This window comes from Stegostoma tigrinum, chromosome 6 (genome assembly GCF_030684315.1).
Source record: "Stegostoma tigrinum isolate sSteTig4 chromosome 6, sSteTig4.hap1, whole genome shotgun sequence".
Classification (NCBI taxonomy): Eukaryota; Metazoa; Chordata; class Chondrichthyes; order Orectolobiformes; family Stegostomatidae; genus Stegostoma; species Stegostoma tigrinum.
The window spans coordinates 100,568,201-100,640,289 of NC_081359.1; the positions used below are offsets into that span (position 1 = coordinate 100,568,201).

The 72,089-nt window shown below is 42.2% G+C and overlaps 1 protein-coding gene across 4 annotated transcripts; it reads right to left on the reverse strand.

Annotated features, from left to right (window-relative positions):
- Positions 1–18,211: 18,211 nt before the first annotated feature.
- p2ry8 (P2Y receptor family member 8) lies at positions 18,212–51,433 on the reverse strand. 4 transcript variants are annotated; one of them, XM_048532951.2, is made up of 3 exons: positions 51,334–51,433; positions 25,937–26,155; positions 18,212–22,122 (listed from the first exon to the last, which is right to left on the reverse strand). In XM_048532951.2, exon 3 carries the CDS (start codon positions 22,059–22,061, stop codon positions 21,009–21,011), a length of 1,053 nt encoding a protein of 350 aa, XP_048388908.1. In that variant the 5' UTR covers positions 22,062–22,122; positions 25,937–26,155; positions 51,334–51,433; the 3' UTR covers positions 18,212–21,008. The 4 variants fall into 4 exon arrangements, with proteins under 4 accessions (XP_048388908.1, XP_048388910.1, XP_048388909.1 ...); XM_048532953.2 differs by having other exon boundaries at positions 51,338–51,382; XM_048532952.2 differs by lacking the exon at positions 51,334–51,433 and adding an exon at positions 48,790–48,904.
- Positions 51,434–72,089: the final 20,656 nt, after the last annotated feature.

Consider the following 72,089-nt stretch of genomic DNA (forward strand, 5'->3'; position numbering starts at 1 on the left):
GGAGATACTGTCGCCAAGATGTGATCCTCCAAAGTTGGTCAGATTTTCAAAGTTCAAAACCAGGACACATTGAAAAGTCTTGGAAAGGTGGGATTCCAAAATGATTGACATATTGAGTTTTGCATGGGAAGAGTTTAGAGAGAGGGATGTCATGGGATGACATCTGTTACAAAACATCGATTCAGACTTGGCACCACTAAGTCTCAGCAAGGCTGTGACTGCAAGCCACGATTTCACTTGCATTTCTGCTTCATTTTCTGAAAAGAATGACTGAGTGAAGGTTTCATTTGCCATGAGAAGGAGTAGATAAGATCTTCCTGAGGTTCTGACCAATATTAATCTACTGACAAATGTCACAAAAACAGGCACCATTATTTTGTCTGCCATACGTGTTGAAACATCCCAGTAATAGCTGATGATCAGGAGGTGAAAAGAAGAGTGGAATCAGATGTTACTTATATTCAGTAGGGAAATTGGATTGATAAGTCTCAGATCTTGATGGACTTCGTGCTAGGGCCTTAGAAATAGTGGCTGATGCAGTAGCAAGTGCTTTGTATTAATTTTAAATAACTGCTGTGACCTCAATCTTAAATATCTACCAGATCAATGGCTTGATCATCCCTCTGTATCACAATTAATCTCCCAGGCTATAGCAACCCCTGTTGGAGATGATCAATCAAATTAGAAGTCAACATGAGAAGGCATTTTAACATCACAGAAGGATTTGAATTGCTTCAATAAACACTCGCCTCACTCAAGATGCTGAATTAATTTGAGTACAGAGAAGAAACAGGACCTTGTGGCAGTGCCATATTCAGTGCTGTAACAGTAATTACCCCGTCGGATGAGGTAAAAGTGAAGGTAAAGTGTAACCAGGCCATCAGGCTGGTCTCTCATTAGAAAGAGATGACTGATGGTCACCATAGAGTTTGAGAAGGAGTCATATTAATGGTAATCTCAGCTGGTGCAGGAATTGAACCTATACTGTTGGCATTATTCTGCATTGCAAACTAGCCATCCAGCCAACTGAGCTAACCATATGAAGGAAGAAAAAATGGGGCTTGCAGGGAAAAATATGGTGCTATTCTTGGGCGATGTTAATTTACATAAAAGTTGGACAAATCAGATTGGTAAAAGTAGTCTGGAAGATGAGTTCATGGAGTATTTCTGAGATGGTTCTTTAGATCAGCATGTTCTAGAGCCAAGTGATGAATAGACCACAGTATATCTAATAATGCGCAACCAGTTACAAACATTATAGTAAAGACAATCCCACCAAAAACCATATCACTGCAACAACTCACCAAGGCTCCTTCAACAACATCTTCCATATATGTGATCTCCATGACCTTGACGGACAAGAGCAGCAGATATATATGGGAACACCACCGCCTGCAGGTTCCCCTCCAAGCTACTCACCATCCTGACTTGGAAATACATCAGCGTTCCATCGATGTTGCTGGGTCAAATTCCTAGAATTTCTTCCTTATCATCACTGTGGGGATATGAACGCCACACAGACTGCTGTGGTTCAAGAAGACACCTCAACTCTACCTTTTGAAAGCCAATTAGGGATGGATAATAAATGCTGGTCGAGCAGATAATTCTCTTATCCAGCGAATGAATAAGAAATAGAAGCCATGATTGGATTTCACATTGAATTTGAGAGAAAAATGCACCTAGGAATAGTGCCATTTTATCTTCAACAAGCATAGCTGTGAGGGTATGAAGGCAAGGGAAGCAAGGATAAAATGGAATAGGAATTTATTGCCATGTGTACTTTTACATGAAAAATACAGTGAAAAGTTTTTTATAAGTTTAACAAGGAAAAGAAAAGATAAAGGGCTAAAGAAAAAGGAAGTCAAAAAGAGAAAATCAAAGAAAGCTGATGGTTTCAGAGATAGTAGGAACTGCAGATGCTGGTGAATCTGAGATAACAAGGTGTAGAGCTGGATGAAGGGTTTAAGCCTAAAACATCGGCCTTCCTGCTCCTCTGATGCTGCTTGGCCTGCTGTGTTCATTCAGCTCGACACCTTGTTATCTCAGAAAGCTGACTGCATTTGTTGAGACCGAGGCTCGGCCCATTTACAGTGTCACCATCTTGGGAAAAAAAGGAAAGTAGCGTTGAGTCCACAAGCAGACCATCCAAGCCCTAAATGACTGCACAGTACAGCACAGTAGCTCAGTGGTTAGCAATGCTGCCTCACAGCACTAAGGATCCAGGTTTGATTCCAGACTTTGGTGACTGTCTATGTGGAAAGAAGAACAAAGAAAATTACAGCACAGGAACAGTCCCTTCCGCTCTCCAAACCTGCACTGACATGCTGCCTGTTACAACTAAAACCCCCTACCGTTCCGGGGACCGTATCCCTCTATACCCTCCTATTCATGTATTTGTCAAGACGACCTTTAAAATTCACTATAGAATCTGCTTCTACAACCTCACCTGGCAGCGAGCTCCAGGTACCCACCACCCTCTGTGTAAAAACATGCCTTGTACATCACCTTTAAACCTTGCCCCTTTCACCTCAAACTTATGGCCCCTGGTAACTGACTAGTACCTGAAACAAAGCTTCTGTCCGCCCAAACTGAACATGCCCGTCATAATCTTGTAGTCCTCTACAAGGTCGCCCTTCAACCGCCGCCATTCCAGTGAGAACAAACCAAGTTTCTCCAACCTCTCCTCATAGCTAGTGAGATCTATACCAGGCAACATGCTGGTAAATCTTTTCTGTACCCTCTCCAAAGCCACCACATCCTTCAGATCATGTGGCAACCAAAACTGAACACAATATTCCAAATGCGGCCTAACTAAGGTTCTATAAAGCTGCAACTTTACCGACCAATTTTAAACTCAATGCCATGGCCCATGAAGACAAGCATGTCATATGCCTTGTTGATGACCTTCTCTACCTGCTTTGCCACTTTCAGTGACCTGTGTACCTGTACACCCAGATCCCTCTGCCTATCAGTACTTAGGACTCTGCCATTTACTGTATATCTTCCATTTGGATTAGACCTTCCAAAATGCATCACCTCACATTTTTCTAAATTAATCTTCCATCAGCTACTTCTCTGACCAAGTCACCAACTGATCTATATCCTGCTATATCCTTTGACAGTCCTCATCGCTATCTGTAATTCCACCAACTTTTGTGTCAGTCGCAGACTTACCAATTAGACTAGTTACATTTTCCTCCAAATCATTTATATGTTTTGCAAATAGCAAAGGTCCCAAAACTGATCCCTGAGGAACACCACTACTCATAGCCCTCCATTCAGAAACACACCCTTCCACTGCTACCTGCCATCTTCTATGACCGAGCCAGTTTTTTTATCCACCTTGTAAGCTCACCTCTGACCCCATGCAACTTTACCTTCTGTATCAGCCTGCCATGAGGCCCTTGTCAAAGACCTTACTGAAGCCCATGTAGACGATATCCACTGTCGTACCCTCATCGTTCATCACTTCCTCAAAAGACTCAGTCAAATTAGTGAGACACAACCTCCTCTTCACAAAACCATGTTCCCTCTCCCTAATACGCCCAGTTCTTTCCAAGTGGGAGTAAATTCTGTCTCAAAGAATCCTCTCCAATAATTTCCCTACCACTGATGTAAGGCTCACTGACCTGTAATAAACTGGATTATCCCTGCCACCCTCCTTAAACAAAGGAACAACATTGGCTATTCTCCTATCCTCTGCGACCTCCTCTGTAACCAGGCAGGATACAAAGGTTTCCCTCAAGACACCAGCAATTTCCTCCCTTGCCTCTCTCAGTATTCTGGGATATATCCCATTGGGCCTGGGGACTTGTCTACTTTAATTTTTTCAAGACCCCCAATACCTCCTCCCTTTACATCTCAACATGACTCAAACTGCCTACACACCCTTCCCCAGACTCATCTTCCACAAAGTCCTTCTCTATGGTGAATGCTGACACAATGTACTCATTTAACATTACACCCATTTCCCCTGGCTCCACATATATGTTCCCGTCCCAGTCCTTGAATGGGCCAACCCTGCCCCTGGCTACCCTATTGTTCTTCATATATGTATAAAAAGCCTTGGCATTTTCCCTGATTCTGTTGGCCAAATACTTTTCATTGCTTCTTTTAGCCCTCCTGACTCCTTGCTTACATTTCTTTCAATTTTTCTTATATTCCACCCTTTCTTCGTATGTTCCCAGCCTCCCAGCCTTGACAAAATATTTCTTTTCCTTGTTGACAAAGCTCACAATATCTCTCATTATCCAAGGTTCTTGAAACTTGCCATACTTATCCTTAATCCTTATAGGAATGTGCTGGTCCTGAGTTCTTATCAACTTACCAGATTTGACTTGCCCTCAAACACCTGCCTCCAATCAACACTCTTCAGTTCCTGCCTTATATTGTTGTAATTAGCCTTCCCCCAGGTTAACTCCTTTACCTGACAACTACACCTATCTTTATCCATCAGTACCTTAAAACTTACTGAATTGTGATCACTGTTTCCAAGCTGCTCCCCTACTTAGACGTCAACCACCTGGCTAAGCTCATTCTCTAATATTTGGTCCTGTATTGTCCTTTTCCTAGTTGGACTAGTTACATACTGTTTCAAGAAGCTCTCCAGGATGCTCCTTAGAAATTCTGCCCCATCCATGCCCCAAAGACCAAGTGAGTCCGAGTCAATATAAGGGAAGTTAAAGTCACCCACGACAACAACTCTGTTACTTTTACATCTTGCCAAAATCTGCCTATATATCTGTTCTTCTATCTCCTGCTGGCTGTTGTGAGGCCGAGAGTAAACCCCAAACATTGTCATTACCCCCTTCCTGTTCCTTAGCTGTACCCATACTGCTTCGCTGTATGAGCCATTCGAGGTGTCCTCCCGCAGTACAATTGTGATATTCTCCATAACAAGTAGTGAAATTCCCCCACCCATTTTACATCCCCCTCTATCCCATCTGAACCATCTGTATCCTGGAATGTTAAGCTGCCGATCCTGTCCCTCCGTTCACAAGTCTCTGTAATAGTAACAACATCATAGTCCCAAGTACTAATCCAAGTTCTAAGTTCATCTGCCCTAGCTGTTACACTTCTCGCATTGAAACATATACACTCAGCCCACCAGACCCACTTTGATCAGCAACCACACCCTACCTCTTCTCCCCCTGAGTCTTCCTGGCCCCATTCTCTCGTTCCCTTTCCATCCATTCACCTTGCTTTGGTTTCTATCCTGCTGCCAACCTATTTTAAACCCTCCCGAGTGACACTAGCAAACCTCCCAGACAAAATATTTGTGCCCCTCCAGTTTAAATGCAACCCATCCTTCTCGTACTGGTCCCACATTCCCTGGAAGAGATTCCAATGGTCCAGATATCTGAAACCTACCCTCCTACACCATCTAAGTGTGGAGCTGAATGAACACAGCAAGCCAAGCAGCATCTTAGGAGTACAAAAGCTGACATTTCAGGCCTAGACCCTTTTGATGAAGGGACTAGGCCCAAAACATCAGCTTTTATGCTCCTAAGATGCTGCTTGGCCTGCTGTGTTCATCCAGCTCCACACTTTGTTATCTCGGATTCTCCAGCATCTGCAGTTCCCATTATCTCTCTCTTCCTACACCATCTGTTTAGCTACATGTTGAGCTGTACTATCCTCCTATTTCTAGCCTCACTGGCATGTGGCATAGGGAGTAACCCCGAGATTACAACCTTGGAGGTCCTGCTCTTTAACTTTCTACTTAACTCCCTGAAATGTTGCTGCAGGACCTCGTCACTGATCCTACCTATGTCATTAGTACCAATATGTACCACACCCTCTGGCTGTTCACCCTTTCCCTTCAAAATGCTTTCTGCCTGTTCAGAGACATCCTGGCCTCTGGCACCAGGGAGGCAACATACCATCCTGGAGTCTCTTTTACGTCCACAGCAGCGCCTATCTGTACCCGAACTATAGAGTCCCCTATAACAACTTGTCTAGTGCTCTTTGTCCTTCTCTTCTTTGGTACAGAGCCTGGGTTGGTGCCATAAGTCTGGCTGCTGCTGCTGTTATCCCCTGATAGGTCATTCCCTCCCTGACAGTATCCAAAACAGTATACATTTTGGAAAGGGGGACAACCACAGGGAATTCCTGCACAGGCTGACTGCCTCTTCTAGTGGTCACCCATCCATCTGACAGAGTTTGCATGTTCTCCCTGTGTTCTGTGTGGGTTTACACCAGGTAGTCTAGTTTTCTCTCATGGTCTGAAAATGTGCAGGTGTGGTGGGTTGGCAGTACTAAATTGTCCAGGGATGTGCAGGTTAAATTGGCTAGCCATGGCAAATGCGATGTTACAGAGATACAGTTGGCGCAGACTGGGTGGGCCAAATAGCCTCTTGCCACACTGTAGGGATTCTAAGAATCCGAATGAATGGTGGAGAAGCGTTGAGAGACAGATTGACTAGTAATGCTCCTAATTCTATATATATATTTGTATGTATCCATGTTCAAATATCCCAATTATCACCAGGGAACTGGGAAATTAGGTTGAGTGTTAAGACAGTAGAAATGCAACGGCAAACTTTGGAAGAGATATTTCATAATACTGAGCAAAGATACTTTCCGGTGAGAAAGCGAGACCTTAGGGAAAGATGAATAACCTGTGACTAACCAAGGAGTTTAAAGTTGGTAACAATTTGAAAGTAAAGGCATACAATACCATAAATATGAAAGACTAGTTTGAATGCAGTGAATATCTGGAATTAAAAATATAATGATTCATTGCTGATTGTTGGAAAAACCCATCTGGTTCATTAATGTCCTTTAGGGAAGGAAACTGCCATCCTTAACTCGTCTGGTCTACACGTGGCTCCAGACCCACAGCAATGTGGTTGACTCTTAACTGCCTTCTGGACAATTAGGGATGGGTAATAAATGCTTTTTAGCCAGTGACACCCTCATCCCATGAATGAGTATAAACAAATGCACACAGACTCACAAAGAGAGGTTATACATCTATCTTAAAAGGAAAAGAGTCATTCAAGTATATAAAAACTGAAAAAAAATTGTGGATGCTGTAAATCAGGAACAAAAACAAAGTTACTGGAAAAGCTCAGCAGGTCTGGCCGCATCTGTGAAGTCAAAAACAGAGTTAACGTTCCGAACGTTCTTCCAAACTGGCTTCAGTCTGTGCACTCAGATCTAACCCTAACTTTGTCATCAAGCCTGCTGATAAGGGTGTTGCTGTTGTAGTCTGGGTACTGACATCTACCTTGCAGAAGCTGAGCGCCAACTCTCAGGTACCTCCTCCGACCTTCCCCTGGACCATGGCCCCACCATGACACATCAGCCCATTGTATCTACTACGGAAACTGATCTCATTTCATCTAGTGATGTCCCCCCTCTCTGCTTCCAGCCCCACACAGCTCACTACTACCTCCTTGCAAAGATCCACAAACAGGACTGTGCGGGCAGACCCAGTGTTTCAACCTGCTCCTGCCCCACAGAGCTCATCTCTTCCTACTTTGACTCAGTCTTCTCTCTCCTGTTCCAACCCCTGTCCACATACATCCATGATTCCTCTGACACCTTACACCCATTTCAAAACTTCCAATTTGCTGGTTCCAGCCACCTCCTCTTTACTATGGATGTGCAATCCCATTACATGCCCATTCCCCACCAGGAGGGTTTTAGGGATCTCTGATTCTTCCTGGAGCAAAGACCTGAACCATCTCCACCCATCACCGCCCTCCTCTGCTGGGCCAAGCTCTTCCTCCCCCTCAACAACCTCTCTTTTAAATCCTCTCATTTTCTTCAGGTAGGAGGGGTAAGCATGGGCCCTAGTTACGCCTGTCTCTTCAAAGGATATGTGGAGCATTCCTTGTTCCAGTCCTATTCAGGCTCCCACCCACAACTCTTTCTCTGATTCATCAATGGTATCATCAGTGCTGCTTCCCTCTCTTACCTGAATTTGGAAAATTTCATCAATTTCTCCTTCAATTTCCACCCTGCCCTCAGTTTCGGTCGGTCTCTGTCTTCTCCCTTCCCTTCCTTGACATATCTGTTTCCATTTCTGGGTCTAAAGTGGCCTCTAATATCTGCTCCAAACCCACTGAATCCCACAGCTACATGGACTATACATTCCCACACCCTGCTTCCTGTAGAGACTCCATCCCATTCTCTCAATTCATCCGTCGTATATGTTCAGATGAGGCCAATTTCGACAACGGAGCCTCTAAAATGTCCACCTTCTTCCTCAGCTGAGGATTTCCCAGCTCTGTTGTCGATAGGTGCACGACCAGGTCAGACACATCTCCTTCCACCCTCACCCCTTCTCTTCCCTCTCGCAACAGCGACAGGGTTCCCCTCGTCCTTATCTACCATCCCACCAGCATCCACATCCAGAAGATCATCAGACGCCATTCCGCCACCGCCAGCGAGATGCCACCATCAGAGACATATCCTCCTCCCCTGCCTTGTCCATCTTCCGCAGGGACCGTTCTCTCCGGGACACCCTGGTCCACACTTCCTTCACTCCCAACAGCTTCCAACATCCCTATGGCACCTTATTCCATAACTGGCAAAGGTGCAACACCTGTGCATTTAACTCCCCCCTCCCCAGTATCCAAGGCCCCAAACATACCTTCCAGGTGAAGCAACACTTCACCTGCACTTTCCAGAATCTAGTCTACTGCATTCTCTGCTCACAATGTGGTCTCCTCTACATTGGGGAAACGAAACGTAGACTGGGTGACCACTTTGCAGAACATCTATGTTCTGCTCACCAAAAAGGCCCTGAACTACCCATTGCTCCCTGACCAACATCGCTGTCTCTGGCTCGCTGCAGTGTTCCAGTGAAGCTCAGTGCAAGCTGCAAAAACATCTCATTTTCTGCTTGGGGACCCTACGGCCCTCCGGACTCAACATCAAGTTCAATAATTTTAGGGACTAATTTCTCCCATGTTCCAGCCCCCCACCTACACACCAGACCTTGTTACCACGTAGCCTGAAATTACACACTACCTATCATTCATCACTAACAGTCCCCATTAGCAACTATTCACTGTCATTATCAACTCTTTAAAAAAATTAAGAACTGTGGATGCTGTAAATCAGGAACAAAAACAGAAGTTGCTGGAAAAGCTCAGCAGGTCTGGCAGTGTCTGTGAAAGAGAAAACAGAGTTAATGTTTCGAGTCCGGTGACCCTATTCCCCAGTTCTAAGGAGGGATTATATTTAAAAGAATGGATAAAGGATTGTTTAGCGAACAAGAACGGGAAAGTAAGCATAAATTAGCCAATTTCAGCTGGTGAGTTTCAATCAGTGCAGTGCTATAGCTACCAGGACTGGGACCTCAACTAAGTACAATCTAGATAAGAAGCAAAAAAACTGCAGATGCTGGAATCCAGGTAGACAAATGGGAGCAAAAACAAAGTTGCTGGAAAAGCTCAGCAGGTCTGGCAGCATCTGTGGAGGAGAAAACAGAGTTAATGTTTTGAGTTTGGTGACCCTTCCTCAGAACCTTTCCTCCAGATGTTGCCTGGCTGCTGCGCTATTCCAGCCTCCTGCTTTTCTACCTATGTACAATTTATATTTGTAACTTGGATGATGGAGCTGAATGCAGGTTTTCTATATTTGCTGGTGGTACTGTTATGACAGGGAAATAAACAACTGAACCAAATCTGCCTTTCTACCTCTACATTCACAATATAGTAAAAGTAAGCCCTTCAAAGACCCTCAAAATTGACTCCAATGGTTCATAACCAGACTTTGAATATCCAAACTTAATGAATAATTCCAATTGAATGATCCCTTCCAGACACCAGTTTGTATCTTAACAAATTATTTAGCAATTTATTAAGAATACAATAACATTAGCAGTGTAAAATTAAACAACGAAGCAGCCTAATTGTTTCTGTCAGTTTTCTTTTCTCTTCTTTACTCATTGACACTTTTTTTCTTTTCCTTTGTTTTAAGGTCCATTCACAAGATAGACAGACAGACATACACATTTAAGAGATAAGTAAAAGAAAATAATAAAATTGATCAGATTACTTCAGTGGGTTTCATGATGTGATGTTTCTCAGGCAGAGATATCTATTTATTCGCCAATTTTCTGAAAATGTTGATAAGGGTCACCTTTGATATTCACTCTAATAAAGCCAGTAATATTTATAGCATTGTGTTCTATTTCTTGTGCTTCCAAGAGCTGGGAGGTGAGGCAGGGAGCTTTCAAAGCTTCATGTTGTAGCATCAATAGCTAGATTTTTTCATTCTCTGTCCAAAACCAAATCCAAATTCTGACCACTCCCTGACAAACTGATCATCTCCTCCGCAACATCTCAGCTGCTTGGCATAAAGCCTTTTTCAGGCTGGCTGGAACCAATTTTCAGCTACTGACCTTGTTAATAGCCAACTCTGCCAACTGTTTGAGCATAATGCTGTTCCCCAGTGATGAAGGTCCACAGAACCTTTTGATCAAGAACTAGCCTGCAATTAACTTTCAGGCTGGGTCTCATGAGTAAACAAAATATTATTTGGTCTGTTTCCCTTTCCACACAAACTGTCACCCAGAGTCCCAGCTTAGCTCAAGTCCTTAGTTCACAGCTTCAAACCAAAAGTTATGAAATTTGTAGATGGCATGGTTTCTCAGTGGTCATCACTGCAGCCTCTCAGCACCAGGGACCTCCTGGGTTTGATTCTAGCCTCGGGAGACTGTCTGTGTGGAGTTTGCACATTCTCCCTGTGTCTGTGTGGGTTTCCACTGTATGCTCTTGTTTTCTCCCATGGTCCATGGATTTATAGGCAGGTGGATTGGCCATTCTAAATTACCCATAGTGTTCAGAGATGTGTAGGTTAGATACGTTAGCCATGGCAAAATGCAGGGTCGTGGGGTTAGGGTAAGGGATTGGTCTGGGTGGGGGTGCTCTTCAGAGGGTCAGTGTGGGCCAGTTGGGTCGAATGGTCTGCTTCCACACTGTAGGTATTCTATGGATCCAAAAGGGAAATAATGAAAAAAAACAGAAAGGGTTAAAACAACACAAATATAGACTGGAAAGTAAATTGTGTGCAGAATATAAGGAAGCTGTAAAGATATTATAAATAGATTAAGTGAGTGATCAAAAATTTGGTAGGTGGAGTTTAATGTGAGAAAATGTGAGCTTCTCCATTTTGGGGGGAAGAATTAAAAAGCTGCATATTATTTTAGTAGAGAGATTGAAGGCAATCTGAAGTACAGAGGGATCCCTACATCTTGATGTGTGAATAACAAAAAAAGCTAGTATGCGGCTTCAGCAATCAATTAGGAAGGCAAAGGGAATATTGTCTTTTATTGCAAGGGAATAGGATATAGAAGTTTATGAATTTAGAAAGTATAGGAATTTTTGCTGCAGCTATACAGGGCATTGGTGAGAATGCATCAAGGGTGCTGTGTACAGTTTTGGTCTCCTTAATTAAGAAAGGACATAATTACATTTGACACAGCCCAGACGAGGTTTACGATGGACAGGATTTTGTTATAAGGAAATGTTGAACATGTTCCTGTATCCATTGGATGTTAAAAGAATGAGAGGTGACCTTATTGAAACATATAAGATCCTGTAGGGACCAGATGGGGTGGATGCTGAAAAAATATTTCCCCTTGTGGGAAAGAATGAAGTAGGACCACTGAGGAGAAATGAATCTGCAGACTCTCTTCCAAAAAGAGAAGGGTCATTCAATATTTTTGAGGCAAAGGTAGATAGATTGGTAATTATCGAGGGGGCCAAAGGGTACAAGGAGTTGGCAGGAAAGTGGTGTTAGACCACAAGGCCATAAGACACAGGAGCAGAAATTAGGCCATTCAATCATGGCTGTAAGTTCCTCAACCCCGTTCTCCTGCTATAAGACCATAAGAAGGCCACAAACTGATCAAATATGATTTTAGTTAATGGTTGATCAGGCTCAAGGGGGCAGAATGGCCTATTTGTGTTATCATCACAGAATCTGTTCTATCTTCGAAACCCTACAGTATGGAAGCAGGCCATTCCACCCATTGAGTCCACACTGATCATCTGAACAACACCCCTCATAGACCAACCTCCTTACTCGACCCCTGTAACTTTGAATTTCCCATGGCTATTTCATCTCGCCTGCACATCTCTGGAGATTCTGAGCAATTTAGCCCGTATACTGTCGATTATATGTTCATATGTATATATGTTTTTAACATCTGACTTGCTGTCTTGGTTTCAGCATCCAAGTGGACAATCTTTAAATTACAAAACTACAATCTGGGAACAAAAATAACTTGTTTTTATTACTTTCCAATCTCTTAAGCACTGTTTTGTCTGTAGGTTGAAATCCTCCTTTTTTTTACAGTGTTTTCTTGTAACTGACACGTGGGTGTTTATGACCACTTCTTGCCAGACAAATAATAGAGAAGTGAACTCAAGAACTCGTGTTGACTTGTGATAGTTCTGTCATCTCAGGGGCTGCAGGTTCTGTTTTCAAGCCCCTGCAGAGAACAACACACGCAAGAATAAAGATTAATGTATTTGCATTGAATGTGCACTGCATGTTCAGAAGTGGCTTCTTTTGGATGAAATTTCACTTAAAGTCAAACCCTTATACGCAGACCTCAATGATTCCATTGCATTATGTAAAAAGTAAGGTGGGGGTGGGGTGGGGACGAATATTGTCTTTTGAGCAACATCACAAAGACAGATTTATCAGTCATTATTCCACACTGTCTCTTTGACCTACCTCTGGCAGATTCTTGCAAGTTGTGGTTCTCGAAATAACACCAATGATTGCATTTTTAAAACTATGTATCTGGCTGCAAAGCTCACTGTAATGAGCTCATGAAAGGTGTAGCATTAGGTCTTCTTGATGAAGAGTCTGATACCAACAGAAATCTCAAATCGCGTCACAAGAGGCAGGAAATGCGGCAGATTTGAGGAAATATAAGAATAAAACACAAATATAATCATATTGCATTGGGACAGATAGTAGATTTGAAACCACTTCCATGTGCCAACAACAAAATTGCTGAAGTCGGAGTTCTTAGGAAGCATGGGTAGCTTTCTTTTAATCCATTCATGGGACATGGCATCACTGGCTAGGTCAGCATCTATCAGCCATTCTTAGCTCCCTTGAGAAGGTGGTGATGAGCCACCTTCATGAACCTCTGCAGTCCATTCAGAGTAGGTGCACTCACAATGTCGTTAGTGAGGGGATTCCAGGATTTTGACCCGGTGACACTGAAAGCATGGTGCTAAATGCTCAGTGGATAGCACTGCTGCCTCATAGCGACAGAGACCCAGGTTCAATTCCACCCTTGGGTGACTTTCTGTGTGGAGTTTGCACATTCTCCCCGTGTCTGCATGGGTTTCCTCCGGGTGCTCTGGTTTCCCTCCACAGCCCAAAGATGTGCAGGCTGGGTGGATTGGCCATGTTAAGTTGCCCCTAGTGGTCAGGGATGTGTAGATTAGGAGGGTTATAGGGAGATGGGTTTGGGTGGGATGCTCTGAGTGTGGACTTGTTGGGCCATAGGGCCCGTTTCCACACTGTGGGGATTCTATGCTTCTATGATTCTATACTTCCAAGCCAGGATGTTGAATGCCTTAGAGGGGAAGTTGCGGATAGTGGTGTTCCCAAGTGTCTGCTGTATTTGGCCTTTGAGGTGGAAGTTGCCGTGGTTTTGGCAGGTGCTGCATAAGGAAGGTTTGTGGATTTCTGCAATGCATCTTGCAGCTGGTAAATACTGCTGCAACTGGGGGTTAATAGCGCAGATATTCGATGCTTGTGGTTGTGCCAATCAAGTGGGATTCTATGTCCTTGGTGGTGCCAAGCTTCTTGAATGATGTTGGAGCTTCACCCATCCAGGATATTCCATCACACTCCTGACATGTGACTTTTAGGTAATGGAGAGGCTTTGGCGAGGCAGGAGGTGAGTCACATGCTGCAATATTCTTAGCCTTTGGCTTGCTCTTGTAACCACCAGGTGATGTGGTGAGTCAGTTCAGTTTTGGTCAACTGTAACTCGCAGGATGTTAAAAACTGGCTGATTTACCTCTGGGCTGGAAACTCTGATACAAGTCACAACCGCTCCAGAGGTGTGTCTTAAGATGTCTGGAAAATTTGCATAAACAAGTCTAAAACTGCTGCAGTTTTACCTTTTGCTCTGTTTATCCCTGTGCTACATCTGTGTAGTATTTCTTTTGGTGGTTGCATTGATCAATTGGAATCCTACAATGTCAGCTACAGCCTAAAGCTCCTTTCACTCCAAATCATTCAGGTTAAAACCCATTTGAGCTCTATTAGGCCCTGAATGCTCAAAGTTATGGATTTTTCGCCTGAAAGTCATAAGTTTAACATCCTATTCTGAAGGTACAACCACTGATAAATCGCAGTCTCAGAGTATAGCTTTGGAGTATTAAGTAAAACCTTCTGCTCACATTTCTGGACTGGACCTTAAATACACAACCTGCGAGGGGCGTGATCTACCTTCCAGAGTTAGAGGTGCAGGTCCTTTTAATGCTCGAGTACAACAGTTCCAGAGCTTATTGAGGGCAGACAGTGCTCATTGGACTGTGAAGGGTCTAGGCCCGAAACGTCAGCTTTTGTGCTCCTGAGATGCTGCTTAGCCTGCTGTGTTCATCCAGCCTCACATTTTATTATCTTGGAATTCTCCAGCATCTGCAGTTCCCATTATCTCAGTGCTCATTGGACATTGATTTTGAGAGCTGAGTTACAGAAGGCAGAGAGCAGGGATAAAGATTTTTGTTCAGAATGGCAGCAGTGACTAGTGGTGTTCCACGGGGGTCTGAATGGGGACCACAACTATTCACATTATACATGAATGGTCTGTTCGAAGGAACTGAGGGCAGTGTTGCTAAGTTTGCAGGTGACTGAATGATAGGCGGAGGGACAGATGATGTTCAGAAGCAGGGAGGCGACAGAAGGACTTGGACAGACTATGAGAGTGGACAAAGAAGTGGTAGAAGGAATAAAATGTGGGAAACTGTGATGTTCTGCGCTTCAGCAGGAAGAATAGAGGCATAGCTATTTTCTAAATGTGAAAGGTTTCAGAAATCTGAAGCACAAAAGGATTTCAAGTTCAAGTTCAGGATTTTCTCAAGGTTAACCATTGGTAGTTAGGAAGGCACATGCAACATTAGCATTCATTTCAAGCGGGCTAGAAAGTAAGAACAGAGACTTACTGCTATGGCTGTAAAGGCTCTGGTCAGACCACATTTGGAATATTGTGAGCAGTTTTGGGTCTCCTGTGTGACAAATGATGTACTGGCCTTGGAGGACGCTCACAAGAATGATCTCAGGAAGGGCTTATCAAGTAAGGAGCAGTTGAAGACCCTATTTGATGGAGTTTAGAAGGATAAGAGGGCTGGCGATCTCATTAAAACTTCCAGAATACTGAGAGGTCTGGATAGAGTGGACATTCAGATGATGTTTTCACTATTAGGAAAGACAAGGACCTGAGAGCATAGCCTCAGAGTGAAGAAACAGCTCTTTAGAAGAGAGATGAAGAGGAGTTATTTTGTGGTTTTGAAAGTAGTTAATCTGTGGAACTCATTGTTGCAGAAGGCATTGGAGACCAAGTCATTGAATATATTTAAGACGTAGATAGATAGGTTCTTGATTTGTAAGCAGATCAAGGGTTACAAGGAGAAGGCAGGAGAATGGAGTTGAGAAATATATCAGCCATCTTCGAATGGTGGAGCAAACTCAAAGGCTGAATAGCCTCATTCTACTCCTCAATCATTTAGTCTTATGGTCTCAGGGAGAAAGTGGAGACTGGTATTTGTGTGAAATTATAGATTAACACAAAGCCCTTATAAACCTCAGATAACAACGTGTTGAGTCTGATGAATACAGCAAGCCAGGCAGCATCAGAGGAGCAGGAAAGCTAATGTTTCCTGTCTGGACCCTTCATTTTTCTGAAGAAGTGGCCAGACCCAAAACGTCAGCTTTCTTGCTCCTCTGATGCTGCCCAGCCTGCTGTGTTCATCAAGTTCTACACCTTGTTATCTCAGACTCTCCAGCATCGGCAGTTCCTACTATTCCTTATAAATCTCGGTTTTTGCTACCAAATTCAACAAGTAGATATCAGTACTTCAAACACTATCTCCTGTGCCGCAGTTAATACAGAGCCAGAGAATAAGTTTGGGCAAGGGTGACAGAGATTTGGGTTTGTAGCAACAAGCACATTCAGAATTTGTGGATTTCTAATTTACCAACGTTAGTTCATCCACCTGCTTTTGTAATAATGTTAAAAACTCATAACACCTTGATTTCAGGAGAATCAAATGTAAATATTGATTGAAAGGATGTAATAACTCCAAATCAGTAATGTAGCACGAGAAGCAACGATTGTCAAGATCTTGAGAAGCATTTGCACTTTCATCGGTTCCCTTGCTCTCACCAAGCCAGTGTTTATAAGAACCGAAAGAACTGCGGATGCTGTAAATCAGGAACAAAAGCAAAGTTGCTGGAAAAGCTCAGCAGGTCTGGCAGTATCTGTGAAAGACAAAACAGAGTTAACGTTTTGGGTCCGATGACCCTTCCTCAGAAGCCCATGTTCATTCTCGATGGACGTAGAATGATGCCGCCATTGTGATGAATAAATTTCAGGACACAAAACCAGATTAAGAGTTAAACTCTCTTAAAACATGGACCGTCATTCACTTTCGAAAAGAAACTATACAGTATTATTTCCCAAGGCTGCTCAACAGTCAGTTCAATAAGAGATACTTGCTTCAAACACAGGGTTGTTGTTGGTGCTTAATCGAACAATACACCGTTTGACACTCAGGATGAATTTTCTTCTATCTTTTATTATAAATGAATGCAATAAAAAAAACAAGAATTTGCATAACATTGAGGATTCAGTACTAATGCTTTGTGAAAACATACAGGCAAATAATGGATCATTGAATAAGAATGTGAGTTAATTACAATCCATTCAGCACGTATCATGAACTTTTTTCAAATAACTGTATTCATAAATATATTTATATATACACACAGACATATTCATAAAATGTTATTATGTATGTATATTTTATATCATAATTTGTTATTTATGCCTTTTTTTAGAAAAACATGAGTTAAAAAAGAACACCAGAATACTAGTGAAAGTTAATTAACAATATGATTGCATCAAAGGAAAGTTACCTTGAACACAACTGCATGCATTTTGGAAGGGCTCATCTGAGTGAACAGGTGAAAGGTGAATTTCGGATTTATATTCAGCCACCTTTTCATTCACTTATTGATCATCACTGAATTCCCACATGAGGAAACGGAGTCAGCTCTTTTGCGACAATTGGCTGCTTATTGGGGAAATATATTTTCCTAATCACCCTGTTCAGAGATGTCATTACGCACCTTTGAACAGGTGGGACTTGAATTTAGGTCTCCTTGTCCAGAGGAAGGGACAATACCACTGCACCACAAGAGTACTGCATTGTTTGGTGGCAGGACGGTGTTGGGTAGATCGAGGTGTTCCTGAATGGAAAAACAATTGCCAAACTTGCCTTCCTCATCTGTGATGTTTGTGGAAACACATGAGCCCCATTCAGAAATAGTAGATGTCAACCACAATCTTTCTTGCCTTTCTAAGTAGAAGCGATGATAAATTGCAAAATAAGGCAAAGCAGTCTTTCAAGACCTTCTCACCTGGTTGTGGTCCTACCATTGTTAACTTCCACTCACTACTCCATAAAAGCAACAGTCACCAACTGACTTGATTTCCATCTTCTCACACTACAGAAATCTCCCAGAGGAGGAGTGGGAGTGTCACTCTCACCCAGAATCTAGGTTGACAGAATTGGCCCCAGGTTATTAGTAGCACAGCGAAGGCGTTTATTTTCATTTAAGATACTCTTAACAAAACATTGTCAATATTGAGAAAGGTTTTGGAGTCTGGGGTCAGAATCTTCCTGTTTTCAGCTTGAGATTTGAATGCAAGAGATACTGTCAGCCTGTGAGGATGAGAAGATCTGCTGGATTTTATGGCAATCAGGCAGTTGACTGGCCTTCTGCTGGCAGGGACCATGGCTGCTGCTGGTGCAATGTTCCCAGACAGCCCACAGGGAAGAGAAAGTGTCATGGCTTTGGCCTCATGGCCTCTGAAGCAAGGCCCTAGATCCAGCCTCCAATCATGCACAGAGTTGTGCGTATTGAGGGAATGCCACACTACACCACCAACCCCCTCCTCCCCTCTCTCCCCCACCAACCCCACATCCCCCAATAAAATATCAACCCACACGCACTGGATAACCATTCAGGTAGGGCCACTCTTTCTCACATTTGCCCAAAGCTGGAATAAGTGCAGCTTAGGCTGGACAAGGACCTCTAGTTGTCGGTAACTACTTATGATCTACCATCATCAAATCTAATTCAGTTCACTCCCTGCCTTCTGGCACAGAAGCTTCAAGCTTGAATATGTGGCCATCTATGGATTGTGGTGTTATTAACAATTCCTTCATCTTTATTATTTTCAGTCACTTTTTTTATTCTCATTTCCCAGTTAATCAAAATTGACAAGAGGAGAAGCATAGAATGGTTAAATGTACAAGTGCATCACACAGGAGATATACGGTTCTATGCACTGGATAACACACACATTTATCTGTGTGCATGCTTGATAATGCATATGATATCATGCATATGCATAGAATAATACATAAACCAGCGTGTGGTACATTGCAAGAATAGATGAGGGGATGGTTTAATGCAGATGGTCGTTAAGGCCCAGAAACTATGATAGAAACAGCTTTAATAATTGAAGCATTGCTGACACTATTCAAATTAGGAAGCCAGATTTTTGTCGTTGGCTTTAATTGTCACGAACTGCTTTCTTGGTGGATCTGTGTCGCGTTCTGTTAAGGAACGCCAGAACGAATGAGGGCAAACTTTACCCTCATCATAATGAAGTACCTGCGTATACTGTCTGGAGCTTAAATGTGCCACTCAGAAACAGGCAAACCCTATGAAATGGAATGCACTGCCTGCAAGTGTGGTGGAGGCAGGTTCAACTGAGGCAGGAGATTGGCCGTACATATTGAGTTGGCACAAACAAATGGGCCAAATGGCTTCTGTCTGCACCATAAAAATTTTGTGACTATCTCATTTTACTGTAAGGTTTGGATTGATTCCAATACATCAAAATCTATCTTGATCAAATGATCGAAAATTTGTTTTACCACTGGGCAAAATGAAAAAATAAAGGAAGTGTAGAAGATAAAGAGAGATGTTACTTGATTTTTTTTAATAGATTTGATGTTTTTTAAACTCCTACCCTGATTTTTTACTGAATATAATTTTCAGGCTCCATATGGAAGCTTGCATGGGGAGTGCAGACAATCCTAATTTGACTGATCCTAATTTGCACCGTCCTTTTCAGCCTTATTCTGACTGACCTATAATGGCTTACAGTCCACAACACCATCAATCTCAAAAAATGCATCCTTGTTTTCAAATCTCTTGATGCCTTTGGCACTAAGCATTGCTGACTTCATCCAGCCCTACAACCCAACAAGACCTGTGCACCCTGCCAAGCCTGGCCTCTGGTGCATCCCCAATTTTACTCATTCCATTTTGGAAGGCTTTTCCAGCCCCCAGGATCTGGAAAGCCTTCCCTAAACCTGTCCTCTTGCCTACATGTCTCTCCTGCTCTAAGGCACACCTTTAGACATATTTCTCTGATCAAGATTTGGTCCTCTGTCCTTTTGCCTCCTTAAGTGGCTTGGTGTCAATTCCGTGAGGGAGTGTTGCAACATTTTCATGACGATTAAGGAATTGTTGGTTACTTGTGACCGTAAAGCTAATTCATTCATTTTTGCATTCTCCAGCTGGCATCAGTAAGCAGCTGGATTTTCCCTCCCTAATCCCAGAATGAAGAACCTTGACAATGACCCTCATAAATTCAGAATGAATAGGCTAATTTATTTCCATTTCATGAAGCGGCCAGACCTAACATCTGATGATACTTCTCTCTGGCCTCTGTAGCTCTTATATGAAATAAATTCTTGTTTCATTTGAAATCTGTTCATTGCTAACTTCTTTCAATAAGTTTTCATTGACTTTGAGTGACTACAATACACATCATATACATGCACACAACAGCAAACATTCCCACTGTAATATTGTCCTGTGAACGAAATGAGGGGCCTTCTGAATATAAAACAACACCACAATTTATTAATCATTTATTACTCGCTCTAACTTATGCTTTGTGCAAATGTAATGGATTTCAAATCAGGGATTACAACCAGCAATGGAATCCCCATAATAAGCTTTAATAGTTTTTAATGGAAGATTTACTGGACTGAGCAACATCTTAGTTTAACATTATTCTCAGGAATCAGTAAGCAAAGGGTTGGAAGATGACCAAAAGCAAAATATTTGATAGAATTCTACAATAAAAACAGAAAGTGTTATAAACTATTCAGCAGATCAAGCAAGCAGCTACAGAGAGAAGGGGGTGGGAGTTGACTTAATGGTCAATGAGCCTTGATCAGAAACATTGGCAGATTATTAAGAGCTAAGAATTAAAAGCAAATCCCACCATTCTCCCCTCTTGCTTTATCAATGGGACTTAGGCCTGCCCATTTTCCCTTTGCTACATTCATCTTCCAACTGAGAGCTCAATGTCAACTGTGGATCATTATTTATCATTTTTAATGACTTTCAACGATTGGTCATGTTCTTGCCTATAGGGCACATTGCAAATAATTTTTGAACCTCCACCTTCTCGATCCCCAAAACAGATGAGGAGCCTCATCAGCTACTGGCTGGAAGTCTTAATTATGAACTGAGGAAACCACCCAATTAATGTGACCATTTTTAAATAGGCGCCAAATCTGAGAACTTTTCTCAAAAATGTGCATTTGGAATTTTTACATCTACTTCCAGAAATGTATGATCTCAACACTGGTTTCGCTCTTAATATCTTAACTCTGCCACAGAACAATCAGTAAATCTTCCAATCAGTTAAAGGTTTGCCTTCAGTATACTATGTTGCACACTCTTCTGCCAATTTCAGTCTATACTGAATCATTTGTTGAATTCAGAGAGAACTGCATTTCTAAAGCTTGGTGATTTTGCAAGCCCGATCTCATTGAGAACATACTCTCCCTTCTGTATTCAGTTAGGCTCCCTTGACTTGAAATAATTGCCATTCCCAAGTATGTTCTGAGCTTCTTACGAAACTCCTTGGAGGCAAAATAATAAATGAAAGGGTCAAGGCAGCTATTTAAGCAGCTCAGGGTGAGTGTGACTTTATAGGCAGTGTAAACCCCTTTGTTGAAAAAGATCCGTTTGATGATATGAATGAGAAGGATAAAGTTGTTGGGTGCAAAACATGTTACAAACACCAGGAGCACAACTAAAGCTAAGCCAATAGCTCTCTTCTTCTGTGCACTGACATAACTTGAAGAGGTGTTGATCAGCTTGGCAATGATCCGAATGTAACAGTACACAGTGACACTAAAAGGAATTAAGAACAGGATGACAAATAAAGTGAACAGAAAAGCAGCCCAAGCTTCTTTGGAAGGTAGCATGTCCATCTTCAGGATGTCGAAGCATGTGGTAATATTGAGCTCATGAACTTCATACGTCAAATCCTTTATCTCCAGTGGCAGCAAGACGACCAACATGACCGCCCACATTCCTAGGCAAATTGCAATCGCATGCTTCTTTGTCCGCCATCTAACACAGTGCATTGGGAGCACTACTCCTACGTAGCGGTCCAAGCTAATACATGTCATCGTTAAGATGGAACAGTACATGTTCGCGTAGAATAGCACAGTAACCACATTGCACAGGTTAGTTCCAAAGGTCCAATTGTTACCTTTCCAGTGGTACGCGCTCTGAAAGGGCAGAAATATGGCAAGGAAAAGATCGGTGAGGGTAAGGTTGATCATGAAGATGATGGATGGTGTCTTAGGTTGTGCTCGGCACAAGAGAAATAATGAGAACCCATTCCCAGGTAGGCTGATGATTGCAACAATGAGGTAAAAGATTGGAAGGGTGCTCTGAATTATATGACTTGATAGCATTTCCAGGGTATCATTACCCAAGCTTCCATTTATGGCCATGATGAAATGAGCTGAAAAGAACAGAAGCCTCTAATTGAAACCACAACGAATGGATGATTTTCTTGAAAGAAGGAAAGAACAGAACGTTATTAATCATAAATCAGAAACACGTTCCCTAAAAAGAATGTTTCTGTCATAAGGAAAAATCAAATTTGGGTTTGAATGAAAACTTAATACATGATATGGCTGCAGCAGTTTGGGAGTTATGCACACTGCAACATTTTTGAAGGGTAACTAGGAATGGGCAACTTATGCCAGCCTTGCCAGTGATGCCCATGTGCCAAGAATGAATGACACAAACAATTTGATTGAAATGAGTGGATACACAACTAGGAACCAAATGTTTCTTTTTGTGCTCACAAATTGTATACCAGACTGCTGCAAGCAGAATAATTAACCGTGTTGGTGCGCCGTGATACCCGGGATTTTTGATCGGAAAAGGTGATTGCACAGACAACAAGTTGCATTTCTTTTAAATTCTACAACATCCAAAGACTCTCTGTAGGAACAGCATCAGACCGAATTTGACACCAAGCTGTATAAAGCATTATATAATTCGCCTTGGGTGGCTTGATGAAAGAGATTGGCCAGAAGCAGTGTGAGAAAGTGAGGGAAATTTAAGGAAGGAATACCTAAGTTCAGAACCTCAGCAGCTGAAGGCACAGCAACCAATGGTGAGAAGATGAAAATCATTCCCATGAAAGAGGCTAGAACTGAATAAGTTCTATTCAGTGGAGACTTGTTGGGATGAAAGGGGTTACAGAAGTTGGAGCAATGATAGCAAGGAGGGATTTGAAAACAACATTGAAATTGAGATGTTGCCAAACAGGCAATAAACACAGGAATGAGGACCGAATGGGATTTGCTTCACATTGGATCATAGGCAGGAGGACGTGTTTATGTCTACATTGTTTGCTAGGAGAGGGCTAGGAGAAACAGTTGTGACCGGAGGTATGTCTGTTTTCACAAGTGGAAGAACATCTCTGAGCATATGAAAAAATAGATTTAGACTGTTTATTCTCAGTTGCTACACACTTCCTTCAGATTTATAGCATTTGCAAAGTTCTCATTTTATCATTGTTCTGTGCTAATATTACACCAAACATAATCTCAACAAAACATCTTCAGTTGCATGAATGTGAATGCCTCCACTTTGCAAACAACCAACTTGTGTCTTCTCTGGGGCAGCGTTGTATTTGGGATGAAAAAGACTGGAACTAATTTAACAAAGGGTTTTTTTCTCAGAATGAATTGTGTTAAGGGCAGAAAATAGTGAACCATGATAAATAGTTATTATTCGGATTGAATGATCTTAGGCAACAATGTGCCCCAATTGTCATTGCTTAGGACCATTGCTTTTTCAAGATATGACTTGCAAATTGGAACAGAGAGTATAATGTGAAGACTTGCCAAAAATAGCAAACTTGGAGGTGTGATAGATAGCAAACACCTACAATAGGAGTTACAGGGTATGAGCAGATTTGGCAGCTAAACCAATGATGGACAGATGGAAATTAAGACAGAGAAGTGTGAGGTGCTGCATTTTTATTGGAAATATAGGAAGGGCCGATACAGGCTTAATGAAACAGTTTTACAAGGTACACAAGGACAGTGGCTCGTGAGGGTTGACATGCACAGATTTATTGAGATCTAGGGCCATGTTGAGGTGCCAAAGCAAATAGGATCTTGAACTTTTTAAATATAGGTACTGAGTACAAAAGCAGGAAGTTATGCTGAACAGATGGTGAAGGAGATGTTTTGCTTTGTGGAGGTGTTTGAAACTTGTTTGCAAATTGCACTGAGACGAGGAGAAATATTTTTACTTTCGAGGTTTGTTGGCCTGTGGAGCTGTCTTCCCCAGAGATCAATTGAGGTGGTGTTTTTGAACATATTTGGGCCTGTATTGGATTGGGTTTTTGGTAGCCATGGAAGGTGGGAGGGGTCAGGGGGCAGATGGTAGAGGTGATGAAATAAGGCCACAATCAGATCACCATGCTTTTGTTGGGTAATGAAGGACAGTGGGCTAAGACGCCAACTCTTGCTGGTAATTCTTGCATTTTTCCATTCTTGAGTCAGAACTTTATACAGGTCGCAATTACGATCCACCTCATTTTCAATGCCTCTGCCTCCTTCCTCTCTACCCAAGGGCCTGGAAGAATCAATCCCATTCTCTATGAGGAGGGTTCTCTAATGCTATGATCAGGGTTTGACTTAGGAACTTAACAAAAGTAGGAGGTTACTTAGTTTCTTAAGTTTGATCCAGAATTCAGTCAGATCCCAGTCAATCTGTATCTTGACTCCAATTACACTTAGTTTAGCATCTCATTATCACCTAACAAAAATCTAATAAAATCACCTCTTATGATTTCTATTCATCACTGGCCTCAACCGCATTTTTTGGGAAAGCAAGTTGCGTTTTTCCATAGAACACAGAACGGTATGGTACAACACAGAAGCGGGTCCTTTCGCTGGATGCTGGACATGACACCAAATTAGACTAATTCCTTCTGCCTACCTTTGGTCCATATCCCTCCATTCCTTTCATATTCATGTTCTTATCTAAAAGCCCGTTAAACACCCCTGTCATATCTGCCTCTATCGCCACCCCAACAGTACATTCGACACCTACCACACTGTGTAAAAAACTTGCCCCTCACATCTCCATTGAACTTATCCCGCTCACCATAATTGCATGCCCCTCTAGTAATAGACATTTCAACTCTGGGGTAAAGATTCCAATCTGAAACCCTGTCTATGCATCTCATAATTTCATAGATTTCTATTAAGTCTCCCCACAGTGTCTGCCACTCCCAAAAAAAACCAACCCTCTCCTTATAGCTCATTCCCTCGAACCCAGGCAGCATCCTGGTAAACCTCTTCTGCACTCTCTCCAAAGACTATCCTTTATGTGAAGATGCGTTTCCTGACAGCATCTCTCATTGACATGGTGCTAATTTTAATGCCATTGGCGCTTCATTCCAATTGCCCTGTCAAACAAAATATCCTGTCAACCCAAACAACTATCTAAATCAAGATAACGAAGTGTGAAACTGGATGAACACAGCAGGCCAAGCAGCATCTCAGAAGCACTGGATTCCTGCTTAATCCTACAATCACAGAACTGTTATGGTGCAGGAGGCTGTTTAAGCCCAGAGAGAGTGCAGTGGAGATTTGCTAGAGTGATACCAGGATTGACGGGTTTTAGATACAAGGCAAGGTTGTAGGAATTGGGTGTATTCTGCATGGAGCAGAGAAGATTAAGAGATGACCTTACTGACGTGTTCAACACTCTGAGCAATTTTGACAGGGTAAAGAAGGATATTCTGTTTCCAATAGTTGGTGTGTCACTAACTAAAAGTTGCAATTTCAAGATTGTCAGCAAGAGAGCTAGTAGTGGGATGGAGAGAAACTTCTTTACTCAGAAAGCTGCTAGGATTTGGGATGTGCTACCTGTGAGACGGTTGGAGGTGGATTCAATACCAGATTTCAGTAGAGAGCAGGATATATATCTGAAAGTGATGAATTTAGAGGCTTACAGAGATAGGGCTGGAGAACGGGGCAAGCTGAATACCTTTTTGGGAGTTGATACTGACATGATGGGTTGAATGGCCTCCTTCTGTACTGTAAAATTGTGTGATTCCATAACTCAGCCCATTGTGCCTGCATCAGGGAGGAGAGGAGACAAGCCATTTCTTTGGATCCTTAACTCCTTTTGTCATACTGTTTCAATCTTGGGAATCTGCCCTGGAGATTCACCAAGGCTCCAGTAATGAGAAGTACACAAATTTGAAAGTAAACATTCTTTTATAAATCAATAAATAAATGCAATGAATATCTGAAGTGCTAACATTTTATCACACTTGGCTGCACTTTACCTTTTCGTGAGGTGGTTGTTTTTGATGAGGGTGAATGCAATGGGCTGAAGGGCCTTTTCCTGTGCTGCAAATCTCTATGACTCTATGGCCCTCCCCCCCACCATGAAGATGCTGGATAAAGCCACAGACTCCAATATTTTCCAGAATTCGTTCCACACTGTTATTTAAGCTTCTTCAGATTGCATGTTGACGTTGGGCCGGACCTTAATCTCAATGAGCCTAAGGTGCAGAAAATACACTTCTTTAAGTCCAGCAGAAGTTGAACATATAAAAGGAACGTATGATTTCTAAACATCATTTATCCTTACCTTAGTCATTTACTTGGCAAAGTTTATGCAATACTGGCCTATCAACATTCATGGTGTGTCCTGACATGTTTACAGTTGAAAGGTCAGATGTGAAATTTTTATTAGAAACTCATTACTAGGCAATCTAGTTTAGCATTGAAGGAGTATGTTAGAATCAGAATCATCATTTGTTCTATACATATACATTAACTAGGAACCCCGATATGTTAACCAAGTTTTCTCAATTGATTAATCACTTATCAATCAACTGGTAATTGTTACCTTATTAAAAGAAACGTTTGCTATATTTGTCTTCAAAGTAATGCATTGGATTTTATAGGGCACCCAGGTTTCTTGCAATTCCCTAATTCGCCATCCCAGCTGAAAAGTCACTCGAGAGACGCAAACAGGATAAAGCTGGTTATTTCACACTTTCTACTTAACATGGCCCCCAGTATCTTCAAGCACACTGGAGTAAGAGTGTGGAGTTCACGTTGATAATAACTTGTCTCTGAACTAATAAGACAGAGAACATGAATTCATCTCTCACCTTCCCGGGTTAGTAAAAAGTAAATTTGAAATTAAAAGTTGGCAACGATCAAAGTGAAGATGCAGGCATGTAGAAACAATATTAACTTCAAGGTAAAAACCAAAAGAACTGCGGGCGCTGTAAATCAGGAACAAAAACAAAGTTGCTGGAAAAGCTCAGCAGGTCTGGCAACATTTGTGAAGGAGAAAATAGAGTTAATGTTTCATGTCTGGTGACCCTTCCTCAGAATTAACGTTAACAGCATTAAATTCAAGGTGCCTACCAAAATACATAGTATCTTATTTGGACATATAGCTCTGATTCTTCCTTGGGTCAAGTTTCTGAAATTTCTGACTTAGTAGCACCATAAGGATTTTTTCACTATGGATCATATCAGAGGCTATTTTTTCTGCAACATGCAACTTATCTCCTGACTGTTCATCTTCTACAAGGCACAAGCCAGGAGTGTGATGGAACATTCCCCACTTATCTGGAAGAATGCAGCCCCAACAAGCACAAAGCTCGACACTATCCATCTCAACACAGCTCACTTGAACTGGCACCAGACTCAAAAACTTTCACTTCTTGTATCATTGAAATTCTGGGTAGCGATATCTATAAAATGCACTGCAAGAATTCACCAATGCTGTTTCGGCAGTATTTTGCAAACTCATTACTGCTTCCACGTAGAATGACAAGAGTGGCAAATATACATGTGTATCACTACAGCAAGTTCCCACTCACAATCTACAATTCTATCACCATTCCTTTACTATCGCTGGGTCAAAATCCTGCAACTCCCTCCCTGACAAAATTGTGGGTGTACCTACAGCAAATGGATAGCAGAGGCTGCAGAGGTTCAAGAAGGCAGCTCACCAGCCCCTTCTCAAAGGCAATCAAGGTTGGGCAGTAAATGCTGGCTTGACAGCACAGTGTAAATTGGCTTGAATGAGCTGGAGGTTTCATCAAATGGTGGGGTTTGTGTCTTTGTTCACTCGTAAGATGTGGGCATTGCTGGCTGGCCAGCATTTATTATCTGCCTGTAGTTACCCATGAAAAAATGGTGGTGAGTTGCCTTCTTGAACCTCTGCAGCCCACATACTGTAGGTTGATCCACAATGCCCTTAGAGAGGTTCCAGTAAGATACCAATATTGCAGCCCCTGTGTGAGATCTTAATTGTCCTATTTGGCTGCTTACCTCCACATAATGGACAGCTAATCTGGTTCCGGCCTGTCCTTGCAAAAATCCGCTGGAGGTCCATCAGGCAGCCACCCTGATATAGGCCCCACACCCACTTTCCAGTTCTGCCTCCTGATGGAGCTGGGAAAATATAGCCCAAATCTCAAACCTGTTCTACGCTAATCATTGAGATCTACCATTACCCACCCAAATACCCAATGCAGAAAATCTTAGTGAACGTAAACCGTTAACCTGAAAACCCAGAGCTGATTGAAGTTTGCTAAGGTTCAAGAATGAACAACGTTAACAGTGACTAAGTAAATTGCAGTTTCTCCTTCAGACATGACTTTGGTTAGACCGCACTTGGAATACTGCGTCCAGTTCTGGGCGCCCTATTATAGGAAAGATGTGGATGCTTTGGAGAGGGTTCAGAGGAGGTTTACCAGGATGCTGCCTGGACTGGAGGGCTTATCTTATGAAGAGAGGTTGACTGAGCTCGGTCTCTTTTCATTGGAGAAAAGGAGGAGGAGAGGTGACCTAATTGAGGTATACAAGATAATGAGAGGCATAGATAGAGTTGATAGCCAGAGACTATTTCCCAGGGCAGAAATGGCTAGCACGAGGGGTCATAGTTTTAAGCTGGTTGGTGGAAAGTATAGAGGGGATGTCAGAGGCAGGTTCTTTACGCAGAGGGTTGTGAGAGCATGGAATGCGTTGCCAGCAGCAGTTGTGGAAGCAAGGTCATTGGGGTCATTTAAGAGACTGCTGGACATGCATATGGTCACAGAAATTTGAGGGTGCATACATGAGGATCAATGGTCGGCACAACATTGTGGGCTGAAGGGCCTGTTCTGTGCTGTACTGTTCTATGTTCTATGTTCTATGTTCTATGATCAGAGCATTCTGATGGCCTGCCACCCTGTACTCAGTTCAGAATTGACTATTTTGAGTTTTCAGTGCAGTTTACTCCTGAGTCAGATTTGCATCATTTGCAATGGAATTCCCCTCTCCTTAATGACACTGGGGGAATTTCATAACATTTTTTCTTGGTCATCAAATCACTTTCATTTTCAAAATGTGGTATCTGAAGAAACGGGTTGCCCCCTATGATGTCAAACATTTACCTTTTTACAAAGTAGTGCCATGCGGTGTTTCACTATTTACGCTAATCTGAACATGAGCTTCAACATCCCCATTCATTCCTGGCTTCAATAAAATAAGCAACTTTGATAGGACCTTTTAGTTTCCCCTATCAACTTCTCTTTCTATGCAACTTTTCTGTTCCTTTGTGTGATCCACACCACAACGGTAAGATGAAAGCCTTCGACATTCCTTCCTAATTGCCCCAAAGCTGGTGCCAGAGTTTCCTGAATGTTTTAGCTGATGAAGTAGGAATGGGGGGGCAGAGCATTTTATTTCTGTCAGAAGGCTGACAGGTAACCACCAGGAAAGAACATTTAAGGTGGTAAAATGTGCAAATGTTGTGGTTTGACTCAGTTGTGGAAGCACTGTAGGAAGAGGTTTAATGAGCGAACCTGAGTTGTTACGAGGACTTTCATTCACAGTCAGGTCATAGACAGCACATTACTTACACCACCTTACTGTAACAGCACCCACTGAATAACATGAACATCCCTTCACTAATGGAGCCACACAGCATGGAAACAGACCCTTCAGTCTCACTAGTCTGTGTCAACCAGGTTCCCAAACTAAACTGGTGCCACCTGCCTGCACTTGGTCCATATTCCTCCAAACCTTTTCTATTATTGACCTTATCCAAATGTCTTTTAAACATTGTAATTGTCCTTGCAGTCACCACTTTCTCTGGTAGTTCATTCCACATACGAACCACTCTATGTTGTAATCAAAAAAAGTTGCCCCTCATGTACTTTTTAAATCTTTCTCCTCTCACCTTAAATATATGTCCCCCAGTTTTAAAGTCCCTCCAACAACCCTTGTCATTCACCTTATCTATACCCCTCATGAATTTATAAACCTCAACATGCCACCCTTCAACCTCCCATGTTCCAGTGAAAAAAGTCCCAGTCTTTCCAGTCTATTTTTATATCTCAAAACCCCCATTCCCAGCAACATCCTGAATCCTCTCCAGTTGAATATTTCTCTCAACCTGACATTGAACCAGCCTTCAGTGACCCTGTCACACTGCTACAGCCAAACACTGGGACTATTGTCAGTCCTTAGTTTATGAAGATGTCTGTGCCTGCCACTTGGAAGGACAAGGCCAGCAGATGCATGATGATACTGCCTCCTGCAGGCTCACCTCAAAGTCACATGCCATCCTGATTTGGATCAATGTCATCATTCCTTCACTCTTGTTAGAGTCAAAGTCATGAAAGTATCTTCTTAAACAGCACTGAGAGGAGGCTTAAACCACAGGAACGGTAGTGGTACCACACTCTCAAGGGGAATTAAAGGTGGGCAATAAATGATGGCTTTTCTCATGACGCCTGGGCCCAAAAAATGAGATTGATATTCCCTGTGTGGTGCTGAAGGATGGCTATACTTTTGGAGCTGCCATCTTTGGGATTGAGGTGTTAAGTCAATGTTGTAAAGGTGATATAAACTTCCTATTTCAAAGAAGATGAGAGGTTTTCCTGGGCATCTTTGCTGGTATTTGTCCCTGAATCATCCCAGCTCCACAAAAAATTACCAGGCCATTGCAATCTGCAGAATCTTTCTGTGTATCAAGTTACTACTGCTTTTCCTGCTTTACAACAAGTGACCACATTTCAAAAGTACTAACTGGCTGGAATGTACTTTGGGAGATCCTGAGGCTGTGAGGAATACCTTAGAAATATAAGTATCCTTTTGCCTCTAGCTGGCTCGTCTCCAACGCACATGCCATCCTAACTTGTATCTATGTCATTGTCCCTTCATTATTGCTAGAATCCAAATCACAGTTGCACAATGTTCAGCACTATTCCCCACTTCTTATGTGCTGAAGCAGTCTATGTTCAAATGCTACAAGATCGGACAATGTCTAGGTTCAGGTTCACAAGAGGCAAGTAACATTCACGCCACACAAATGCCAGCTTTGATGGTGATCGTCAAGAGACAATCTAACTATTGGCCCTTGATGTTCCTCAGGGTTACCATTGCTGAATGCCCTGGTATCAACATGCTGGGGATTACCATTGACCAGAAACTGAACTGGACTCACTACATTAACACAATGGCTACAAGAGTAGGTCAGATGCTAGGAATACTGCAGTGAATAACTCACCTCCTGACTGCCCAAAGCCTGTCCACCAACTACAAGGAACAGTCAGGAGTGTGATGGAATATACAATTGCCTGGATGGGAGTAGCTCCAGCAACACTCAAGGAGCTTGACATCATCCAGGACAAACTTGTTTGCCACCACATCCAATGACCTCCACCACCCATGCTCAGTTGCAGCAATGTGTACTATCTATAGGATGCACTGCAGAAAATCATCAAACTTCCTTATATAGGTCCTTCGAAACCCGTGGCCTCTTCGATCTAGAAGTCCAAGGACAGCAGATATATGGGAACAACAGTACCTGCAAGTTCCCCTTCAAGCCACTTGAAGTCTTAACTTGGAAATATATCGCCATTCCTTCACTGTCACAGTGTCAAAATCCCAGAATTCCCTCCCAGTGACATTTTGGGCTACTCAACGTTCCACAGCACATGAACTGCAGCAGCTCAAGAAGGCAGCTCACCACCACCTTCTCAAGGCCAGGTAGGTTTAGACAATAAATTTTAGCCCTCAAGGTGACACCCACATCTCAAGAATAATTTTTTTAAAAACTCCCTAATGGGGAAGACCCTAGCTCTTTTTCTGGTAACCAATATGTTCAGATATGCTATGACACACCCTTGAAACAGGAACCCAGCTCTTTTTTCTCTTATTATTAAAAACATAACGACCACTAAATGATCTGTTTAAGCATCCAGCTAAGTCATAGGCACAACACAGCAGGGGAAGTGCGATAACAACGAAAGTGATGGAATGGGTGGAATAGAGGAAGGGAATAAATTACAATGGAGTTGGAGGGGGCAGATGGCGCACTCCAATCCCTGCAGTGTCCACCTTTCTCTCAATGTCTCGAAGTTGCTGATGAATACAGTGTGTCAACTCTTCAAGGACGTCTGGGTGCAAATGCAAAGAACCCAACAAGAAGAGTAGGGAAAAAAGGGAGGAGACTAATCAAAACATTGCCCAAGAGGGAAATGATGCACCGACAACTCCACGGAGTCCTCCTCATTCTAAAAACTTCACGAACCCAGCTCTTGGCATTTTCTTATCAACATCGGAGATGGAGTAGGTGGGACTTGAAACCTGGCTCAGAACCACAGACACCACTTCTGTGTCACAAACGCCACACGAAAACACAGCCCTTTAACTTTTTTCCAACACCAAGTTACCTGTCTATAATTCAGTGAAAAATTTGCAAGGCAGGGAGGAACCCGACTTTTATTTTCTTAAATCCAGAATTGTTACTGGACACAACTGAAAGGCCTTTTTCCAACCACCAAACCTTTTTATTTTGTTTTCCATAACCAGAAGTGCTGTTACACACAAGTGAGTGCTTTTATCTTTCTATCACCAAACCACCTGTAGTTTTTCATCTATTAACACCATTAGTAAAATCGCTAGGCTTTTCCAACTGACTAATTTACATGCAAAGCCCATTAGGGGCAATGCAGACGATCAAAGGTGAGGGAGAGGTAGGGAGAGGGGGAAATTCAAAATGTATTTGGAAAGGGTAATGAAGAACTCTACCCCCTCCAGTGCCAACTCTTCTCTAAAAGCATTGATTATACTGAGACACCATTTGCTCCCTTCTCTGATGACACCAGGCACAACCATAGCCATTGAAGAAGGGCAAGCAATAGGCAACTTGGACCTGTTAATGGCCAATTTAGCCAGGAACCCACTTCTGTTAATGGGCAACTGAGCCAGGAACTCAGCTCTTTTTTTTGAGATGAAAAGAACTCAGCTCCTAAATACAAAGCCCAATGGCCTCATCGCATTGCCTCAATCAAATATGGAGCTATCCTGCTTGGCCCATGGTGAGAAATTGAGAGAAATGCAGATGCTGTAAATCAGGGACAAAAACAGAAGTTGCTGGAAAAGCTCAGCAGGTCTGGCAGCATCTGTGAAGAAAATACCATAGTTAAAGTTTCGGGTCCAGGTTCTGAAGAAGGGTCACCAGACTTCAAACGTTAACTCTGATTTTTTTCATGACAGATGATGCCAGGCCTGCTGAGCTTTTCCAGCAATTTCTGTTTTTGACCCTGAAAGACAGCTGGATCTCGAACACATTGAACCTGTTCTGTCATTAAGTAAGGTGATGTTGAAAAGCTTAAACTTTCTGTCAAGAGAAGACAAACCTAACTTAACATAGAACATAGAACAGTACAGCACAGAACAGGCCCTTCAGCCCACAATGTTGTGCCGACCATTGATCCTCATGGATGCACCCTCAAATTTCTGTGACCATATGCATGTCCAACTTGTTGGTTCAGGCCCTCACTAGAATTTCATGGTCTAATTATCACCCAGCTCTTAGCCGGGGCTCACTGTCTGTGTGATACTACATTGGGATCAACAGGAGGAGAGGCAAATTTCTACCTTATTTATTTAAGGTTTGTATCTGGTCTCTGTATCATATCATGTATAGATTTTTACCGAAAGAAGATTCAGATATTTTCTACTCCTTCATGTGGTACTGAATCCTAATATGAGATTATCTAATGTGCAAGTTATCCACTGAACTGGATCCCTGTAAGAATTTAACACCATTTTTACTATTGAGACTACCAATGGCAAAAAAAGGACTCACAATTCAAGACTAGGCATAACCACAGTCTGGTCAGTTACCTAGCTCCCAGCAGTTTTAACTGTGGAGGTTTTTGTGGGTTATAATTTTACAAGATGATTCTTCTTACCTTCAGAACTTGGAAAACAGCTACAGAGAGACATTTCATAGCACCACGTACACCCAGCATTATTGAGACTTCTAACTCAGTGAGAAACCAGCTCAGAAATCCTTTATTTAGTTTCCTCTATTTAACAATGAAACTGCATAAACATTAACTCACAAAAAAAAACCTGGGTCTTTCCAAAATGGGAGCTAACAGTCATCCTCAGCAAATTGGCACAGTCTTTTTTTGCATGGTTCTAGCCTGGGGGGATGTTTTGACATTTTCCATCTCACTAGAAATGCAAATTGGTCCTGTGGTCTGATCAGCATGAAACATTAACGTTGAACTACAAATCCCTAGCATCTCTAGCTCCCCGCTACCCTCCCAACCAACAGAATACTCTTGCCCTTGCTCACTTTCACATTCTGATTTGCAATTATTTACAGTTTTTTATTTGTATTCCATGTTCACTATCCATTTCATCTGGCATTTTCCTATCTTCCATTATCAATGTCCATAATCACTTTCTGGAGGACCAATACTCACTTTACTTCCTCTTTTGTCCTTTTTAAACACCTGCAGAAACTCTTACCATCCTTTTGTATATTTTTAGCTAGCTATCTCTCCCACACCAGTTTCCAATTCCTAATTAATCAATTAGTCTTTTATTGCTGTCCTTTAAAATTCTGTTCAATGCTTTGACCTGTTGCACACCTCGGTGAAATTGTACATTTTCTCTTCCAACTTTATGCTACCTTTTCCTTCTACAGTTCGGCACGTAATTCCGTAGAATATTTCTTTCTCACTAGGTTCTTCTAAGCATTCTGAGAACGCTCCTCAAATGTCTCACAGTTCACTAATTAGCTCTGTCTTCATTCCCTCATAATTGGTCTTTATGAGCTTAAAATGCTGACGTTCGATCCAGCTACTCTCTCCCAATTAGAATGCAGAATTTAATATTATGATCACTGTTACGTATGGGAGTCTTTTGTATGAGGTTGTTGGTTAATTTGATCACATCTTACGTTACCAGGTATCACATAACCAGCTGCCTGGTTGGTTCTAGAACATCCTCAACTAAAAGAAAACTGCTCTTAATACCCTGTACGAACTCATCATCCAGACAACCATTGCCAGTTGATTCTTCCAATCCGTATGTACTTTGAAAATCAAGTTAATCAGAACCTTCACTGTTTTACATTGGTCCCCAGCACGCCTTAATTTAAAGTTAAAACCTCATACTTTTGTTCGACTTTGTCTCAGGCCCTGATCTGCCTTTGCTCTGCAGTAATGCTAAATAAATCCTTAAATGCTCTCTTAATTGATCTAACATATCAGCTCCCCATTTTGCCCACCAAGATCCTCACTTTTAGTCCTTTCACTCCTAGGGATCATGCTTTGGAATTTTTTTCCTAAGTACCTCCGCCTCCTCTGTGTGTGCAAAGTCACCCTTAAATCCCATCTGTCTTCCAAACACCCCTCTTGATTTCCCCTGACATGGAGGTGTTGGTGTTGGACTGGGATGGATAAGGTCAGAAATCACAAAACACCAGGTTATAATCCAACAGGTTTATTTGAAAACATAAACTTTCAGAGCCTTACTCCTTCTTCAGGTGGTAGATTGTTTGACTGGGCAGGCGTTATCCTTGGAGCTCTGTGAAGCTCACAGTAATTTAAATCAGTTGCTGCCCATACATTCTATGCTTTAATTAGTCATCACCCAAGTGTTCACTCAGTTTCACTGGTGCTAAGCACAGCTATGTGTCAGGTTTAAAATCCTCAACTTTTTTAAAAAGCCTTTTCATGTTCACACCTTTGCCACACCACCCCACACGTGTGCAACTCAGCACACGTGCTCACTACTTATATAGAACATTACAGCACAGTACAGGCCCTTCGGCCCTCGATGTTGTGCCGACCTGTCATACCGATCTCAAGCCCTACCTGTTCCCTGCTGCTTTAACATACTCTCTGAAACCTACCTCTTTGAACAAGCTTTTCATCCCAAAGTATCCTTATGTTAACAATGGTTTGACTGAGTGCCTTGGAACATGTTAAAGGTGCAGTGAAAGGGCATCATGATGCTATATAGAACCCTTGTATAATTCTCTGCAGGTGTTCCTCAGGGTAGTGTTCCTAGGCCCAACCATCTCCAGCTGCTTCATCAATGGCCTTCCCTCCATCATAAGGTCAGAAGTGGGGATGATCACCCATGATTGCACAATGTTCAGAGCCATTTGTCACTCATCAGATACTGAAGCAGTCTGTGTGTAAATGCAACAAGGTCTAGATAATATCCAGGCTTGGGCTGAAAAGTGGCAAGTAGCAAATGTGCCACACAAATGCCATCTATGGCCACCTCCAATATAAGACAATATAACCGCTGCCCACTGTCAATATTGGCCAGAAACTCAACTGGAATCACTGCATAAGCATGGTGGCTACAAGAGCAGGTGAGGAGCTTGGAATACTGCAACAAGTAACTCACCTCCTGACTCCTCAAAGCCTGTCCACCATCAACAAGTCACAAATCAGGACTAGAATGGAATACTCTCTGCTTGCACTGGATGAGTGCAGCCCCAACAACATTCAAGCAGCCCGACACCATCCAGGACATAGCAGCCTGCTTGACTGGCACCACATCCACAAGCATCTACTCCATCTACCACCAGCACTCAGTAGTAGCAGTGTGTACTATGTATAGGTATTGCACTGCAGGAATTTACCAAAGATCCTTGCACAGCACCTTCCACAACCACATCCAACCAGAAGGACAAGGGCAACAGATACACAGGAATACTGCCACTTGCAAGTTCCCTTCCAAGACGCATACACAATCCTGGAAATATATCGCTGTTCCTTCACTGTTACTGGGCCAAAATCCCAGAATTCCTTCTTGAAGGACATTGTGGGTCAACCTACAGCACATGGACAGCAGTGGTCCAGAAATGCAGCTACTATCACCTTCTCAAGGGCAGTAAATGCTGACCAGCCTGTGACGTCCACATCCCACAATTGAATTAAAAACAAAATCTCTATTCTTCTGGCAACTTTAAATATATGCCATCTACATTGAAAGTCCCACATTTTAATGCTAATCAGCATGAAGTAAAGTTTGGCTTAGGGGCATTATTGGGAGAAAAATAAAACACAAATTATGATGTAGCTGTCATAAACCAATAATTCCAGCTGGTTTAAAACGGAAGTAATGTCTCAAGATTATGTTACAACATCATGTGAAATGATAGCAGCAGATCATGAAGGCAATGAAGGCCTCGTTGTGAAATTAAATTAATGGATTGATTGTCAAAACAAAAAGCTCTTGATGTATATTTCGACAGTGTCAGTTAATCTGCTCGAGAAGTGAGCGCAATTCACCATGGTAAGGATTCAGCGTTTTATATGTGGAGCTCAAGACAACTTCTGAAGAAAGGTCCAGACCTGAAATAAGATAATAAAATGTGAGGCTGGATGAACACAGCAGGCCCAGCAGCATCTCAGGAGCACAAAAGCTGACGTTTCAGGCCTAGACCCTTCATCAGAGAGTTCCAGAACTGAAATGTCAGCTTTCCTGTTCCTCTGATGCTGCCTGGCCTGTTGTGTTCATCCAGCTCTACAGCTTGTTATTTCAAGACAACTCACAGTTGATTTCAGCCTTCCTGGAGCTTTACCAGGACATAATGACATCATTTTCTGCAGATTCCATGGAACTCTTTTAGATGTGCTCCCCTTTCATGTGTTGGACAGGGAGATAATTTGCCATCACCCAATCCTTTAGAATTCAAAGGGGCACTTCACCCGAGGCAAATAGAATCCCAGAACACATGGATTGTGCCATCTTCATCACAGCAGAAAATGGTCCTTCCCAGGCCCACTCCGAATGCAGAAAACTGAGGATTGATGTCTATTATACACAAGAACAGACTGCTGTGATTAGAATATTCTGCAAACCCTATCATAGCAGTGAACTAAGAGTCCTGTCTATAAATGGTTCCCAGGCTCTTTCATAAGTCCATCTACTTCCTGGAACAGAATGTAATTACAATTAATTTTATGAGAATTAAGAAATAAAGATTGCCAAGAGTGAAGCAATTGTCAGACATCAAAGCTAGAACTGCTTTGTTAAATCTGTAATCACACATTTAATGAGTCTTCCCTTACGTAAAAAAATCACAAAGAACACAGACTAAAATCTTTATAGTTTCTTTTTGCACATTGCTACAAAAACAGAAATTGCCAGAAAAACTCAGCAGTTCTGGCAGCATCTTTGGAGAGAACGCAGAGTTAACCTTCTTCAGTGACCCTTACACATTATTACTCAGGAAGTGACCAAGATATTGCACAATACCATGATGTTATGGTAAGGTTTTGGAGATAAGTATGAAGAAATAAAGACTGTAGAAATTTTTAAAAGGGCCTGATTTTAACTCACTCAGAGTTTTCGTGAGAATTAGAAGTGGGTTCAAAACAACTGCAAGAGCTGATTTAGTTAATGCCAGCTACTGACAGTGATTTGTGTAAACCCTTCAAATGTCATGCTCTTCATCACTTTCAGAAAATTTAAAAGAGGCTTGATTTACCCAAACAGCAGGCAGAATTCACTACCACAGGGTGGAGTTGATGCAAATGATATAGTTATATAAAACAGAGTGCTTTCCAGTTCAGGAGAGCAGAAGGAACAGCGGATTATGATGATAGATTTAAATGAGGTAAGATGAAAGGCGGCTGGAAAGGGGCATACACATCAGCATGGACTAGTGGGCCATGTGGCCTGTTTCTCTGCTGTATGACCTAATCTGGATTATTTGTTCAAAATCTTACAGAAGACATGTAAATAGGAGAGGGAGGGAGGAGCTTGATGTAATCTCTTCAAAAATTCCATTGATGATATTGACAACAAGTATTTTGAAGTTTGTTTGGTGTGAACAATTGTTAAATATAGAGGGTGAGTACAAAGTTGGATTGGTAGGTCAATGACATTGAAAACTGGACACTTTCTGTAACAGGTGCCTGGTTTCCCTAGTGGTGAGGATGTGAATCGGATCTTATTTGCAAAGGGAGAATTAATTGTTGCACTCATCAGTAATAAAGATAACACATAGTAAAATTGATGAACTGTCAGTGCAAGTAGAAATGAATTGGAATTATCTATTATCCATTACTGAGGCATGATTAGGTCCTGAATTTTGAAGGGTACAGAAAGCACAGGAAGTAGAAAAAGGTAGAGCAGTGGCTGTGTTAGTTAATGATAATATTACCACAATGGGTCTGCTTTGGCTGAGGTTACCATGACGATTTCATCTATTCAACCTCGTCCTTGTACCCGAAGCATGATGTACCTCAAGTTAAACTCACCATGAGTTCTCTCTCTCTCTCTCACTCTCTCTGTCTCTAATAAGACAGCAGCTCTATGGTCCTCTGGGATTATGACAAATTTACTTTATGAATAATACAGAGGAATGACCTAACATAAGACAACCAAGATTTGAAAAGGCTTTGTGCGGAAATGAAAAACAATAAAAGCAAAAGTAAAAATTCACTTGTTGGAGTATTGTACAGATCTCTAATAATAATCACACAGGAGGGTGGAGAATAAATGGAGAAGTAATGAGAAGTTGGCAGAAAGGCAGGTTGATATTCATAGATTTTAATCTACACATCAACCGAGTATCCAGTTGGGCAAAAGTAGCCAAAATAATGTGATGCTACAGTGCTTCTGAGATAGCTTCTTAGAACAGAATTTTCACAACTGATTAGAGAGGAGGATAGACTAGATATTTTGCAATGAGATAGGATTAGTTAATAAACACATTGTGAAGGCACCTCTAGGTAACAGCATCTACAATTTCATTGAATTTAACATTCAGTTTTGAGGAACAGAGGAGTGTGTCTGAGTCTATTTCACAAAATTTAAATAAGCACATGGCAGTATGAAAACAAAGATGAATAAAGTGAATTAACAGATTAAGTTAAAGGATAGGTCAATAGAGATGCAAAGGCAGCTAGTGAAGAGATATTTCAGAATATACAGAATAGATACATTTCAACGTGTAAGAAATGTTAAAGAGAGTAAAATAACTTAAAACACATGACAAGTGGCTGCTTAGAAGATTGGAGGCAAGATAACAAAGAGCAAAGAATGATCAAAAATTTAACAAAGAGGGTAAAATAAGAGTATGAGAGTTGGTGTGTGTACAATACTTGGATTCCCACTTCATAACGAGCACATCTAAAGTTATTGAAGAAAACAAATGTTTATGGCACAGGAGGTAGCATATTAGGATGAATACAAGATTGACAGGCAAACAAAGAGCAGACTGTAGGGATAAATCAAACATTTTCACATAGGAAGATGTAAACAGTGGTGTGCCACAAGGATCAGTGCTGGGTCCTCAACTGTTTAAAATTTAAGTAAACAACTTGGATAAGATGATAGAAGGTATGAATGCCAGGTTTGTTGATGACATAAAGATAGGCAAACTGTAAGTTGTGAAAACAGAAAGAGGCTCCAAAAAAAGAAACAGATAGGTTAAGTGAGTGGGTAAAGCTGTGGAAAAATGGTACATAATGTACGGAAATGTAAAATTGTCCATTTTGGCAGGAAACACGAAGAATTTAAATGGAAAGAGATTGCAGATGTTGGATCCAAAAGAATCTGGGTGTTCTCATACATGAATCAATTCAGACACAGCAAGTAATTAGGAATAGAATGTTATCATTTAATGCGAGAGGAATTAAATATAAAAGTTGGGATGTTATGCTTCAGTTACACAGGACACTGGTGAGACTTCATCCAGAGTAGAGAACGCTGTATTGTGGTCCTTGTTAAAGGAAGGACGTGAATTCATTAAAAGCAGTGCAGAGAAGGTTTACCAGGCTAACACTTGGAATTAATGGGTTGTCATATGTGCCAGGTTATCATAGAATCACTACAGCATGGAAGCAGGTCATTCCTCAGAACAGCATCCCACACAGACCCACCCCCTACCTTATAACCCCACATTTCCCATGGCTAATCCATCTATTCTGCTCATCCCTGGATATTATGAGCAATTTTTAGAATGGCCAGTCCACTGAAATTGCACCTCTTTGGACTGTGGGAGGAAACCAGAGTGCTTAGGGGAAACGCATTCAGACACGGGGAAGAATGTGTAAACCCTGTGCCTGGGTCCCTGGCACTGTGAGGCAGCAATGATAATCATCGAGCCACTGTGTCACCAAGGTTGGACAAGCTAAGCGTATATCCCCTGCTCTTTAGAACATTAAAAGAGGACTTGATTTAAACTTAAAAGATCCTGAGGACCATGACAGAATACGTGTGGAGAGAATGTTTGGTCTTAAAAGAGAATTTAGAATTAGGGGTCACTATTTAAAAATCAGGTATTAGCCATTTAAAGCAGAAATGAAGAAAATTACTTTTTCTCTCAAAAGGTTGTGAGTGTGAAAATTTGGTAGAAGCAGAATCCTTGAATATTTTTAAGGCAGAGACAGACTTTTCTTAATCAAGGAGGTGAAAGGCTATCAAGGATAGGCAGGAATGTGGCATTGGCCCTCAATCTGATAGGCCATTTCACTGAGATGCTGAATGACCTATCCCTGCCCCAGATGTTCAGACATTCGCAATCTGATTCATTTTGACATTTTCCATTACATCCTGTAGTGCATTTCGGCTTCCTGCTCAGCTTATTCAAGGGTGTCGATGCCAATCCGCCCTTGAGAAACAGGATCTGATCAGTCTAATTTCCAGTTCTTGGCCTACAGTGAAAAACTTTAACTTAACGTCGCACTTTTCCCAATCTCAAGACTTTCCAAAGCAGTTTTCAATCAATTGAGTACCTTGGAAAATAAGCCACTCATCTGATATGGCCGTCACTCTGTCCCATTGAAGTAGTTGGAGGTATGTGGTTTGATCTCAATAATTTACAGTAAATAATCAGAGAAACTGCTCTCATGTGCTGCTTGATTGCTGCATTTGTATTTTTGCTGCACTGACTACACGCGAAATCATCAAATTTAAATTGCTTCTGTATAATTGTGATGTTGTATGGACAAATCAAGAAAAGCTTGATGAGAAAATAATTTGCGTCGGGCCGAAAGATCAAATGATGGAATGAAGGCTGATATACATTTCAGAATTGCACCCCCCCATGCTCATTGGCAATTGGTTTGAAACTCATACAATTACCATAAGATCTGAACAGATACCAAAGAGGATGCTTTCATGCATCAGAATGGGGTGACTGTTTTCATGGAATAGTTCCTGGATAAGGCACTTAACCCTCACAAAAAAAAGCCCCCCCGAGAAAGAATTTGGTTCAAAGATTGTAACTGACTGAAATCCCTGATTTGTCATGGCCAAGAGGGTTCAAACATGAATCGGGTGACTCAAGCTGCAGATTCGGATTGACAGGTCTGATATCTACTTCCAACTTTCAATCAGTAGAAGGTGCAGACCTACCAAGAGGTTCAAGCTGAAACAACTATTATACTTTGAGTGGGGGGGCAGGGTAGATGGTGTACATACTGCGCAAGACCTTCTCACTAAACCCCACCGAACCCAAGATAAAACCTGGATTGTGCAGTTTCCTTCTCCAATTTGCCAGGGATGAGTCCAGGCTGGTAGCCAAAATATCCAAGTAACAGGGCCACTTGTAGCTGGGTTAACCTACAAGGATAAATGTAACAGATCCATGGGAATGCCACCCTCTGCTCCAAATCATGCACCAACCTGACTTGGAAATATATCAGAGTTCCTTCATTTTGCTGGGTCAATTTCCTGGACCTCCCTTCCCTACAGCACTTCAGGTGTGTCTATCCATCCTGGCCTGACAGGGTTTGCAGCAAATCAAGAGGGTAGTTCAACACCACCACACTCTCAAGCAATGTGGCTGACTCTAAACTACCCCCCAGCAATTAGAATAGAGCTGACTTATAAATGCTGTTCTCGTCCATGAAGCCCACAACCCATTAATGAATAGGAAAAAAATAAAGTTTAATCATGATAATCACATGGCAACATATAAAAGATTCAGATCACGCAAATATCGATGGTCTTACAATCTCTTTGTCTCCATCCCACACATGTTTATCCTTATCGCTGTGTGCTATCTGTTTGGGAGTAGTTGATTGCTTTACCTCAGAGCATCAGATGGGTGTAGAGGAGAAATCCAGAAAGAAAGCACCTCCTAAGGTACATTAGAGAAGGTGTATGCAGCGCAGGATATGAGTCCTAAATAGAATTGTCATTTTGAATGACACAGTTTCGAATCCAGTCACTCTTCTTTGGTCTGAAGAAGAGTTGTTGAAATTGAAATGGTAACCAGTCACCCCACTCAAGATGACAGCCTTTTCCGATGCAATGATGCAATTAATCCAAACAAATGCAAGATGATACATTCTGAAAGATCTCATGCAATAGGGAAGTATACAGTTAATGGCAGAACCCTTAGCAACATCACTGTACAGACGGCTCATGGTGTACAGGTCCACCATTGCCTGAAAATGGCAACACAAGTGGGTAGGTGGCCAAAAGGCATACAGTATGTATGCCCTTCATTCGTACGGAGTATAAAAACTGGCAAGTCATGTTGCAGCTATATAGAACTTTGGATAGAATGTATTTGAAATATTATGCACAGATCTGGTCTCAAGACTACCAGAAGAATGTGGAGGTTTTGAAGAATGTACAGAAAAGGTTTTCCAGGATGTTGCCTGGTTTGGAGGATAATAGGCGGGGAAGGAAAATTGTGAGGAGAAATTTGACCAACTTGGTTTGTTTTCACTTGAACGTTGAAGGATGATGGGTGACTGGATAGAAGTTTACAAATTATGAGAGGCATGAGTAGAAAGTATAGTCAGGGTCTTTATCCCAGAGTAGAATTGTTGCTTACTAGGGGACTTGTGTTTCAGGTAAAATGGGTTATGTTCAAAGGAGAGGCAGGTTTTTTTTATATACTGAGGGTGTTATGTGCCTGGAATGTGCTGCTAGAGGAGGAGTTGGAGGTGGATACAATTACAATGTTTGAGTGGCACCTCAACAGCTATATGAATAGTCAAGAGCTACAGGGATACAGACCTCATGGAGGCAAAAGGCTTTGAGCTTAGAAAGGCATTGTGTGTTGTTTCAGTCCTGATGGGCTGAAAAGCCCGATTGTGTGCTGTACTGTTCTTTGTTCTCCTTGTTCTCTTGGTAATAGTCTTTCTCTACCATTATATTCCAAATAGGCTGTGTAGACCCAGTCAGCAAAGGGATGGGTGGCAACAGTCTACCCAATCACATGCTGGCAGTGCCTGGCATCATACATTCAAATGACATGCCACCGGCAGTGGGCGCCTGAAGATTTGATGTTTTAATGTTTTTTTTCATGAGATGTGGGTATCACTGTCTGGGCTAGCATTTATTGCCCATCCCTAGTGGGTTTGGAGTTATGTGTAGGCCAGGCCAGGTCAGGGTCCTAAAGGACATTCATAATCCAGATGTGATTTTACAACAATCCATAATGGTTACACGGTGGCCACCAAGCAATGTTTCCGATTTCAGATTTTCAGTGATTCAGACTTCACCATCTGCCATTGTAGGATTCACACTTGTGTCCCCAGAGCATTTGTCTGGTTCTCTGGAATGATTATCATCCAGTAATAACACTACAGTGCCAACACCTCCCCTGAAGTACCCAATGGGAGCTTGTACTGTACACAGCATGTAGCTGTGTATCCTTACTATCATGTCCAGGCTGTTGATGAATGTGGTTTTAAAGTTACTGTACCTAGATGTCTGGCCTGAACTTGTAAAAGGATACAAAGAAGGCATATGAGAAAGCCTCTTTGGTGGCTGGCTACCTAATCTTTAGCGAGTGGAAGTTTGTTGAATGCGCTGACGTGGTCCAATTTGGGATGTCCTCCAAGAATTCAGTGTGGTGTCAGGAATATCAATGTTTTAACTGTTTTCGGTGATACCCATTTGAGCGGAAAATGCCAGCAGTGGGGCACTCACCCCACCCATCCCGCCCCCACCTCCCTGCACCCCCCCACCCACCCCCCCCCCCCCCCCCACCCCCCCCCCCACCAGAATGGGAACTGGCAGAGGTAGCAGGACATCTATGAAGTTTGAGGGCTCAGTCTCTGAGGTAGGTACTCCAAACACTGGTGAAATCTCTCCACGACAACGAAAGAGACCACATTTACCAGGATATTCAAAACAGCCATCCACTTTTAACTGCAAATGACTTCAATACTAGAAAGGCCTCACACTGCTTATTAATTGAGTGGCCATGGGGAATCATGATGATAATGCAAACCACATTGTGGTGAAGGGACAGTCCAAACCATGAAAAGCTCTTCCCCAGGAGTTTCATGTGTGTAATTGAGAAGAAGGACTTGTCGGGTATGGGATCTATTCCTGGTTCATGAGATGACTCCATTGTTTAAGGCCAGCATTTATTGCTCATCCCTTCATCTGAATCACCTGCTAGGCAATTTCAGAGGGCGGTTAAGAGTTAAAATTATTTCTGTGGGTCGCTTGTAGACCAGGCCAGATAAGGATGGCAGATTTTTCTCCCCAGAGGACATCAGTGAACCAGATGTATTTTTACAACAGTCAACAGTAGTTACGTAATCACCATTTGATTAGCATTTTATTTCAGATTTACATTGAATATAAATTTCACCGTCTGCCACAATGGGATTCAAGCCTACATACTTCAGAACATTAGCCTGGGGTTCTGGATTTCTGACTTGGTGACAATTCCTCTCCACCAAATTTTCCCCATAATTGATAACAGACTAGTTTCCAATTCTAGTTTGATTAGATTGAAATTCCATCATGACATGACAGACTTGGACCCATCTCTCCAGAGAGATAGCCCAGGCCTACTAGAGTACTCAGCCCTGGGGCATTTACTAGCACACTACCATCTCCGGCAGAACTGAGGGCATCACAAGGAGATGATCACTCGTTTTCTCACTCTGTGGAGTGACAAGGGGATCAGAAATCCAATGAAAGTTTCTTTGCGTTAATAAAATTAGCACAGTTGGCGGGATGGTGGTCGAGTGGTATTATTGCAAGACTACTAATCCAGAAATTCACCTAATGTTCTGGGGACTATGGCAGATGGTGGAATTTGAATTTGGGAAAGAATCTGGAATTAAGGATCTAATGATGACCGTAAAATGACTGTCAAGTGTCCAAAATATCCATCTGGTTCACTAGGGTTCTTTAGGGAAGGAAATTGTCATCCTTCCTTGGTGTGAGATTCAGAAGACAAATAGATGGGTTATGATCCCGTTGAATGCTGGAACAGGCTTAATGGGCAGAATGGCCTACTTCTGCTCCTAATTCATACAACATTCATGTGACTGAGAAATTAGAGGTCAGAAGCTTGAAGAAGAATAAGAGCAAGTTGCTACAGTATGCATAAGTTATAACAGAGATGAATGATCAGCACAGCCCTTCAGAGAGTGAGAAATGGCACTTTTAGCAGCAGGAGAGAGGGGCAAGAGTGGGTAGACAGTATAAAAGGAAGGCGGTGAAACCAAGATGGAGTTGACTGTGTGAATTGTTAGTTGGGAGAGGAAGCTTCCACTGGGCAGGAGGTGGGTTGTGGCAAAGTCACCATTATTCTGGCTAAAGATGTTGGCCACATCTCCCAGAGGAACCTGGAGATGAGTCAGGTGACTACTTACTGAGAGAGAGAAAGGGCTACAATGCACTAGTGGGTCCATAAGAGAGATAATGAAAGAGATAAACCAAACCCTTCAAGACCCAGTGAAGGAATAAAAAGTGAGATGAATGATGGGGAAGGAACTATGACAAACAGAGTTGAATTAAGTGCGGAATAAGAAATAAGAAAGGGGCAAACGGACTGTATTGGGAGAAGTGACTAAAAAGAAGGGAGAACACAGGTACTCTTGCTTACTTTGGGTATATGTTGCAGGTAAAGACTGCCACTCACTCTGAGTGCTGGAAGATAGTTTGCTAGCTGCTAGTCTGAAGAAGGGTCCTGACCCGACACGTTAACTTTCCTGCTCCTCTGATGCTGCCCGGCCTGCTGTGTTCCTCCAGGCATTGTTTTGCCTCTGATTCCGCATGTGCAGTTCTTGCTATCACTGAGTATTTTATAACCCAGGACAACATAAGCCTGATTCTCATCCTGAATGCTAGAATGCATTCAGACTAGAAAGAAATCAGAGCCACAGTTAAGTCAACCAATCAGCAGCCTGAAGTACCATAAAATCAACTGTTCAATGGCTAACATCAATGCTAACAGTAACCTTTACTGCAATGGCTGCTAAGTTCACCTATCTGCTCTTGTGCGCTGTTCGGAGACTGACCTGTATAATTCATTTATTTATTAAAACCTTTTGTCTTTTGGACTTAACTTTTATTTCTAATTTGTTTATGTTGTGTGATAGATAAGTAATTCTTGTGTTTATTAATTAGCAAACTTAGTTAACTTAAGAAAACCTAGTTAAATTAGTTCTGTTTAAAGCATAAGGTAATGGGTGTGGAAGAAAGATATCCACTGAGGAAAGTGATTTATTTCTAAGTCAATCTTGTTGCCATCTGCCAAGGGTGGGGTGCATAAAGTAGGAGAGTGTGTTTATCACTCCTCGCCCGAGAGCTTAACATCTTGGAGAAAGGCAACCAGTACATCAGTATTAGCCAGCTGTGTCCTCTGAGGCAGAACAGAATAGTGTGTTGGCTCAAGGTGGTTTCTCCTCCTCAAAAACATTGAAACGGGTAAAGATTGTAAAAAGGTAGGCAAGCGATCAAAATGTAAATACCCGCCTTTCTAACATTGAGGAAGTGAGTTTAGCACCTTTCCTTTGCCCATGTGTTCTTGTTTAACCCAAATATTCTGAGGTTAGACCCGCTACCTCCACCAGATGAGGAGGTCAAAAATCATGGCACAGTCTCACTTGACCATTGGATCCTACCTGGCCCTTATTCACATCTCCTGGGAGAAGGATAGCAGCCTGATCTCCCCCAACACCAGCACTGGGCTCACCAATCCGGAGAAGGAGGGGCCATTCAGTGTCAGGGACTAGCTGACTCTGAACACAGAGGATTAGAGGAAGGCTCAGTCTTCACCTGCACAGTCTCTAATCTGACCTCCACCTCCCAAACCAGTCAAAATGTGAAGAAGAGAATGTAAAGTCTGGCTCTGACTCATACATTGACAAGTCAAGGATATAGGCCAAGGGCTGGAAAACAGGATGCAAATATCTACGTAACTGTTTCTGACTGGTGCAGACTTGATGGGCTAGATGCTGTAGTCCTCTATGACTGCATGATCTTAATGAAACATGATGGCAGTACAAATGTTTCTATATTTAATGGAACCACAACTGCTCCCTCGACTTACCGCAATGAGAGTCTCTATTGCTCTCCCAGCAACTTCTGGTGCGTCATGTTTTTTTAATGGTATTGTTTCAAAAACAGTAAGCGTTGACTGGGATAAAAGGATTTCAAATCTTCCTCTCACTCCCATGGCCTGACATCCATCAAACTCTACACACAGACATTTTGTAGCAGCAGTTAACAATTCAGCAAAACGGGTTGTGAGACTACAGTTACACACATCTCACGCTGCCACCCACTCCCTTGTTCTATGGGACCGATTTTCATACAGATTCTTTATACCCAGTGGGCCTGGTGGCAATCAATATCTTTGCAGCAAAGGTGGTTGTACAAGCCTGCACTTTGTTATTGTCAGCGACATTAGGAGTTGTGAGTTTAGGATCTTCCAAGTGACAGACGTGAAAAGCCACAATGTGTACAGCCGCTGGTCCGGCCTGAGACAGTCTAAACCAAATAGGCACAAAGCTACCTGAGTGTGCCCACGCACGGGGACCGCAATAGTGACACATTTCCGACCACCACAACCAAAACAAAGGCGAACTGCAAGGTGTAAGCTGTTACACCACTGACGCAAGAAACAAACCTTCAGAATTTCGGTTGATGATACAGGCAGGTGACTCGCAGATTTGGTTGTCGACTGGGATCTGCCTTCGCCCACTCAGGGTTAGGGTCCATACAGGACAATGCCAACTGGTTATGCCAGTTGTTTCTGGTGACCTCCCAACCCCTCACACATGCACCTCCTCTTCACAGGATGAGAATAGAAATAGAAATTGGAAACCCTGGAGCGTCGATCCATTTTCACACGGAGTGCCTGGGGATGGAAACAGAGCTAGCACTTCTTCACAGAGGAAGCTTTTGAACAAATGGCAGGCAACAAAGAAAGATAGCACCTGAGGTGAAAGAACAAAGCGAGAAGCCAGAAACAAAACGTAGCAAAAATCTTTTTTTTAAATGAGGTTTTTATCTAAAATTGCTGACCTAAAAGTGGTTACAGAAGACTGTGGAGCACTGAGTAAAATAAATAATTAGCTTGCATTGAGCGACGTTGGGACACTGCCACAGGACATGGGCAGCGAGGTCAGTGTGGGAGCATGGTGGAGATTTCGAATGACTGGTGCTTGAACACATGCTTACAATACTGTATTCACTGTTTATGCTGTGGTCCTCTCTACAATAGTACGTCTACATTGCAAGACTGGTTGACTGCTTTGTAGAACACTCTTGATAGCTCTGCCAGCTATCTTCTTTTGATGGCTCGTTACTGTTGCAGTGTAGGTAATGCAAGAGATTAATAAGTGCACTAGAACGTAGAACATAGAACAGTACAGCACAGTACAGATCCTTCGGCCCATGATGTTGCACCAACCTATTATCTTACTCTAAGATCAAAAGACCGGGCCCCACAACCAACCAGGCATTCTGGTTTTCTTTAGTGATATTGGTTGAGGATTTAAATTGGTCTATATACAGTGGAGACCTCCTGCACTCATTATAAAATTGTGTCATGGGACCCTTTGTGCCCACCTGAGAGGGAAGTCAGAAGATTGAGGCAAAAGATGTCATCTCTGATGGATGACAATCCCTCTGTATCACACTGGAGTATCATGATGGATTATGAGCCCAAGTCTCTGGAGCGGAGATCTACCTCATTATGTTCTGGCTCATTTATCTCCTTCAACAGCACCTTCCAACCCACAGCCTCTACTATCTAGAAGGACAATGGTAAGAGATGCATTGGATCACTACCATTTACAAGTTTCCTCCGAGTCTGTCACCATCCTGACTTGGAATTATACCACTCTTACTTCACTCTCATGGGTCAAAATCCTGAAAGTTTCTCCCTCACAGCACTGTGCTGTCCTCTACCCACACGGGCTGCAGTAGTTAAGAAGACATCTCTTCATCACCTTCTCAAGGGCACCAGGAATGGGGAATGAATGCTGAACCCAGCCAGCAACGCCCACATCCTGAGAGCTCATTGGGCACGCCATTGCAAACTTTTAGATGCATGAAACTAGAGAAGACGCACATGTCAAGCCAAGAGTTGGGACTTGTCAGAGTATGTACACAGCAGCTTTCTGTGCATGAAATTGGTGCTGTGCATGGTATTATGGTGACTTCCTTTTCTTTCAGCTGTGGGCAGGGTAAGTATGCAAACTGGTCACTTCTGCGAGAACAAGATTTTACAAGTGAAAAATAAATGAAAGTCAGGGTGTGACAGCTCAGCATCAGCAGTGTGTGCCGCAAAGGGTAGAGACCAAAGACCTGAACTCGAAGAATCATTGTATTGCATCAGGAACAGAGAAAATCTTGGTATCGAAACAGGCACATTTTAGACAGCAATACATGACATAAAGTAAAACTCCACTAAACAGAAATTAATATGATAAGACAATAAAACAATATTATTCCCAGCTTAGTGTTTATAGCTAAAGTAATGTTAAATTATTTTCACTTATCCACTGGTAGGCTCTGTCCTGCACTAGAGCTTTCCACGTGGTTGTTGTGTTATAAATGTTTATACAACTTGCGCACCAAGAAATATAAAGAAAATGCTGCTTGTGAGTAAAAGCAATGAGCTGAGTGTGCTGTGCATAACTTTCACCCATGTGTGTGTGATGTGCGACACATTTAACTAGATTCCATCCTTTCCCCTTGTACGTTACATTATCAAGTACAGATCTAAATAGGAACTCATGCTGTTACTTCAATCAAGAGTCCTGATAACAGAAAATGAAGTAAAAGCAATTACACAAAGCAGAAATATAGCACAAAGAGGCACATATGAGATGATCTGCCTTTATACCAGCCAGGTTAGAAATCACACGACACCAGGTCATAGCCCAAGAGGTTTATTTGAAACCAAAAATTTCAGAGTGCCCCTCCTTTGTCAGCTTAAACTCCTTGGTGCCGTATGACTTCTGACCCTGTTTACCCTAGTCAAACACCGACAGCTCCACATCATTTCTACCAGCCAGGCAGTAAATAATAAAAATGTGACAAAAAGAGGAATTTGAAGGACAGAAATGCAAGTTGTGTTGGCATGTGTGCATGCATTCATATGAGCACAGAAAGCTTTTACAGCATAACATAAGATTGAGAATAAAGTACTGGGATAACTCACCCACCAAATCTGACATTGATCAGCACGCGATAGACCTGGAGCATCTCTGTATTGTGGCAAGATCCTTTTGAGAACTACATTGCATACCTATCAGGAAATGACACTTCAGAAGGAAGTGTATGGTTTCATTGCCGGATTTTTCAGAAATTGAGCGCTAAAAAATCTCACACATATGCAGCCACACACACACACACACACACACACGTGTCTCTCTCACACACACACACACACACACACACACACACACACACAGACACATAAATACACACACACACATATACACACACACAGTCACAAGACACACACATACACGCACACGCAGACGCATGTACAGATACACACACACACACACACGCACACACACACACACAGACATACTGACCACACACACACAGGGACACAAACACACACACAAACACAAAACGAGCACAGGCACACATGTGCACACACACAGAAACAGACACATACAGTCACAAGACACAAACGCACACACAGACACATACACACATTCACACAGACACACACAGGCATACTCGCACGCACACACACACACACACACACACACACACACACACAAGCCACTCCAACTCCCCTTACCACTCCTTAGACAATATGTCCATCCTGAGCCTCCTGCAGTGCCAGAATAATACACCCGAAGATTGCAGGAACAGCATCTCATATTTTTCCTGGGAACCTTGCAGCCCAATGATCTCAATGTGGACTACACAAGCTTCAAAATCTCACCACCCCAATCTCATCCCAAGACCAGCACAGCTCGTCCCTGCCTCCTTAACCTGTCAGTCATTTCTCCCAGCTATCTGCTTCTCCCACCTCACTGACTAAACACCCACCCCCACCTCCTACCTACCAGCCACATCCCCAGCTCCTTGACCTGTCCGTCCTCCCACCTACCGGCCCCTCCCTCCCAAATGACCAACCCCCATCCCAACTCCTTACCTACACTCACCTTTACTGGCTCCGTCACTGCCTCCATGACCTATCCATCTTCTCTCCACCTATCTGTTCCTCTGTCCACCTTCCATCATCACCTCCCCCTCTCTCAATTTATTTCACAGGCCCCTTCCTATTCCCCCAATTCTGAAGAAGGGTTCAGATCCAAAACATCAGCTTTCCTGCTCCTCTGATGCTGCTTGGCCTGCTGTGTTCATGCAGCTCTACACCATGTTATTACACACTATGCACATATGGAGACATTGTGGTTGATGGCTCACCGAGCTGGTTTGTTGTTCCGCAGATGTTTCATCACCCTGCTGGGTCACATCGTCAGTGCAGCCTCCCATGAGGCGCTGTTGTATTTTCCTGCCTGGTTTTTTAATTCTGGAGTCCACTGAGTTGGATTACCTCACTTCCGGTTTTCCTTCGTAATGAAGAGTATATGGGGTCAAGTTCAATTGTTTGTTATTGGTACACGCACACCAATTGGCTACAAAAGGACACAACTATTACTCACTCATCTCTATCCACATGAATAACGAGAGCCATCAATTTGATTGGGACAACACCAGGATCCTGGGACAAGCAAAGCAGACACAGGCACGGGAATTCCTAGAAGCCTGGTACTCCATGAAGAAAGACATCAACAAACACATAGAGCTTGACCCCATATACACTCCACTGCAAAGGAAAACCAGAAGTGAGGTAATCCAGACCAACAGACTCCAGAGTTTAAGTAACAGGCAGGAAAACACAACGGTGCTTCATCGGAGGCTGCACTGATGATGTTACCCAGCAGGGTAATGAAACGTCTTCAGAACAACGAACCAGCTCAGTGAGCCAACTAGCCACAACACCCACAAACAGAGCTACGAATCTCCTCCAAAACCTTAGACATATACAGACGCACAGACAGGCATACAAACACACAGACAAACATGTACACAAACACACACATGTACAATGCACACAGAGACACACATACATACACACACAGGCACACATCACACTAACATATGCATATATACATGTGCACATAGACACGCACGCACACACACACACATACTAACATATGCGTACATATGCACATACACACAGGCAAACACATACACATGCACACACAACCACATATATATGCACACACAGATGCACATACACATACAGACACATGCACAGATAAACATACATATATACATGCACACACAAGTCAAATTAGTATTTTTAATCACAGCTACACTTCTACAATTTATTTTTAAGCTCCTTTACAACAGCTTGCTTTCTGGAATAATTGTCAATTGGATGTAACACGTTTTTAAAAGACATTGGAGAAATGCACAATTATAATGAAGGAAATCTACCTCCACCAAATTGTGTGTGATTTGAATTTCACTTATGTGAAATGAATAATCAGGAAAAGAAAAATAGATCTTGTAAAATTATTTTGCGCTCTCTCAGAAAGTTTTGCCTCCAACTCAGAACTGGCTTCCTTAAATTTTCTGCCACTGCATATGGTGCACACCCACAACATTAAAAATACAACAGTTTCATTTCTTACTCAATCGTCATTCTCCCCAAGAACAGTTGTGAGGCCATTCAGTGTATGAGAGGATAATGGCACTGTCCACAGTAAACCAAATGCACATTCAAGAGCCAATGCCCCAGGCTAGCAGACACAGTTTGACCAAGGTGATATCCATGGAATTACAATTCTCTTTAGGCCGACAAAGTGAAATATCTGCTAAGGTTCTTGTGCCCATCCATTTTATGATGATATCTGCTTAAAAATGTGTGGAAAACACATCAGCTTAGGAGCAAGAAATCAAATGCAGAGATGAGAAATATCAAAGAATAAGTTTCATTATCAAGGTAAGAGAAATAAATAGTAAAGCAGAAAGATCAGAGAATGACAAGGAAGGGACAAAGAAAAACTAGAACATCCCACAATCAAGATGGATTGTTAACAAGATAGATAACAAAAAGAAAACTAAAGGTTTTGTACCCGAAAGCACTTAGCATTCATGACAAAGCACAAAAATTGATAGCATACACTGGATTAAGTAAATTTGATCTGAAAACCATGTGGTAACGTGGCTACAGGATGACAAGATTGGTTCCTGAATATTGAGGGACACATGACATTCAAGAACAACAGGAAGCTTGGTAAACTGGAGAGGTCAAACTGTTAATCATGAACAGCATTTATACAATAGAGATGTTTCAGTGGAGATGAGGACGAGGAGGGGAAGGAAGTCACAAGTAGGAGCCTCCTTTGTTGTAACCACCAAGCGAGACAAAGTATATAGAAAGAAACATTGGGTGATTATGATAAAGGAGCAGCAATAATCATGGATGACTTTAATCTATGTACAAACTGGAAAAATCAGATTAACAGTAGTAGCCTGGATGAGGAGTTCATAGAATGCTTCCAACATAAACTCTTACAGCAGCATGTACTGGAACTGACTAGAGAGCAAACTATTACTTTAGACTTGGTGCTGTGTAATGACACAGGGTTAATTAATGAGCTCAGATGTATGCATCACAAGGTAGGAACGACCACATTGAATTTTACATCCCATTTAAAAAGAGGAGCTTGGGACTAAGCCTAGTACTTTAAACAAAAATAAGGGCCACTATATGAACCTGAAAACTGAAATGAATTGACTTTTTAGCTTAATGGATAGATTAATAGAGATACAGTGACAGACATTCAAGAAGCTATCTGGGAATACTCAACACAATAACATTCCTTCTATAAAGAAAGATTCTATTTGGAGCGTCCACCTTTCGAGGTTAGTTTTCAATGTTAGAGTAAGCATTAAACTCAAGCAAAAAGCATTGAGCTGCACAAAGTTGTGTGGCAGATCTCATCACTTACCATGGTATAAGGTACAGCAGAGAAGGATGAAAAGATTCACCAGGAAGAATAAATCAAAGCCTGAGAGGAATGCAAAATTTGGCAGCAAGAGTTACTGCAGGATGTTAGAAAGAAAATAGTAGGTTAACTGAGTGGCAGTCCTGTGGTGATTGAGAATAGAGATTTAAAAGAGGAAATAAGGAAATGGTGGATGAAATAAATAAATACTTTGTTTCCAAAACAGAAATTGTTGGAAAAGCCCAGCAGGTCTGGCAGCATCTGTGGAGAGAAATCAGAGTTAATGGTTCGGGTCCAGGGACCCTTCCTCAGAACTGATGATATTTTGGTTTTCCCTTCATTATAGAGGACGAGAGACACTCCAGTAATATCTATAAATCAGGAGCTAGAAGGGAGGGAGGAACTTAATGAAATTGCAATCATACGGTAAGTGGTATGAAGTAAACAATGAAGCTGCGAACTGGCAAATCTTCAGGTCTACTTGAGCTTCATCAGTGAGGTTCCAAAGAACAAAAAATAAAGAAAGTTACAGCACAGGAACAGGCCCTTCAGCCCTCCAAGCCTACACTGATCCAGATCTTCTGTCTAAACCTGTTCATCTATTTTCCAAGGATCTATATCCCTTTGCTCCCTCCCCATTCATGTATCTGTCTAGATACATCTTAAATGACGCTGCCCTTCTTAAACAAGGGGGCAACATTAGCAATTCTCCAGTCCTCCAGGACACCATTCATGCTCAAGGATGCTCCAAAGATATCTGTTAAGGCCCCAGCTATTTCCTCTTTGGCTTCCCTCAGTAACCTGGGATAGATCCCATCCGGACCTGGGGACTTATTCATCCTTTTAGAATACCCAAAACTTCCCTCCCACTTATGCCAACTTGACCTAGAGTAATCAAACATCTATCACTAACCTCAACACCCATCATGTCCCTCTCCTCAGTGAATACCGACACAAAGTACTCATTAAGAATCTCACTCATTTTCTCTGACTCCTCGCATAACTTCCCTCCTTTGTCCCTGAGTGGGCAAACCATTTCTCTAGTTACCCTCTTGCTCCTTATGTATGAATAAATAGCTTTGGGATTTTTATTCACCCTGTTTGCTAAAGATATTTCATGACTCCTTTTAGCCCTCTTAATCCCTCGTTTCAGGAATCCAAGTTAATAGGAAAAGATGTGAATATGGAATTCACAAAGCAAATGGATCAGCTATGTTCTTACTGAACGGTGGAGCAGGCTTGAGGGGCTGAATGACAGCCCAATTCTGTTCTTATTTCATGTGTTCTTAGGTTCAAAAACACCAAATAGGATTATCATGTGGATTAAATGGCTGGAAATCCTAAGAAAGTAATCTGCTGTCTTCATCTTCTCTGGTTTACATGCAACTCTAGAGCAAAGATCAGCAATGGCATATTGGTAATGTCATAGAGACTAGTTATCCAGCATTGTTTTAGATTGGTCCTACTTTCCCGATATTCTTCCAAAGCTTGGTCTGTTTTTAGTCGCCTACACCTTATGTATGCTTCCTTTTTCCCCTTTGCTAGTCTCACAATTTCACCTGTCATCCATGGTTCCCTAAGCTTGTCCTGCACTCTAATCAAACTCTCTTTAAAAGCCTCCCACATATCAAATGTGGATTTACCCTCAAACAGCTGGTCCCAAGTCTCATTCCCAAGCTCCTGCCGAATTTTGCTACAGTTGGCCTTCCTCTAATTCAGCACTCTTCCTTTAGGGCCACTCTCATCTTTGTCCATCAGTATTCTAAAATTTCTGACTAATGAAACAGTAGATGCATTGGTGTTAATTTTCCACAATTTGTTATATTTCCATTTTATTATGGCATGACTCAAACCTAGAACAATAGCCTGGAATGCTGGATAACTAGTCTCTCTGACATTACCAATATGCCATTGCTGACCTTTGCTCTAGAGTTGCATGTAAACCAGAGAAGATGAAGACAGCAGATTACTTTCTTAGGATTTCCAGCCATTTAATCCACATGATAATCCTATTTGGTGTTTTTGAACCTAAGAACACATGAAATAAGAACAGAATTGGGCTGTCATTCAGCCCCTCAAGCCTGCTCCACCATTCAGTAAGAACATGGCTGATCCATTTGCTTTGTGAATTCCATATTCACATCTTTTCCTATTAACTTGGATTCCTTTATTCCCTGGCATAACAAGAATATATCTACCTCTGCCTTAAAAATATTCAAGGGCTTCACCTCCCCTGCCTTCTGAGGCAGAAAGTTCCTAAGTTGTGCAATCTTCTCATCTCTATCCTGAAACCGTGAATCCTAATTTTAAAATAGTGTGCCCTAGCTCTGGGCTGACCCACAAGTGGAAACATCCTTTCCATATTGACTTTGCCAAAGCTATTCAGGGCCTCATGCACTTCAATCAAGCTGCCCCTCACTCTTCTAAACTCCAGTGGAAACAAGTCGGCCTGTCCAAACATTCTTCACAAGACAATTTTCTCGTTCCAGATATCCGTCTGCCTCCAATGCATTTACATCCGTAAGTGGGGAGACCAAAACTGCACACAGTTTTCAAGACGTCATCTCACGAATACACTTTTTGCACCTGAAATAGAACAGCTTTAATTTTATGTTCAACTCACCTCACAATGAAATAACATCACATTAGCCTTCTATGTGTTCTAACTGCGTAACCTTTTGTTACCCATGCATTGAAACACCTATTTGATTCTCAAAATGACTCAATCATTCTCCAATTAGTTCTTTGCTGTTTCATTCTTCTTGTTGAACTTCACATTTTCTGACGTAATACTCCAATTTCCAATTTTTGCTCAATCATTCAACCTATTTATATCAATAAGAAACTTCCCTATTTCTACTTCACATGTACTTTCCTACGTATGAAGGTGCTGTCCGCAAATTTAATGACCATGCCTTTACTTCCCTTAACCACGTATAAATTGCAAAACATTGCGGTCCTAACATAGATCTCTGTGGGACTTCAAATGTCACATTCTGTCGGTCAGACAAATATCCATTTATTAATTGTCTCTGCTTTCTGCCAATCTTCTATTCAAGCTGAAATGTAAACTCCTAAACCCTGATTTTATTTTTCCCAATATCCTTTGATGTGGTATATTATCAAATGCCTTCTGGAAATCCAGGCATAATGCATATAGGCTCCCCTTTATCCAGAGCGCATGTTACTTATTCAAATAACTCCAATAAATTAGATGTCCCTTTGACAAAACCATGCTGTTTTTTAAAAAAATTCTTGAAATGTTTCAAGTATACAGTTATACTTTCTTCAACGATTGATTCCAATGCCTTTCCTATGACAAACACCAGGCTCATTGGCCTGTTCTCAGCATTTTTATTTGAAAGAAAAATTCTTTTTCAAACAGTTTGCACATCCCCCTAAGTCTGCAAGGGTTTCCTCCAGGTGCTCCTGTTCCCTCCCACAGTCCAAAGATGTGTAAGTTAAGTAGATTGACCATGCTAAATTGCCACATGGTCTCCAGGGTTGTGCAGGCTAGGTGGATTAACCATGGAAAATGCAGTGTTACAGGGGTAGGGTAGGGGTGTGGGTCAGGTGCTATGCTCTTCAGAAGGTCAGTGTGGACTCAATGAGCTGAATGGCCTGCTTCCATACTGTAGGGATTCTATGATTCATTCACCTTTATGAAATGCCATATCAGTGAAGGAAAGCATGAAGTTTGCCTTGAAAACAGTGTTTAGAATAAAGAACAGAGAAAATTACAGCACAGGTACAGGCCCTTCGGCCCTCCAAGCCTGCACCGACATGCTGCCGTCACAACTAAAACCCTCCGCCATTCCAGGGACCATATTCCTCTATTCCTAATCTATTCATGCATTTGTCAAAATGCCCTTTAAAAGTCACTATCGTATCTACCATATTGGAACAGGAGAAACTTTAACAGCTTTCAGATTTAGGACTATAACAACCATCTTTAGAACAAAAGTGATTAATTGGCAACTTTACGCAACTATTACAACGTGAGAAAGTGAGTGCAGTAAGTGGAGATTGAAATCTTACCAATTATCACCAAGATCAAGAAAATAATTCACAACTTCTCGTGCTTTTAACAATCAGACAATGCAACAAAATGCTTCTGCAAAATCTTTGCACAGCAAAAATACAAGCTATCTGTTGAAAAATTTCAAAAGCGCAATTTCCAACATTTGAAACAGATTTAGGATAAGACACCAAATCTAATGCAGACAAGTTAACATCAGTGTCTACTATTTGGGAACAACATCAATTCATGTGATCCATAAACATCAGATTGATGAAAATCAAACATTGTTTGACAACCTGGCTAAATTTATTTTTAATCAATACTTCACTACAAGAATAAACAAGGCATCGGAAAAATCACACCTCAGCTGCAGATACCAACTCCTAAAAGTGACTGGGTAATTAAATTGTTAATCTGTGGCTCGTATCTGAATCATGCAACTCTAGAAACCTACAAATCATACCTGGCCGATTAGAAGATGTTTGTAGTTGCTGGAGGTCAGTTTTCTCAGCTCCAGCACATCTCTGCAGGAGTTCCTCAGGGGAGTAGTCTGGGCCCAATCATCTGCAGTGTCTTTACCAAGCAGGAATACAACAAGCCAAACAGCATCAGAGGAGCAGGAAGGCTGATGTTTCAGGCCTAGATCCGCCTCCCCCTCTCTCCCTATTTATTTCAGAACCCCCTTCCCCTCCCCCATTTCTGAAGAAGGGTCTAGGCCTGAAATGCCAGCTTTCCTGCTTCTCTGATGCTGCTTGGCCTGCTGTGTTCCCCCAGCCCTACACCTTGTTGTCTCAGATTCTCTAGCATCTACAGTTCCTGCTATCTCAGAAGTAGGAATGTTTGCCAATGATTGCACAATGTTCAGCACCATTAGCGAGTCCTCAGATGTTTCAACAGTCAATGTTCAAATTCAATAAGATGTGGATAATATCCAAGCTTGGGCTGACATGTGGTAAGCAAAATTCAATAAGATGTGGATAATATCCAAGCTTGGGCTGACATGTGGTAAGCAAAATTCATGCTAAACAAATGCCAGGTAATAACCACTACCGATAAAAGAAACAATCTAACCACCGCCCCTTGACATTCAAGGAAGTACTATCATTGAATGCCCTACAATCAGCATCCTGTGGTTACCACTGACCAGAAGCTGAACTGGACTCATCGCTTACACATAATGGCTACAACTGCAGATCAGAAACTTGGAATACTGTGGCAAGTAACACACCTCTTGTCTCCCCAAAGCCTACCCACAATCGATAAGGCACACGTCAGAGGTGTGATAGAGCACTTCCACTTGCCTGGAAGGCACAGCTCCAATAACACTCACGAAACTTGACACTACCTGGGACAAAGCAGCATGCTGATTGGCATCGCATCCACAATCACCCACTCCTTCCACCAATGGCACTCAGTAACAGCAGTGTGTACCATCTAGAAGATGCACTGCAGAAATTTCTCAATTATCCTCAGGCAGCACCTTTCAAACCTCCAACCACTTCCATCTAGAAGGACAAGGGCAGCAGATACAGGGAATACCACCACCTGCAAGTTCCCCTCCAAACCATGCATCATCCTGGCTTGGATATATATTGCCTTTCCTTCACTGTTGCTGGGTCAAAATCCTGATATTCCCTCCATTATGGCATAGTGAGCCAACTTATAGCGCCTAGACTGCAGCGGTTCAAGAAGACAGCTCGCCACCACTTTCTCAACGGCAATTATGGAAGGGCAATAAATTTTAGCCGATCCAGCAACACCCACCCCCAAGAGCGAATGATTTTAAAAAAGCCCCTCAAGGCCTTGGAGTAGATTTGTAGCTCAGGTTGTGGGTGTTGAGATTGCTTGGCTCGCTGAGCTGGTTTGTTGTTCCGCAGATGTTTCAATACTCTGCTGGTAACATCATCAGTGCAGCCTCTGATGAAGCATCGGTGTGTTTTCCCATCTGGTTTTTAAACTCTGGGATCCATTGAGATGGATTGCCTCAGTATATATGGGGTCGAATTCAATGAGTTTATTAATAGCCTGTTTTGTGGAGTGCCATGATTCCAGGCATTCTCGTGCTTGTCTCTGCCTAGCCTGCCCCAGGATCTTTCAAAACCCTGGAAAGTCTGGACAGAGTAGGTGGGGAAAAATTGGTTTCACTTGCAGAGGGATCAACACAGGGCCGATGTAAAATAATTTTCAAAAGAAGTAAATGGGACGTAAAACAACAACATTTTCAGTTTGAAATGCACAGCTTGAAAGTATCATGGTGGCAGTCTCAAATAAGGTATTAAAGAGGATATTAGAGTAGTTATTTAAATAGAAATATTATACATGGTAACAGGGAAAGCCCTAGGCAATACTTCTAACTCATAACATAGTTTCCTTCATAGTTTTACAGGTATGATGGGCTGATTGGCCTTCTCTGTACATAACAATTCTGTGATGCTGTGGCAATTGCTGACCATAAATGGCTACAAAGCCTAGCCCAACATATTTTTGGCCTGGACGCTGAAGGAACAGAGATACATTACCAAGACAGAATGATGAAGGTATTAGAAGGGAGCTTTTACATGGTGGTGTTCCCATGTAAGCGCAGCCCATACCCTTCTAGGCTCAGGTGGTCATGAGTTTGGAAGGTGCGTCTAAGGAGTTTGCGAATTTCTGCAGTGCATCTTGTAGATGACACACACTACTGCCGGCATTTTAAAGAGAGATTTGCAGTGGTGCAAGAAGCTTTACTCTATGACGGTGTGCCTCAGTGCTGTACGAGCAAGGAAATATTTGAAATACATTCACTGAAGTAATTTTGCAGCAGAATCTTCAGATATTGTGTCCTGCATAAATCGTCCTACCAACATTCAATCTTGTGCTGGTATTGTATTCTGCTCAGAGCAGATGGGAAGTCAAGTTACTCAAAGCCTAGTTGTGTACATATGATTGGGTCTTGCAGTGTCCCCACCTGTGGCCTGGAAAATCTGGGTTCAATTCCCAGCTGCTTTGGCAGTGCGTATAACAGGTTCATTCAGAAATAGTTTGTTTGATTGCAATGAGTATGAAGCAGGATACAATAGTTTTAGGTTCAATTTTCAAAGCTGCACTGCAGCTGTTTTTTTGCAGTAATTTATGTTTCTTCAGTTAGTTGCAGTTGGGTTCGTTTCCTCATTACACAGTTACAGCCCTGATGAGGGGGCTAGCCAAGCACAATATCAGAAGAAAGAAAAATTTATGATTAAAAATAACATTTTAAAACACTCCCTGGACTTTTAGAATTTTTGTGACAGTTTAATGGTCATTCAGAAATGTTTCTTGGCCACTTTGAATGAGGAAAGGTTAAAGCTCACACAATACCTGGAGTCAAGAGTCTTATCAACTGAATGATCCATGTTGCCCTGTTAACCTCACAAATTAGGAGGAAGGCAACAGTGTAGAAGTGACTGGTATAACTTAATCGTGGCTGCAAACAGAAGCAATTCAGAGAAAGAGGAAAATGTTCAAAAAATATCTTCATAAACCAATCAAGCTTACCAACTTCCTGACACTTCAATCTTCAAAAATGAACAATTTGCCTTTAGACTTCACTTATTCTGTTAAACATAAGTAGTGCATGAGTCTATCAATCCTTTATTCTACAGTGTGTCCCTATTTTCCAAGACCAATCTCCAGATGAGGAACTGTGTCTCCAGGCAAATAGTATTCCCAGAGGAGCCCTTGTTTCATGAAGCTTTTCCATGAACCAGCACACTACCTATTAACAGCCACATAGGTTTAAAGCAGGAGTCGTGTGATTCAAAACTGTTATGTAGCTGGTCAAAAAAGTGGACACACTCATATGATAGTCTTTGGAATTTCCTTCATCAAAATGCAGCAGATGCAATATCTTTGAATATTTTATAGGCATAAGGAGATAGCTTCTTGATTGCCAAGGAGATGAGAGATTTTGGGGGATATACAGGAATGTAGAGTTGAGATTAAAATCAGATCAGCCGTGATCTTATTGAATGATGGAGCAAGCCCAAAGCGCCAAGTGGCCTACTCTTGTTCCTTGTACATTTGTTCATATAATTTGGGGAGCGAATGGTGGAGGCATATCACTCAGTTTCTTTCAGGCTCAACAAAGAACTAGAATTTGTGAAGAAATCATGTGTAACTGCCCTGTGTACTCTCCACATGTGGTTCACCTTTACAATATCCAAACCCCTTCAATTCCAAGGTTGGCTCAATAGAATGCCTCTTCCTGTGAAATTCGTTTAAACAGCGACTGTCCCCAAAGCCAAAATATCCCAGTAATGTGCTCCTGGTGAATGGATTCACAAGGGAAGATTGGATTCTGACAAAATAGATATTCCAGAACGATGTCCATGGCCCCAGATGTGAATGGGTTTCGGGACTGGTGGTGTGTAGTTGCTGGATTCTGCTTAAAATATGTAGGTATCTACTACACAAAGATGTTTCCTGGTAAAATAATTGACCTAATTGACCAGGTATAACAAAATGCAACAATTACCAATAAAAGACAGTGTTCTCAATGTCAGACCATCTTTTTCAAATTTAGGAGGCTCAAAACACTTTGCATTTTATGATGCACTTTTGAATTGCAGTTACTGTGGTAAAGCAGAGGTTCACACCCTGTAATTTTGCCAAAGGAATAATACAGTAAAAGATCAGATCACCTGTTTTAGCAGCTGCTTAAGGTGCAAATGTTGGTCAGGATACCAGTGACAACTAACACCTCCCCCTTTGCTGCACTCAAGTGCGGAAGTATGTCTGGGCTACGGCCTTAGATTTTGAAATCACGAACTTTAGACACAGACATAAGCCACCGCTGAGCTCAGACACACCTACCACATCTACCTCACCACTAACTGCATGTGAGACACCCTGTCACTACCATCATGGTTTAACACACAGGTAGTACGATTTCTTGATCAGGCAGTGATGCATTTATGCTGATTGGAAAATCCCCAATTTACCTCTCAGAGAAACAAGACCACAAGGTTTATAGCAGTTGACATAATTGTTAAGTGGATAGTAGACTTTAGCATGAGAATGCATTTCCCTCTTCCCTTCTTGCTCCCACACCACATCCCAGTAAATAGGTCAAGAGGAAATTGGTTTGACGTTCAATTCAGAAAACAGTTCAATGTAAACAAAGACGTAAAGGTACATTGCGTCTAACTTATGAGCCAAGAAAGTAAGATAAAAGCTGAAGCTGACAAAAACACTTCACAGAAACAGGGTCACATAGAAACATAAACATAGAAGGAGCAAGAATAAGTCATTTGACTCATCGAGCCTGCTGGGCCATTCAATATAATCATGGCCGATCATCAATCTCAATACCCTAGACCCTCCCTCCCTCCCTATCCCTTAAACCCTTAGCAACAAGAGCCACATCTACCTCCTTCTTGAAAACACAATGTTTTTGCCTTAACTACCCTTTGTGGTAGTGGATTCCACAGGCTCACCATTCTCTGGGTGAAGAAATCTCTTCTCATCTCAGTCCTGAAAGGTTCACCTCGTTATCTTTAATCTACAAGTCCTGGTTCTGCCCTCCCCTGCCATTAGAAACATCCAACTTGCATCTACCCGTCTACTCATGGTAGAATTTTATAGGTTTTCATGAGATCCCCCTCATTCTTCTAAACTCCTGCGAACATATGCCTAAGCTCTCAATCTTCTCATATATCAGTCCTGCCAACCCAGAAATCAATTTGGTAAACCCTTGCTACATTTCCTCTATAGCAGGAACATCCTTCCCACATAAGGAGACCAAAGCTGCTCACAATATTCCAGGTGTGGCCTTACCAGAGACCTGTATAACTGCAGCAAACATCCTTGTTCCTGTACTCAAATCATCTCACTATGAATGCTAATGTACAGCCTGCCTTCTTTATTGTCTGCTGAGCCTGCACACTTACTGTCAGTGACTGGTGCACAAGGTCACCCAGGTCTTAATGAATATTCACCTCGCTAAATTTGCAGACATTCAAATAATAATCTGCCTTCCTAGTTTTGCTACCAAAGTAGATAACCTCACATTTATCTACATTGCAAAATCAAGAAGTACAGAGAAGGAGGCAAGTAGAAGCCAAAGTGGATGTATTAAATCGTGGGGCAAGTACAAGGTGCTGCATGGTCTAATTTTGCTTCTATTTCCAGTCTGAAAGCAGACATCCACTTGAGAGGATAGCATATGAACCCTAGCGCCCTTTCACGCTCTGAGTCTCTTCTAGACACGTCAATGTCAGAAGGAACAAAAATATTTTACTTCTGCTTCCGTATCATTCAGTTTGTCCCATTGAACCTTTGCACAACAAATGTACAACCGGTGATGTGATGATATGGTGATGTGACGATATGAGTACAATCTATATGATTTCCTTCCTCATTAAGAGTTCAGTTGGTATTTTGATAACTGCTTGATAATTTAATTTGCAAAATCATGGCGTATGTCTGTAACAGGCTGACATCACCAGACAATGGGTGACTGATTTAACCTACATAAATCTTCAGCCCATCAGCAAACTTAAAATATCGTTTATTCTCCAGGGATCTGAATTGTTCCGTTTTACGGTGACTGATAACTAGCTCTGCTTTCGTAGTCTCTTAATTATGAGAATGCAACAATTACCATTTCACTCCATACACAAGGAGTGTTCTAACTGTATTGTTATTTTACTTAAACAGTGTGCGGGGTAAACGAGTAACTGTTACATTCTCGTAAGTCAATGAGATTCACAAATTTATCACCCTCTGGCTGAAGAAAGTCCCACTCACTTCAGTTCTAAAGGGTCGTCCCTTCACTCTGAGTCTTACCCCTCTGCTCCTAGTCTTTCCTATTAGTGAAAACACCTTCTCTACATCCAGTCTATCCAGGCGTCTCAGTATTCTGTAAGTTTCAGTGAGAATGCCACCCTCTCTCCCCTAATTCTTCTAAACTCCATCAAATACAAAGCCAGAGTGCTCAACCACTTCTTATACGACACACACTTTATCCCCGTGACCATGCTTGCAAACCACCTCTGGACCCCTTCCAGCACCTGCAAACCATCCCTTTGATGTTGGGCCCAAAACTGCTGAAGATATTCCTAATGCAGTCTGTGACAGCCTTAGGAGTACATCTCTGCTCTTGCATTCTAGCCCTTTTGAAATGAATTCAAACATTGCATTTGCCTTCTGAACTGCCAACTGAACCTGACTGTTAATCTTACAAGAATCCCAAACTAGGACCCCTTGGTGCTTCAGATTTCCAACGCCTGTTCCCATTTAGAAAATAGTCTGTGTATTCTTCCAAACAAAGTGCTTAACCTCACATTTTCCACATTGTATTCCACCTGCCACTTCTTTGCTCTATCTCTGAGCCCGCCCAAGCCCTCCTGCAGCCTCCCTGCTTCCTCAACATTAACTGTCCCTCCATCTATCTTTGTGTAATCTGCAAACTTGGTAACAATGCCTTCAGTTCTGGGACTGGGACTAGCATACCCGTGACTCCAGTCCCAAAGCAATATGGCTGACATTTAACTGTCCTCAGAATTGGCCAATCAATTCAAGGGAAATTAGGGATGGGCAACAAATGCTCATTTTGCTTTACGCACAAATATGTCAAACATACAAAGAAGAAACAGGGCTGGGTCACACAGTCATCCAAGCCAGCTCCACCATTCAATATGATCACGACTGATCTGGTTTTGATGTTAACTATGCATTCTTGCCTATCCCCAATAATCTTTCATTCCCTCAGTAATCAAGAAGAAAGAAACCATATAATGATGTAAGAAGAAAAGATGCACTGGCTGTTCCAGACTGTCAAATATAACTGTAATTTTTTGTGGGTGACATTGTGTATATTCCCCAACCTTGTCCAAAACCAATCTCATTTCAAAACTCAAGGACAGCTTGAAGGGAAATAACCAGGAAAATTCTTTCTGATGGCTTCAGGATTAGAATTTACGGAGATTACCCTGGATTCTAACAGGCCTTTGGTTCACATAAAGCAATAAAGAAATAGATCGGGAATCCACAGATTCCAGACCACCCACATACTGTAACTATAAGATAGCCTGCAGTATTGTATATTTGTAAATAGTTAGCATTGTAAATAAGCTTCAAGAAACCCAACTCAGCAGAATTTGACTATGTGGCATATGCTACATGGGGTAATAGAGAAAATGGCAGATTGCATCACCTTTGAAATAACTCCATGGAAGCCAGTATCCAGGCACCAAATCACACTTCATTTACATGTGCACAGTACATGGACTCTGGCCAGCTAGCTCAGAGCCTGTCTCTCGAGCGAGGAGAATCCCTGAGACTCATGGTTATATTTGTCAGCCAGGACTCCCTGATTGGCCCTGGCAAACAGCCCCAATCAGGGAACTCATACTCAATGAGATCTACCTGGCCAACCACATTCCAAACACTACACGTGAGTAGTTGATTACTTTTGCAGTAAACCGATTCTTGTGAAAGAGTAATTGGATGACAGCAGGTTGGCCAAAATATTGCTGAAAATGCTACAACTCTTCTTCAAAAATTGTGCCAGGAGATGTTGAGCACATATCTGACAGAGCAGATCAGTCCTCAATTCAATGTTTAACATGAAAGATAGCACAGGCATGAGTACTACACTGGCATGTTGTCTTTGATTGTTTCAGAGTGGGGGCAGGAATAGAGGGTAGGGAGTAATTTAAAGAGCTGCAGCTGATATTGCTGGATCAAAAGGCAAATGTAACAGGATCACAGAATTGTTAAAGCGCAGTGGGAGGCCATTCGATGGGCCCAATGCCGAAACTGGTCCTCTTATCTAATGCCAACCTCTTGCTTTAACTTCATATCCCTGTGTGCTATTTTTATACAAATCATTAACCGATACCCTCGTGAATGCCTCAATTGAACCTTCCCTCAATACATATCCTAACTACTTGCTATGTGAAAAAGTCTCGTCCGCACATCCCCCTTGCTTCATTTGCACATCGCCTGCAAAACTGCTTGCAGTTTTGTAACCGACCCACATGCATGGAGTGCCAGGTGTTTCACTCATGACTGAGTCCCCTTTTTATGTCATCAGAGGCTTTGATGTGTGGGTGTTCTGTAAGTAAAAACTGTTCAAGGGTACTGCCGATTGAACTCAAGTGTGCAAGTGTCAGCTGTGGATGTGTGGTAATAATTCTGCTTCTGAGCCACAAGGCTCTCTGTTCAACTCCGACTTAAGAAAGTTATGCTCTAAAATCTAAGGCCAGCTGCGCAACAGAGCACTGAGGCAGTATGTAACACTATTGTAGGTGCCGTGTTTCATATGCAATGCTGGAGTGATGCTGTGCCTGTCTTTCAGGCATGTGCAAAGGATTCTATGGCAGTATTTTAAAAACAAAGAGGCCATCTAATATCCCAGTTAACATTTATCCCTCCATCCCAATTCCCAATCTAAACTGATGAGTCATTATCCCATTAGGGTCTGTGGAATCTCGCCCAGTTCAAATTGGCTGCTGTGATTTTCATATTACAACAGTGACTACACTTCAAACAGTACATTAGGTTCTGTAAAGTACTTTGCAGGGTCCTGCAGTTTCGGAACTAGGGAGTGGTGGGGATATCCTGGAGGGAGAAGGAGAGCCCATGGACTGGAGATGGGGATTGGGGTGGGTGGACAGGGTAGTGTAGTCAATAAACAGAGCATGGGGATGAGGAATGCCTTCTACTCCCTCTGACTCACCTCAGTGCTCCCAACACGCCAACTCTTGTGCCCACCTTTTCACTGCTACTTCCCCGCTCCATTGACTTCCCCATCCAGGTCTCTCACACTTCCCACACTCCCAGTCCCAATCTCTTCACCCTTCCCATGGCCCAATCTCTATCCCTATTCCAGCAAAGCAGGCTTGATGGGCCAAATAGACTACCCCTGTTTCCACTTCATACGGATCCACAAGTAGCAATGGTACAATGATCAATTTTATTATGTTGGTGGGAGGACAAATATTAGTCGAGCCATTTTCACTGTTGACAACCGGTTGTTAAAAACAAAGTTTGTTTGTATTGCCACGAGGCATGTGGTTCAGATTTAATTCTGCATTTTGGAAGGACACCTTTCCTTTTCTCGTTGTGAACTGTAGTGGTTTTTCCTTGCGACTATCTGCTGTCTGATTTCAATAAGTTCTACAAAAAGCTTGTATTTGTACCATTACATACAATACTTTTCTCTGTGAGCACATGTCTGACTATCTACAATCTATCCCATAGCTTCCTTCAGGCAAAATCTGATTTCATGATATGTGGATGAACATCTCTTTACCTCATGCATGCTCGTGTACACACACAGTTGGGCCATTGTTTCAACTCAGTGGGTTTGCACAGCTTATTCCTCATTCACAGAATTGTACAGTATAGAAGAGACCCTTCAGCCCATTCAGGCTATATCAACAAAACTTGCCCTGAGTCCACACTAATCTGACTTTGCAAAACGTAGGCCAAAGCCTATAATGTTTTAATTCTTCATTTCAAGTGCTCATCCAAATACATTTTAAAAATTATGAGGTTTTCCAACTCAACTATCTTCCCAAGAAATGCATTCCATTTATCCACCTTCTGAACGGAAAAAAAATACTCACTCAAATCTACACTGAACCTCCTGTCTTAACCTTAGGTGAAAGCACTTCTGAAGGTGCTATTCTAATCAACAGTCAGGATGGCTGATGACAGTACTTTGGCATGTCACACACTTAGTTCACAGAATCCTCACAGTATGGACTCTCCAAAGAGCATCCACTCCAGACCTAGCCCCTCACCTATCCCTGTACCTTTTATTTCCAATGGCTAATCCACCTAGACATGATGTGGTGTATATGGATTTCAGCAAGGCGTTCGATAAGGTTCCCCACAATAGGCTATTGTACAAAATGCAGAGGAATGGAATTGTGGGAGATATTGCAGTTTGGATCGGAAATTGGCTTGCTGAAAGAAGACAGAGGGTGGTAGTTGATGGGAAATGTTCATCCTGGAGACCAATTACTAGTGGTGTACCGCAAGGGTCGGTTTTGGGTCCACTGCTGTTTGTCATTTTTATAAATGACCTGGATGAGGGCATAGAAGGATGGGTTAGTAAATTTGCAGACGACACTAAGGTCGGTGGAGTTGTGGATAGTGACAAAGGATGCTGTAGGTTGCAGAGAGACACAGATAAGCTGTAGAACTGGGCTGAGAGGTGGCAAATGGAGTTTAATGCAGACAAGTGTGAGGTGATGCACTTTGGTAGGAGTAACTGGAAGGCAAAGTACAGGGCTAACGGTAAGATGCTTAGCAGTGTCGGTGAGCAGAGAGATCTCGGTGTCCATGTATACAGATCCTTGAAAGTTGCCACCCGGGTTGACAGGGCTGTTAAGAAGGCATACAGTGTTTTAGCTTTTATTAATAGAGGGATCGAGTTCCGGAACCAAGAGGTTATGGTGAAGATGTACAAAACTCTGGTGCGGCCGCAATTGGAGTATTGTGTACAGTTCTGGTCACCGCATTATAAGAAGGATGTGGAAGCTTTGGAAAGGGTGCAGAGGAGATTTACTAGGATGTTGCCTGGTATGGAGGGAAGGTCTTACGAGGAAAGGCTGAGGGACTTGAGGCTGTTTTCATTAGAGAGAAGAAGGTTGAGAGGTGACTTAATTGAAACATATAAAATAATCAGAGGGTTAGATAGGGTGGTTAGGGAGAGCCTTTTTCCTAGGATGGTGACGGCAAGCACGAGGGGGCATAGCTTTAAATTAAGGGGTGAAAGATATAGGACAGATGTCAGAGGTAGTTTCTTTACTCAGGGAGTAGTAAGGGAATGGAACGCGTTGCCTGCAACGGTAGTAGATTTGCCAACTTTAGGTACATTTAAGTCGTCATTGGATAAGCATATGGACGTACATGGAATAGTGTAGGTTAGATGGGCTTGAGATCGGTATGACAGGTCGGCACAACATTGAGGGCCGAGGGGCCTGTACTGTGCTGTAATGTTCTATGTTCCATGTTCTACACTGTGGGCAATTTAACATGGCCAATCCACTGGACCTACGAGAGGAAGCTGGAGGAATACCACATATATATGGAGAAAATGTACAAATTCTACACAGCGAGTTGCTGAAGGGTAGAATCAAACCCAGGTCCCTGGCACTGTGAGGCAGCAGTGCTAACCACTGTGCCACACTCTCTAGAACTGAGACTGGACTCACTGGCACAAAGTTGTTGCCAACCCAGCTTTCACAATATGAAGCTGTTGCAAGATGCATTACAAGAGCACAACAGGAAGCTACATCTGAGAACCATTGGATTAGTGTAGGAACAGCTGCATTGTACGTCTAATTGCGATAGAACTACTGCAAATGACTTGTGGCCAGGCAGCAGACCACATTCTGTGCCGCAACCACTTCTCTTTATAAAGTCTATCATATAAAGCCCATGTTTATAAACTTAATATAATCAAATTTCAAATTGAATATATTGTGCTTGGAAACAAGGCCTCTGTTCCTGTATCACATTTCCAATGGTATTGTTTACTTTATATTCTTCTTTTTCAGGTTTACCTATATTAAACCGTATCTGTCATGTGTCTGCCCAATTCACCAGTGATCTTCTTGAATTCTGTGACCTTTTCTATACTTCCAAGATTGTGCTTCTCCTCAGCCCCTGTCTGCCTGATCACAACCATTCCCTTTCCTATGCCGCATAGGAAACAACTGGAAGCTATACCTCTCTGTCCCTTACTCTTAACCCCCAGCCCCACCCTACTACATGCATGACTCGTATATGTGTTTACAAAAGTGCCTTGGCTATCAAATACCTTACCATGTTGTAGCAGTTGTAGCGCACGCGCACACACACACACACACACACACACACACACACACACACAAAATAGACAGCTGTCTAGCATGGCCAGAAGAGACAGAA

What these genes read in the sequence shown, in the direction of transcription:
- p2ry8 (XM_048532951.2), bottom strand. Translation starts at nt 22,061, where the DNA reads ATGGCCATAAATGGAAGCTTGGGTAATGATACCCTGGAAATGCTATCA.